This window comes from Aythya marila (genome assembly GCF_965140915.1).
Source record: "Aythya marila genome assembly, chromosome: 1".
NCBI lineage: Eukaryota > Metazoa > Chordata > Aves > Anseriformes > Anatidae > Aythya > Aythya marila.
This window is the reverse complement of record NC_139042.1, coordinates 168619623-168680201: the sequence shown is the minus strand read 5'-3', so window position 1 is coordinate 168680201 and position 60579 is coordinate 168619623. Positions and strand designations below refer to the sequence as shown.

Sequence of the window (60579 nt, the reverse complement as noted above, 5' to 3'; positions counted from 1 at the left end):
TCAGAGTGATGTTTCCTTGCCCAAACTGTTATCCATAGGCTCGTGCACAGTGCACCCCGCCAATAAGCGCACGGAGTCAGAATCCACACGAAGGTGTTCTAATTAAACAATTAATGCTACAGCTGGCCCTGCTGGGCCAGGTGACCTCCTGCTGCCTCTTTCGGTGCCCCAGCCCCTCGCCTTGAGGGGTGAGGAGCCGAACCCGCAGCCCTGGGGAGCCTCCCCACAGCGGGACCCTGCTGGGTGGCGGCTCCTGAGGGGGTCCCGAGGGGGCTCGGGCTGGGCTCTGCCCCGGGGGCTGCGGTCAGCGGAGGCGGTGGGCGCCCTCCTGCCCCCGGTTCCCGTCAGCCGGCGCCGGGTCGCCCCATGCCGGGTTTCCGCCGGTGTCGGCGGGGGCGGATAAAAGGAGGCGCCGCGGGCGAGGCTGAGAGCGCGGCGCTGCCCCCGCCCGGCCGGCCCCATGCAGCCCGCCATGATGATGTTCTCCAGCAAGTACTGGGCGCGCAGGGGCTTCTCGCTCGACTCGGCCCTGCCGGAGGAGCGCCCCGCCGGCCTCGCCGTAAGTGCCGGGGGTGGGAGCGGGGGTGGCGAGGGGGAGCCCGGCTCGGCTCGGTCCCGGCTCGGGAAAGATGGAGGGAGAGAGGGATGGGAGCCGTGCTGCACGGGCACCCCGGTGCTCCCGGGGGTCGGCGCTGCGCGGGCAGGCAGCCGCTTTGGGGTTAAACCAGCGCTGCTTTGGAAGCGGCTTCAAGCCACGGCAAAAGTTTTGCTGGAGCCGCAAACCTCCCCGCTCCGCTGCAAGGCGCCGGGGTCCGGCTCAGGTGTGGGTGAGTGCTGGGGTTTGACAGCCCGGCGGTGCTCCCGCTGGCTCTGTGCTGTACCCGCAGCATCCACCGTGTTAAAGCACCTGTAAGCCTCCTAGCGTGGTGTTTAAACACTTCCATAGTAGCATCTCGTGTGAGTGCATGCCTGCTGCTGGCACCTCCATCCCGAGCAGGTGCGACAGGTGCCTGGGTGATCCCGAGCACGGGACACTCTTCTGTGTGCTTACAGGTAAAGGGATTCGAGCAGGTTTGCTTTATTAATAATGACAGAGTGTTAATGGTGCTAATAATATAATCTGCTATAAATGAGTTAGATATTTAAGGTTATCAATACCTAGCTTCTATAAAACCTTATGCCAAATCCACAGTGCATGGAGGCTCTGGTAATTTGAGTAGAGCCGACAGTACGCCAGTTTGTGCCAGTTGTGAACCAGTCCTTATAGTAAAACGTTAAATGCTCTTTCTCGTACATGCTTTATTTCTGTTGGCAATATCGAATGAACTGTGATAAACTCATTTCACAGTTTTTATATCTGAGTTACTTCACTGCGTTCTGCTGTAGGTCGCTCTTTCATTCTTGAGCACTTGCGCTTGCTCCAGAGAATTTGTCTTCATTAGGGAAGTTGATCTGCTAATCATTATTTAATTATAAAGTGTATTAATAAGCATGGCTGATAAGATTTGAGTTCTGGCAGTAACACAGCCCCCTACTAGATTGATAACAATTAAGCTAATCTAGTTTTTCTATGCCTGAGAGAGGCTTTCAGTCATCGCTTCAGGTAAAGCTTGCTTGCAAGTGTTGGTGAACCTGGGACAGTCTTGGAAGGTGCCAAGCGCTGTTGTTTCCTGGAGGAAACGATGGTACTGCATGATCCTCTGTACGGAGCTTCCAGAAAGCAGCATACAGTGGAAAAGCATGGATGCCATCTAAATAGTATCTTTGTCTCTTTGACACTTTGTATGGAGGTTGTGTTCTTGATAGGTGTGAAAATTCCTCAGCCAAATCCCAAAAACCCATTAAGTTAATCCCAAATATATTGAAGTTAAAGCCAAAGTGACCTTTTCCTAAGCAACCCTACTACCAAGCAGATTCATATAAGCTCAGTTACTGAAAGGTAAATGTTTAAAATCCTACGTATGTCATTTCATATGCAGAATTACTTTTCCAGTTTGTGTGTGATCTAATAAAGGATGAGAAGAGACCAAACTCTTCAGCATGCTCTGAAAAGAGTGTGGGCTCTTTAACTTGTACTGTTTTAAAGAGTAGCTTTTGGTAAGAAGATGTTTCAACTACCCCTCTTCTTAATTCAGTGTGTTCTTCAGAATATCCAGTGAGAGCTGACTTGAGAGCTGTGGTCTCATTCAGCAGAGGGAGATATTCCAGTTTGACATGAACCGTGTGGATGCATTGAGATGGATGTGATGCAAATACCTCATCTGTCAGTGATATCTATTTCTAAGAAAGCTATCTTAAATAATCCAATTTGAAGAGGAATTAGACTAAAGCTTACTGACTTTTTTCCTGGGTCATGGAGCATTCGATGAAAACTTCTGAAATCTCTTAGAAGCATGAGGAGACTTTGCTGAAGCCCATTGTCATGGGTCTACAGACATTATGCAGGTGGGATAACCTGCCTTGACAGTCCCACATGAAAGGCAAAAAAACAAGAATAGAGATTTATCTTGGCTTTAAGAATCTGTTGAGACCTGTTTAAAAAACTCCACCTATTTTTGGGTCTGTTTTATGTTTATTGCTGCTCTACGATTTACCAAAGAACAATTTAATCCATTAATAATTAGAGAATACCTGTATATGAATCTAAAGAAAAAAGTGATCATAGAAATTCAGTCTTCATATTACAGGTGATGCTGTTATTCAAAAACCAGTTACCTCCCCACTGGGGATGTCATTTTTCAGGAGTCATGACAATGGATATTGGAAAATGCAGACTGTTTTTTGAAAATTGTAGTCAGTGTTATTAAAATTGTCTACAAAGTCTGACTCACTGTACAGTTTGCGTCTTGACAAAATATAATTCCATAAACTTTTTTTGAAGCTATGGGACGAAATATGGCTTAAAGCAAAGTTTTTACCCCTGAAATTAAGAGAAGGTTGTAAGAGTGGCCAAGGATGATGTGATTTCCTCTATTTTTAGGAGTTCCTCAGCTGGCTCACTTGTGGGAGGTGCAGTCTCAGCTTGTGTTTCTGTCCTCGTATGTATAACCAACAGGGGTTTTATTTCCTTGGGAAAAATGACCTTACAAAGCAACATCAACAGATTACATTCACAGTATAACAATTATGTTATGCCCATGACTGACCACTAAACCCCTACCTATGAGGGAGGGAGGCTCAGTGGTGGTGGGCAGGAGGATACCCTGGTGAAGCTCAGGGTATCCTGTGGGGTGCCTCTGGCCACAGCAGCTGCAAAGAAGCTGATTTCGTCTCAACACAGAGGGGAGTTTAGGTGAACAGCTGTCAGCAGTGAAGTGGATCAGCTGGTGGTGTAAATGTTTCTCCCTGAGTTCATTAGAGGAGTGTGAATGTCTCCCGGAGTCCCAGAGCTGTAGGAGGCGAGTGAATGCACAGCTCAGCCCAACGTGGGGTACAGAAACTGAACAATGAACAGGAGGATTTCAGAGATTGGTGGGCTTGTACTGGCTGTGCTGCTCATATCCCTTCCTGGGATTTCTGGTTGTGCAGTGGTGTGGCAGTGAGCATAGCACAGAGACCAGTCATGCAAATCGCATTGGTCCTGTGGCTGAACTGTGGGTTGCCTCTGCTGTGTTTTGCTAAGTGTAGCCTACCTTTGTGTTGTGTCTTCAGTACATTGCACATCACTCTGATAAATCAGAGCTCTGGGGTGACATCAGATATCTTCAGATATTTAAATTTGGTATTAAACGTTACACTTGCCACCTATGGAGTATCTGAAAGCAGCTGGTCAGAGTATTGGACTCTGACAATGGATAGTACAAAAATACAGGCCAGTGTAAATCAGCATAAATTGACTCCTACAAATTACAGTAGCATCACCACAAGTAGCGGTTTTGCAGTAATTCTAACCATCTCTACTCAATTTGTTTATTACTGATAGCATTGCCCTAATAGTATAATTATACCTGTATCCTATACTTTCACATGCTTTGCCTTTCCTCTTTTTAAGAATTGAACTCTTACATAATCATCTCTAACAGATGCTTTTGACTTATGATTCTAGTTTCAAGTGAATGAATTAACCTTTAAGTCTGGATGGGTTCCATTCAGGTGTTTTTCTAACAAATATTTCTCTTCATGTAAACAGACTTAATTTTGGGAAATGCCCTTTTACATCTGAAGTGATATTCTTTATATCTGTAGCTGAACAGATCGAGTTCTGGGAAGAACGAGGAAAAGAAAGGGAACAAGGGAAATGGGAAAGGTGAATCGGCTTCTGAAGGTGGAAAGACAGCTGTGGTGTTTTCCTTGAAGAATGAAGTTGGCGGGTTGGTGAAAGCTCTCCGGCTCTTCCAGGTAAAGTCATTCTGTGGACCAGACTGAGGAAGGTCAGGTGTTTGTTGGTGTAAATTAATGCACCAGGGAGTGCAGTTACTTTTATTGAATTCTTCAGAGTGTAACTTCAAATTTTATGGATCATTCAGCAAAGCATTTTGGACTCACAAAGAGTTTTCTGGAACAAAGTTTAACAGTGATGTTGATGTTCACACCATTCACTTTAGATTTCTAAAGTGTGATTCTCAATACCGTAAATTAGGTTTGAAGTTCTCTGTACAGACTGTGATGAAAGAAAGCACTTTCAGAGAGCAGTTCAGCACCTAAGTTATATGCCTGAAGTCAGATGGTGATGGCAGCCTTGCTGCAGGACAATGTTTGGTCATAAATTTACGTGCACCTTTAAGTGCTTGCAGGGTCAAGGCTTTGTGTCTAACTTGAACATAAATTGTAAAGTGTTGGTTCCTGTATAGATCCCCATGCAATTGGTGGTTTTCAGTCAGGCTGCTGGTACTCGATGTAGTCTGCTTACCTCATTAATAAACTGAGAGGACTTGGAGGTGTGTCTGAGGATAATTAAAGCAGAGCAGTGTGATGCAAGTCTTAGGCTGTAAGTCTTCTCAACCCAGGGTATATCAAAACCACTCTTCTTACTTCTGAAGAGAGTGTCTAAAACTGTTAGCGCTGTGCCAGCTGGAAACATGCAGGGGAGTCCTGTGGCCTGTGTTACTCAGGAATAGATCATCAAAATGATCCCACTTGGCTTTGTAACCAGTCTACAAATAGATTCAAACCCCTCAGCAGATGGAAGCTTTTCCTTCTGTGAATGCGTTAGATGAATGAGTTGGCTAAGGAGATGCACTATATGCATTCCTTATAGAGTGTGCCAGTGAAAGAATTACCTACTATGTAAGTCCAGAGGTAGAAAAGCAGAAATAGCTAGCTGGCTGTACCAGAGGGGACCTTCATCTAAAATTCAAAAAATCTTCCCTGAAGAACATGCTGTCAATATTACCATTCTAACTGATATGTTTATTCTTAATCAATTTTTTCGTCTTTCCACAGGAGAAACATGTCAGTATGGTTCATATTGAATCGCGAAAATCAAAGAGGAGGAACTCAGAGGTGGAAATTTTTGTGGACTGTGACTGCAGTAAAAAAGAATTTAATGAACTAATCCAGCTGCTCAAGTTTCAAACTAATATCGTGTCTCTCAATCCACCAGAAAACATCTGGACTGATGAGGAAGGCAAGGCTCCTTCATTTCACTCGCTTTAGACGCTGACAAACTTTTTGGACATGTATCTCAATCTCATACTCAATACATTCAACTTGCATTCTGTCTTCTGCAGATCTTGACTGTGTCCCTTGGTTCCCCAGGAAGATATCTGAATTAGACAAATGCTCACAGAGAGTTTTGATGTATGGATCTGAGCTCGATGCAGATCACCCTGTAAGTGTAACAAAAATTGTATTGTAGATAACATGTTCAGGTTGTTTGCCAGTCAAATAAAAAGCATGTTGACTGCTGATTTTGAGTACTTTTCTGAATTCTCAGAAGGTGATGATTTAGTTCTCTTCAATGAATCAATTCTACTTTTCTGTAGCTGGACATGCAAAAAGGAAGTCCCCCTGAAAACTTACTCTTGAACAACTTTGTTCCCTTTTGTCCTGCCTTCACTTACTTATTTTTTAATTAGCTGGTTGATAGAAGCTTTCAGACAAACTGGGGAGTTTAAATCAGTGTGACCTTAGGTTCTGCCACAAGTGGCTCTTAGATAAGAACTGATATTAACCTAGGTGTCAGAGAAGAAAGAAGTATGGAGAAAGACATCCTGGCCACTCAGAAGATAATTACAAAATAGAACAGAGCCACATGTTCCTGTCTCTGCATGGATGTGGCAGGTGGGAAGGTGCTTCGCATTGTTTCCTGACTTCAGTGACAGGAGACAAAAGCTTGCATTTCACATAAGCATTATCTGCAGTAGTACCAAATCCTCAATTCAAGAGGCAAAAAAAAAAATATATATATTTTTGGAATATATCCATAAATTCGTAACCTCAGAGTCTTTAAATGCCAGATGATATCAGGCATTAGTGTTGGAAGTTTTTTCACTTGTTTCAAATCAGTTTCTACCTTTTGCATACCTTGGCTCAGCATTACTGGTGGCAACTACTTCTATTTGTTCCTACTCAAAATGCTTTTTTCAACCATTTATAAAAAAAAAAAAAAAAGGATGGGTTCAACTGATATTGTAGGAAACTTCAACTTCCAGCTGAAGGGAAGTGATGAACTAAAATACCTGACCACATTAAGACTGTCTTGTTATATATCCAGATTAAAAACTAGCTGTAGGCAATAGTCTCCTTTGCTTTTTGTCATGTATATTTTTCATCGGTAGTGTGCAGGCTGTTTTTTAAATGCGTTCACATAAATTCAGTGTAGGGAACTCCAAAGATCCATCTGTGCCATACCGTGGTGTTACAGTGCCTGTCCGGGCTCTTCCCTGGCCTCTGCCTTGGCTGAGGAGAGGCAGGCAGTCCTGGTGACCCGGTGTTTAGGACTCTGTGCAGCACACAAGCGGCAGTCAGACCACTGCCTCCTGCTCTGGCTGCTCCACAGCTCCTACAGCCACTGTGCTGTGGCAGGGTCTTGGGTGCAGACATGCACGATTAAACTGGCATCATCACCATGTCCCCTGGCAGTCTCACTTCCCTGTCCCTCATGTCACTTGCCTATCAGCCACGATAAGCATCAGCACCTTGCTTGGTTTCCAGCCACCCCTGCAGAGCATGAACCATTCCTGCTCTGTGGGTCTACAGTTAGGGAGAATGTTCCTGGGTCCTGATTTCTGCCACTTACTTCTTGATGACAAGCTAGGATTTACCTACTGTGTTCTCAGAATAGAAAAATCTGTTGATTGCCTTCAGCCATTAACAGTAATTTGGTTCAAACAGAGGCCTTAATAATGGCAACTCATTCTAGGCTTGAGTTGATGATTGTGACGGGCCATTTGATAGTGTTTTATGTTCTGAGCAGGTGCCTTCATTAAATTCTTGAGTGCTTTGCTGAAAATCTGCATTCCCTTTTACAGACAATGAAAAAAGACATTTGCATTATATGAATATATATTTTACACTTGGGGGAACTCTTATAAACATAATTTACACACCATTTGTTAGCTTATGCAGCACACAAGGTATTAGAGGTGGGGGAAAAAATCCTAAAATCTGTGACTGGCCTTTCGGATGCTAGTTCTGGTGCCTGCTCTGTGCCTTCATGCTGGTATGTACGTGCCAGAGGACCAAAGAGAATTACCTCGTTATGGAACCAGCATAGCACCACTTTAGATACTTATCAACTCCAAACTGGCTAATGGTTTCAGTCTCGATTTCACTGCACGTGATGGACCTTTAAGTCACCTGTGCTGTCATCCATCCCATTTTGTCTGTTGAATGGTCTATAGCTGAGTAACATAATGCTAATGTCAGAAGGTATTAAGCAGACAAGGATATTCCCCAAAATTTCAGCAAATTTTTGTCTATCAAAAAGCTTGTCAGTAGGCAGTGTCATTATAATGTGTCATTCTGGACTCTTCAGTTGCATTTTGCAGGGGGACCGCTAGGCTCTGTAGAAAGCAGGCCACACAGATGCAGGTTCAGAGAGGGCAGATATGTGCTTGAGTTTATGAAGTAACTAATCTCACTATAAGGTATGTACAGCAAGTCGATAACCAAATGAATGCCAAGGAAGAAAATGGATTGTCCGGTACCTGAATGGTGTTGCACAAGGCCTTTGTTACCCTGTGTGAGAGTGGAGGCTTGGAGGTTTTCTGCAGTCCTCTGACATTCTCCCTCACTCTGCCCTAGCAGCACAGCTTTGGTTATAGGGCAGTAAAATACCTTCCCAGTTTTCTCATACAGACGTTTTAAAACAGAAGACGTTGTCTTTTCATTCCTTTTGTTGATTTGTGTTTGTATATTTGAGCGGTAAGGAAAAAAATGGTGTTTTCTTTTTCAGCTGTGCCTAGGTGGTGGGAGCAGTCTGTTTAGGTCATGCCACTTGAGGAAATGTAAATGCACTTTCTGGGCTACTAACTATGGAGCTTAGATAGCTGTTTACTCTCTTTCATTTTCAAGAGGTTACAAGTCCTGCTTTGAAAGTAGATAACTTTTGTAGTCAAAAACCTGAAGCGTCCAAATCTTTTATAGGTACAGAAGAAATGATGGTTTAGTTTTGAATAGCTTGAAGGGCTGTAACTGACTGGTGTGTATGTTTTATACAGCTCTTTTGTGCTAAATATGCAAAAGGTAAGAGCCTGCTGTAGTCCACAACGTAGAGTGTTTCCTCTGTAACTCAAACTGGGGCAATGTACGTAGTTGCTGTTGGAGGCTGATGGTTCAGTCCCTGGTGTGTTGGTTAAGATGGCAACTGCTGAAGCAGCGTCTTCAAAATGAGTTACTTACGAACCCTGAGCACTTCAGTCTTCTAGTGATGACAGATGTATTAAGAAAAGGTCAGCTATTCTGCTTGATGCCTGCCTGTAGATCTCCATTCAGGTTAAGGAAAACCTGCATGAGATGAAATGACAAGGAAAAAGTTTCCCTTTTTTGCTGTCTTGGATGAATGACAACTATGCACAAACCTGTCTTGAAAATACTCCCGTGGGACTTTGGTGGGGGAAAAAGCAAGAAAATCCTTGTCTTCTCTTACAGTCCAGTAGATGGTGTTAATCAAAATACAGTGTAATTTGGTACTAAATAAACACTTTAATGATTTATTTTATAATTCTTACAGCTGATTTTCTGTCTTTATTATAAATTACTCTCTTCTTCCTCGCTTAAGGGATTTAAAGACAATGTCTATCGACAGAGAAGAAAGTACTTCGTGGATGTTGCCATGAGCTATAAATAGTAAGTACTGGTATAATTCTTCCCTGTGCTGCTGACTAGTTAGAATTCATGCTCTACTTAATTCTGTAGGATGAAGTTTTGCAGATGACAACGTCATCCTTTAAACTTTTGCTAGTGTAGCCTATAAAACAAAAACCTGATGCTTGGAATACTCTTGCATTTTCAGTACAGACATAGGCAAGTAAAATATTTGAAATGTGAGCGCTATCTTTTCCGCATTTTATTCATAGCTGGTTAAACTTAAGGAACTCTTTTATTAATGAAAAACTGAGGTACTGCTGAATCCATGGTCACTGGATGCCAAATCATTACTCAGTATTTTGACCAAAGAAAATGGTGCTTGTTGTGAAGAGAACTGCTACACATACCAGGAAAGGCACCCAGAGGAAAATGTACACAGTAGGAGTGCTGTACACTTCCCCTGCTTCATATAAGTGTCGTGTTTGTCACAACAGTTTGATTCCTACCATTGGTATAGGATGAACTCTCAAAACTAGTCAGTAATAATTATTAAATAACTCATATCACTGCCTGCAGAAGTGCTGCCAAGACGTAAGAGTCAGGTCCTGAGGATGTTCAGAGCCCCCAAAACTATGTATTGACTTAAGGGTGAGCTTTTTGAGGTAGGAGCAGGAATATGTTTTTGCACGGGATACTCCATATGTGACAAACATAACATGGGGGGGGGGGGGGGGGGGGGGGGGGAAGAAAAAGAGAAAGGAGATGGAAGGAAAACTTGGGTTTATACAGGCTATCCAATATAGGAAGCAATGTTTGAATCCATGACAAAGAATTACTGCTTTTTGCTTTTACTGCAAGAATGATTTTTGATTACTAAAGAGAGTTGGAGCCCAATACAGTCCTGACCTTGATGTGGAGAGGGGCTAAAGCAATTTCTTTAGTATTTGGATGTGCTGTGCACTCTGAAAGAGTCTATGAACCCTGGATGCTGTTTATCTGTGTTGTTTTCTGAAAAATCCTTGACATCATATCACAGTACAGTTGTGGTTTAAAGAGTTTTATTTTAAAGAGCCCAGCAGAATTAGATGTCCCCCTTGATTTCTTCCCCTCTCCCCCCATACATCAGTAGTTTCCATAGAGCCAGGAGGATATCAGGGTCTCAACTTGTTGAAGCCTGAAATTTTGATTTTTCACTGAAAAAGGAGTTATGATTCTTTTCATGAACTTAATATGCTGGATGCTGCAAAATGCCTTTTATGAATTTTGCCACCACAGCTGTAAACTTCTCAGAATTCATTCAGTGGGTTGCCCTGTAGTTAATGGACCTGGTGCCTGCACACAAGTACACTCCATGTGGTTCCTCCTTTTGATCTTTTTTCCCTGTCAAGTCAGTATTTTCAATTTGCTGCCATCCCTGGAAGTTAGGAAACTTTCTGTGCTACCTACAAATACCTACTGCGTTGCAATTTTCTTGTCACATAAGCATTGTACTAATTCTAATCATACTGTTTTGTTTGCCCTCATTATCAAGGGAGAGAACATACTAATTTCATGTTCTTTTCCATTTTACTTTTTCAGATTTTTAATTTTTCTCCGCTGGGATTTCTATGTATGTTGTTTAAAGGATATAAAGTGCAACAGTTTTTGCTGCCTTCACAGAAGGCACGTCCTGCCATGAAGCAATTCAGAAAAGTATTTTTGAAGTTATTTTGGTTCTACTTTTTATTTTAATATAAGGCTAATCCACAGGCTGCAGAAGGCTAGGGGTGGAGACAGGAAGGTTAACTTGGCTTTGTCACTATATATTCCCAATTATGTTTCTTCTTTGCTTTTGTCCCATTCCTGTTGTTATGCCATAACCAATCTAATAAATGTCCAAGTGTTTGGTTCCCCTTTCGTCAGCCCATGGTGGTGTTTATTTAGCTGGGTGCTCGTGGCACTCATCTGGCACACTGGGCTTCTGCTGGGTAAGTCCTAAGCTAGCCAGTTTTCAAATACTAGTTGAGACAGGGTTTTTGTTTGTTTGCAGCTGATCAATTTTTCCCCCAGTCTAATTCTTGCTGTAGAGTTGGTTATTCCTGCCTAGCATTGACTGTAGTGTGAAGTGTCAAGCAGGTACCTGTGGATGAGGGCAGATGGTGTGCACTTGTAGAGCTGTCTCAGTAAACTTGGACAGTTCTCCATTTATCCATGATGCTAGCAGTGGTAGTGCCCTGCATTTCACAGTTGCTAAGCTGCTGGAAATATCTTCCTCCCTTCTTCCCCTCTAAGCTGCCTAAGTGCTGATGAGGTTCTGCTGGTTCACTGAGCAGTGGTTGGTCTTCTGCTACAAGGATTTTTTTCCCCCTGAAACTAGTGAGAAATGTCTTTTTAGAAAAATCTTTCACGTTCCCAGAAAAACAGCTAAAGGAAATGAGAATTCTTTTCCTTCCTTAGATTTTGAAGGCTCAATGAGCATTTCTGCAGGCAAATTACAAAAAACAAACAACCCAAAAGAGAAGTTATTTGAAGACCTGATGTTGTACTTCAGCGAAGCTGCTCAGAAATACTCCCTCATCCCAATAATATTTTCAAACATGTAAAAAGTTTTCAAACTCTTCCTGCTATTATCAGCAGCTTTAAAGTTTTTTAGCCAGGAATAACACCAGAATAAAAATGTCTGAGAGGCCAGTAATTAGAGCAATTACCTAAGACGTGGTAAAAACCCATGCATACTCCTCAGGTCTGCTAAAGCAGCTGTCTTCAACCCACTGAAGTGCCACATCCACTGGGCTGTGCAGTCAGTCTCTGCTCCCAGATGTCTGCCCTACAGAGGCAGCCTGGGGAGGGGTAAATCAGCTCTGTGAGGACCCTGTGCTGCTCCAGCCGAGCTATTTCTGCTACCAATGCTGGTGCATTCAAAACTAATTTAGGTGTCTTGACGCTGCATTGCAATCTCGTTACACCCTCTCCTGCAGTCTGATGACTATTTACTTATTTATACAAAAAGAACAGCTTTGGCAGGAAATGTTGGGAGAGCTTCACGGTAACATAGATGACAGTTCTGGTATATGGAGTGCTTCCCTCTGAGACAAATTTAGAGCATTGTCTTGAACCTCTTATATTTAAAAACTAAAAGATTTGGCTACAAAGAATTAGCTGTAAGGAACTGCTCTGTCAAAAACTGTTGAATTGAAAATCCCTGATTGGCATTTTCTTTGTGAATTGCTATTGTACTGTAGCAGGAGATATTCTACTTTGGTGGAACATAAAGAGCCCTCAGTAGGGGATGGGGAGGAAAAAAAAAACCCTAAGAATCAAAGCTGGAGGAGCAGCTACTTGCTGGTGCTAGGTGTTAAAGCCAAAGACATGTTGATACAGAACATCAATGGAGATCAGCTGTATGAAATAAATGGACCAAAAAATAAATATTCCTCCCTCCTTCAGTTAGCTTCTATCCTAAAGATAGTGAAAATGTGTTAATCTTGCTAATTAGCCCTTTGAGACAGGACTTGCAATTAGGGATTGAAAAAGTGTTGAGAAAATTAAATCTGGAGGAAAAGTATGAGGTTTATAGAGAGAATTCATAATGTGAGTTGATAGCTCATGACCATGGCAAAATGGAAAGACCCTGTTTTAATAAGAGGAGATAAAAAAATCAGGTCAGGTTAGCCTGTAGAGTTGTCTTCCTCAGCCCCAAGAGAACTGTTTTAGCAGGCTTGACACTCATACGATTTATTGGGTGATGAGTTGCAAGGTGGGGCTTGCTTGTTGAAGCAAGAGGGTGAGAAAACTGAGCTTGGCAGGGCTGTGTGAAAATGGCACAGTCCTCCCTCAAATCTGGCTACTGTGATCTCTGTAAAGCAGCATCACCATCATCTGGAAATAAGACCAGCCCTCCTAGGCATAAATTTTAATAAGGAATTAATGTTCAGTGAACCTTATTTCAGTACTAATGAATTAATTGAAACAGTAACAAAGTTATAAGCCTCGTAGTGAACAATGAACAAGGTTCAGGTCCTTGATCTTCTTTATGCCTCTCTAGTGACAGGCTAAATAGAAACTTGATTTTTTTTTTTTTTCATTGGTGCCCAGATTTCTTCAGCTTTGCTGCTCTGAATGGGCAGAATGTTGATGAGGTTGATGTAGCTGTTGGGTCTAAGGAAAGGAGAATACCTGGTGTGCTTGGTACAATTTGGAATAGCTCTGTTATGCTTTCCATCAGCTGGCAGGCAGCATAAGGTTGGTGGAGCATACTGCTGAGGACAGATGCTAGATGTGGAGGGCTGATTCCTGCTGTATTATGGACACAGAGGTAACGCAGCTTCTGCTGGTGAGAAATGCTCTGCTAAAAGCATTGCAATTCTTGTCAGGTCTGCAAAAGCGTGGCTGAAAGGGAACTAGCAGATTTAACACATTGTATGTTCAGAGAGTCTTTGACAAGTGTGAGTGCCTCACACAAAGTAGCCTTTAACTGACAGGTACTGCTGTGGATCAAAATACCTTGATGTAGTGAAAGGCACAGGGATTAAATAGTAAGTTTTCAATAGAGGACAGCCACAAACAAATGTAGGGCAGATGCTCTTCTCTAGTGCGTATAGGGACTGCATAGCAGCAATTGCATGTGACACGAGGGCTCGTTCTTTGTTACCTGGCATGGTGGAGACGGGATTGTGAGCCGGGTGAGGTCCAGGAAGGACACTCAGCCTGCTGGCAAATGCACCGTGCTGCAGCTCTCCTGCTGCAGTGAGACTTCCCCATGCCTGGTGCACCACTTTGGTGGGCTGGCCACCCAGGTCTGGTGTCTGGGACACTGAATGATACTGCAGCACTGAGCTGGGGGTGCCCACTGCGGCAGGGGAGTGGGAGATAGGGACTGAGGGGGCTGGAAGGGGATTCTGTGAATCCCTGTGCTCATCTGTGCTTGATAACGGCCTGGGAAAAAAGAAGGACACCTGGGGACATAGCAGATTTCATGATTACATACAATGGATTGTGAACATTAAATCCAGAGAAAGACTGTAAAGTTTCCAGGGGGAATTCATAATGTGAGTTGAAGACCACGCTGTGGGAAGTTCCTTAAAGCTAAATACAAGGCAGTGCAAGTTGGAGGGAGCCCTTCACACTCTGTGCTGTCAGTCAGCTTTGAATTAGCTGTAACCACTAAGGCAAATCTTGGATGTCAGAGACAGATTAGCAGGCACCCTGGGAGGCTCCTGCTTTGCAATTTCTATGCATCTGAGTAAGTGGGAAGAGGCAGAGGAATTGTGCAGAAGAAAAATATTGTGATGTATTTAGAAGCTTAGTTTCCCTCTGGCTAGGCTGTTGGCTCCAAGGTGAGCTTCCTTGTCATGCAGTCCTGAATGAGTTTGGGATTCCAAACACACCTGCACATTTAAACATCAATCCAAATAGTAAATATATGTATTTTAATTGGATCCTAGTATTTCTAAACATCTACATAATTGCCTAATCTTCACTTTGTAAAATTTTAGGCAATGATGCTCTGTGAATATAATGCATGTTACAGAATGGATAGAGCATGAAGTCTACTGATGGTCTTACTGAGTATACACATTAGACTGAATTAGGATCTTCAGCTAATGATTGCAAAGGCATCATCAACAGAAAACAGAGCTATTAGTTTGGTATACAAACACATTATGTAAGAAATCCATCTTTCTAATATGATATATACAAAGATTAAGAAATAATCTCATTGCTTAGTAAGAAACGCAATTCTTATGAAATATATGTGATATGTGCAATGTAACGTAGGGAAGAAACTTCAAGAAAGAAGCATCTAGTTTTTATTTTAAAATATTTTTTAAAATAAGCTCTGTGTAGTTTTATTTAATTAATACTTTTTACAGAAATTTTGTTATCCAGAATCTATCTAGAAGCTGTTTGAATTCAGTTTTTTTAAATTTTATTTTCCAGTGGTCAACCCATTCCCAGAGTGGAGTACACAGCTGAAGAAATTAAGACATGGGGGGTGGTATTTAGGGAACTCAGTAAACTCTATCCCACCCATGCTTGTCGTGAATATTTAAAAAACTTTCCTCTGCTGACTAAGTACTGTGGATATAGAGAGGATAACGTGCCTCAGCTGGAAGACGTTTCTATTTTCCTTAAAGGTAAGATTCATATTTGATTTATCAATAGATAGTGTTTCATGAAAATACTCTTTTCTCTTAGTATGTAATACAAAGCACATTGAATGAAAAGGCTCCCGGTACTGTCAGCCAACTTTGGTTTAGGCTGGAGTATCGTTCTGTGTTTGATGTTCTCCATGGGAGAGAATTTGCTGAGTGAAGACAGTTGTATGTATTTGCAGGTATGAAGCTGAGATGAATTAAACAACTAATCATGTATCACGTTGATGCTGTCTTGCACAGGGAGAAAAGCCTTTCAGTATGATGAAAACAAAGCTGAGTTAGTTCTGCTGTTCTGATTACCACAGGGTAGGTGTCCTGATGACCACAGCATGCATCCCCCAAACATCCAGGCAGTTTAAAAAATAAAATTGAAAAAAAAAATTGTCAATATAACTGAATTCAAAGAGGTTTGGCATGTTGACATACAGCCTGAGGAATATGAGGCTTTTCTGAAAGCCCAAGACCTCATGAAGCTGGTCACTACGTTTGTACCTTGAATAAACTCAGTGAGACTCCATGGGTGATCTGCCACTTCTTTCATGTTATTTTTAAGGGATCAGAGTGTTACACAGTAGAGTTTGAAAATACTCTGCTTTCTTATATATAATGGAAACGTATCCTATGTGGAAGGAGAAGTGGTAGACAAGAAGAACCTGTTTTTAACTCTAGAGAATAAGCTGCCAAAGAATCCAGTTAAGATTTTCTCTTCTCCCCAGGTGTTCCTCCAGGCACATATTCACATATCCTTAATTCTCTTCCTCAGGAGCTCAGGAATTAAAATATTGCAAAGATATATGTTAAGAAGAAATGTTATGTGCTGTTAAATACTATGGAGGGGGAAGGAAGAAAAAAACCTCACCACCTCTTTCATCCCAAATGTGCATAGCAAACTTTTAACTAAGAGAACTATAACATTTATAATAGAAGGCTTACTTTCCCTTGTCCCTGCTTCATCCTTAACTCTTGTTTGTGAACACCTGCATTGACACATAATGGACTCACTGGTCTTTGAATTTTATTGTGTCCTTCTGGATCTGTCATGTACTGCTCTAAGATTTCTAAGAAATGATGCTAAAGTCTAGATGTTCTTTTCCTGTAACTGGAAATTCAAAAACTTGCACTTCTTTCAGAAATATTTTCAGACTAAATAGAACAACAGTAATATCTGTTGAAGAAAAACTTGAAACAGTTTTTCTCCTGTAAATTCTTGGAAAGAATAAAGAATGAATGTGGAAGAGAAATCTCCTTTGCAAAGTTACAGAGTCTGAAATAATTCCCTACTGGGACTTACCTGATGAAGCAACAGTTTCTTAAAAATTAAAACGAGGACCTCAACTTTGAAAGGCAGTATTTTATCTGTAAAAATAAGGACAGGTTTGGTTTAATCCTATTTTGCTTTGTTAGTTTTTAATACATTTACGGAAGTCATCCTCTGTTTTGGATGCTTCTCTCCTGTTTTGCTACCATATATAAAAATCAGATGCATTGTGATTTGAGAACGTCCTGTATGGTACCTTACCTTCTTGTCTATACAAAGTTATTTAAACAAACTTTGAAGTACCTCATGCTGTTTTCAAAAAACATATGCTAGTAATGCAAAAATAGTTCTTGTACTTAATAGGTGAAAATTATATACAGTGATCTTTAGCCAATATTCTCCATGTCATGCTTCTGGTAATTAACTGCAGGCCATTACCTGTCTTCAGAAATTGATGTAATGATATATAATATGGTCTTTTATTATCTCCTTCACTTCAGAAAGGTCTGGCTTCACAGTGAGACCAGTTGCTGGATACCTCTCTCCCCGAGATTTTTTAGCTGGCTTAGCGTACAGAGTCTTTCACTGTACTCAGTATATACGACATGGCTCAGATCCTCTCTACACACCAGAACCGTAAGTCGCTACATTTGCTTCAGTGATTGGAAAAGAAATGCTCTCAGAATTTTTAAAAGACCCAATTGAAGTTGCCAAGGTTGAAAAGAGGAAGCTTGCTGCAAATGTAGAAATATAATTATGCTGTCAGTGACAAAACACTTCACTTAGGGGAATCAGAATTTAATTAGGATTTTTTTCTTGGACTTTTTGCAGCGGTCTTAAATAGCTGTGTTATTTAGCTGCTGGGTCAAAAATATCTACCTAAATTATTCTGCAGTGGAAGATGTAAGTTTTCAACTAAATATTTTGAAAAAAAAAAAACCAACCTACAATTTTCTGGTGGACAATTAAGGAAAGAAGATTGAAAGAAAAGCACTGAATCCCTTGAAAACAATTACTTTCAGAATTATAATTTGATCTCCTTGCATCCCCATTGATCTCTTTTGGGCCAGACACCACAGCAAAACTTCATCTCTTGCCTATGATACAACACAAACAAGTCAGGAGGCACAGTTTTCTCACCCAGTAAGGATATTAGATATGAAGCCCTTTACAGAGAATATGGTAGAAATAAGAGTGACTTTAATTATGACTTTCATGGGACAGCATTGTGGCTTTTCCAAAACAGTGCTGTGAGTTTGGAGGAAATATTTTGGCATTTGATCTCTTGGTGAAAAATGGAGGGGGGAAAAAAGATCAAAGGGATTATAGTTCTTGTCTTGTATTATATATGTTGTGCTCTGTGCAGTAATAACAGAACAATTCATGTCAGGTAATATGGAGGTAGTTTCAACAAAGGCAGCTGCTGATCTTGTAAACCACAGGAATGGCATTTATGCAGTGAATCAGTTATCAGACAGCTACAACGAAACTGCATCATTGTTTACTCAGCTTGTACTATTTCAGTGTGTTTTATTTTTGCCAAAATTTACACAAAGGGTTCATGTATATGTATTCAGCTCCAGTTCTGTAAACATTTGGACCCATGCCTAACTTTGATTTCATGAATAGACTGCTGAAACCATGGAATAATATTTTTGGATGTAAAAGGATTAATGGAACTGCGCATTAAACTGGATTTATAAATGCACTAACATTATTCTGACCGGAGTCAGCAGGTGGTGCTGTTAGACACTCATCAACCTACTCTTTTCCTCAGCGTGAGGACAGGGCAAAGCATTTGCTAAAATGCCGTGAGGCTAGTTTTGTGTCCATTTTTCCATTGAGAAAGAGGTGGTAGTCACCGAAGGAATACACTTGCAAGTTTTAGGGACGTTACAATTTAGAGAGAAAGGCTCGGATGCATGCTGCTGGATTTCCTCTGGTCTGAGAATACCTGTAGATATTTAAAAAAATAAAATATATACTTAGGAAATACCAGGCTTTGCACCAATTATTTTCTCTCCTGTGGGAAGCCAGTATCTCAGTTTGTAACACCTGCTGATACATAGCGGGTGAGTGATGACATTATTAACTTAAAACTAGGAGTATATTTTTGCCTATTAATAGAGGATTTAGGTGCATGACTCGAACAGGAACCAAGGAAGGAACATCTTTCAGGAAACAATTAAGTGTGCCTGTATTTTTACTGATGTTCTCTGGTTCACTGATTTGTATATTTGTATCCTCTGTAGTCTCCAGGATGCTGCTTGTGTTCAGAATTATGCAGCATGTCACGGCTGATCCTTAGTAGTAACTGCAACTACCTTCTGTAACCTTTCTGGTCATGGTGTCTGGAATGTCACTGTCTGGTAATACTAGTTCAATTAGAATTAATATTTTTGTTTTCTATTCGGTCTAAGCTTAAAAATTCAGATTTTGGTCTTAACAACTCTAACTATGACTAACAGAGGAATGAAGTTGTCATGCCCTAATTATGCTACCTTTTTCCTGCAGATCTGCTTGTTCAGAAACTACATAAATGAAATAATGTGCACTATGAGGAACTCCACTGTAAAATTTTGAAAATCCCTTTTAAATTGTATGTGATTTTTTCATAAAATAGAACACAGAGTAGGTGTTACCAGAAATGCAGGAGTGAAATCCTGGCTTTGTTGAAATCAATGGCAAAACTAAACTGACTTGAGCAGGGACAGCTCTTCATCTTCCACAGCAGCTGCAATGGCCTGAGATCTGCTAGTTGATATATGGGGCCATAATGAGGTTTGCTGCAGGTCCATGGCTTGGTGAATGTTGCATTTCGGTGATATAAACCTGGTAAAAAAACTACTTTTGACTTCAGTGGGCTTTCCATCAGGTTTAACACCCAGGCTATAGAGCTAGATACAAATTAGAGAGTTCATTTGGTTTGATCTGTATCACTACTATATGCATTTTAAAACATTTCTTTCTGAGTTTCATTATGTTCCTACTACATTCACAGAGCTATATAGATTTCCTCTGCTCAGCTAACTAATTTAGTCCAAGAAAAATCTTTTGCTGTGAAATGTGCATTACAAAAATCTTATTTTCTCTGAGCAATGTGTGTGAATAAATTAAAGGAACTTAATTATTTTCTGAATAAAACAAAACAAAAGAATCAAGACTTGGTAGTTAAGCAGAGAGTTATATTGTTTAGACTATCTATAAAGGACCAGACAGGCACAGAAATCTAAGGGACTCCAATGACAATCCCAAATGCTGGTTCACGGTTCTGCCTGGAAGCCGTGGTACGCCTTATTTTATTTTATTTTTGTGGTTGCTGTTCATATGCTTTGTGTTTCAAGATGACTTCTTTCTAACTACCCATTCAAAATACTTTGCACAGTTTTAAAGGAAAAATCTGCAAGGTAAAGGCATAAGAGAAATATTTTCTGCCTTCTCACCTTCTTTTCCTTTCCAGGAGAGCCAAGCTAGTACGGCTGGCCTTTGTTCTCAATTTGTGTGCAAGGATGGAAGTGACACAAAGAGCCTGTGCCCCAGCGCAGATCAAGGAATAACACGTCTTATTTGTTTCTGGGAGCTGTGACTTCAGCGCAGTAAAACGGGGATGTAGACATTCACTCAGTAGCCAGTAGTAGAGATGCAGCTGTGGAAGCCTGCCTGGAGCCAAGGGCACTTACCTGAAGCCAGGAGCTTGAAAGCCAGTCCCACTCTTATCTTCTTTGCTTTCCTTATTAGATCTACTGATACATGTATGAAGTCACATTAAATATGTATGGACCGGTGAAGTATTTAGTAATCAGTGTTGATTTCTTCAGTGAAGATGGGAAGTGGAGGTAGGGCACTGGATTTGCAGAGAATGGGCTTTGTGGTCCTTTTCTGTATTGAAGGGGATGGGTAGAGGAATCGGGTTCCTCCAGCGAATTGCTTGATGCTGGGAATTCTCTAGGTGCATCCATGAGGTGCATCAAACTCTGTTTCCCTGCAGTCCTTTGGGTTAGTGAGCTAAATCTTGCAGGAGATGACAAGAAGTTGTTGTGACTGGAACTGAATTAATAAAGAACGGTCATTAACCTTTGATGATTGTCCACTCAAGTGATGCAAACCATCTCCTGAACAGAGAGATGATACCATGCAGAGCAAGCCAATTTTTCATATCCGAGCTCCAATGAGGAAAGCTGGGTTATCTAAGCTACAGCTCCAGTGGTAGGAAATGTTGATCTTGTAAGTCTCAGAGCATCGCCAGTCGAAGGTGTGAGGAGATGATTAAAACAACAACAACAAAAAAGCCTTCTTGCCAGCTGATTTTGAATAAATACAAATAAGGAGAAGTTGTGAATTTCCCAGGCTCTTGAAGGTGCAGTGATGTAGGAACAAGGGAAGGAAGACCTTAAAGGAAGGGCAAGCTTTCCCAGGCAGTGGATGGGGTGGGGGAAGCAGTTTTCCTTATGCAAGTCTGATGCTGTTCCTGGCCAGCTGTACATTATCAAACCTGTTTCAGAGCTGTTGAGTAAGTATATTGGCACACAATTAATTTGAACACTCAGTCTATATTGCTGCAGCTGAGTCTCTAGGTAACAGGTGGGACGTGTTTGTTTCATCGTGTGTCATGAACATCCTCTTATCTTTCTTTGGGAAATACGTATGTCTGGGAAAGAAGATAAGTGAGATCTGGTAATTCTTCTAGGTGGCTGAGTGAATTAGCTGAATGTGAGCTAAGCTCCAACTTGTCATGCACAACTTCTGAGCTCTGCCTGTCTCACCAAAAAGTGTGAAGGTAACATAAGCAAATGTTGTCAAGCATCTGTCAGTGAGGCCAGCTGGGCTGAGAAGAGAGACTTTCAAGTAACCTTGTGATACTGGGACTGTATTTGATCAGCTTTTGGTGAAGCAAAGTAGGAATGCCAAAATGCTAATGTTCATTTGCATGTATTCAGAAACCATTACCTACCTAGGCACAGTTGGCACAGGCTTCATGGTAAAGAGCAGTGAGTAAAAATAGGAGGCTTTAAATTATATAGAGGGTTGTTTTTCTGTTTATGATTTATCTGAAGTGTCAGGTTCTGTGTCTTTTAGAACAAAAATAGTTTATAAAAGACAAATTGGATGATTTTGGATAGAAGGCAGAAAGCTTGATGTTTTCTCCCTGCCTTTAAAACATTTGTTTACAGCTTAAAAAAAAAAAAAAAGAGAGAAGTGTCTTTGAAGAGACAAAAGCAAAGGAAATGTCAGATCCGATTTTTAAAGTGAACTTTATTACCAACTCCATTATTTTCTGTGAACAAATGCACCAAAACTTTCAGAATTGTTTGAGAGCTTTTGTAGATGATGCATGTGCACTTTTGTTTGTTTGGTGAGTTTTTTTTAGACTTATATTTGCACTTTGTTGTGACTAATAATGCACTTACAGATGTGGACAGTAGATTTTCTGAAACAAGACAAATTCTCTGCTTTTTCTGGAATCTGCTTGGTGAGAATTGGACTTTGTAAGAAAAATAACTTCTTAATTTCAGCAGGAAGTCATGGCAAAATGAAAAATTAAACACAAATACTTCTGTAAATACTGCCCTAAATTTCCAGTGGCAAGTAGCAAAATGTCTGGTTATGGAGCTGTGCCCAGGTGTGGAAGAGGTAATGAAGAAGAAGAAGAGTGTAGGATTTTGAGCTTGATTCATGTGGAGAGAATTGCCAAAAACTGTACGTGCGAGACAAGTGGCTTTCCTCTGGGCAATTCGCTCTTCATGGAATTGAGCCTGGAAGACAACAATGATCACGCCCCACCAGTCAATCTGGAAATGATGGGGAAATCATGGAACAGGAGTTGTTAACCCGTTTAATAGAAATAAACCTGTGTGTTTCTACAGAACCGTATAGAGGGGAGAGAGAGCCTGTAAAAACATGCTTTGTGGTAAGACCTTTCAAGCAGAGGTCAGACCCATGTAAAATGGTCTATGTTAAATTGATTATGGAATTTATTTCTGTAATGCCTCTCTTCTCATTTCTGTTCCCCTAGGGATACGTGCCATGAACTCCTGGGACATGTACCTCTACTTGCTGATCCCAAATTTGCCCAGTTTTCTCAAGAGATAGGACTTGCTTCACTGGGAGCATCTGATGAAGATGTTCAGAAATTAGCCACCGTGAGTCAGTTCATTTTGTGGCATGCTCCCTCCTATCTGTCCTTCGTTTTGGTTGATGAAATGACACGTATTGTCTTATGAGAGCTGACTGTGTTTTCAGATGACTATGATGTGACAATCTCAGAGCTTTAGGTGTTTTTCCATTGTTTTTAATAAGAGCAAAGCTGAACACTCATCTTTAAGTAGTCAGTTTTATTATTTATGTGCAATAACCATCCAATTTCAAGGGCTAGCTGAGATGGATTTTGTCTGCTTTAAGGTGCTGAAAACAAGTAAGCAAGGTAATTTGGAAGAGGGGAGGGAGAAAAAACATTTTGGTGTGTACTCTCAGCTCTACGCAGTTAGTTCCTCCACAGGTGGCCACTTTGGCTCTTAGCACTGCTATTTCTGTACTCACTGATCAGTCTTGCAGATGTTCACTGTATTGTAGTGTGATAGATTTTGAGATGATTTTGCATCCTTGTTACTGCTCCTGTTGGAGAACATGTAGTTCCGAAGCCAAGGCTGTGCTGCAGTAGATTTAGACTGAGGTCAAGTGCCTCAGCCAGTAGCTGTGAGCAGGATTTTATGTTTCATCAAATGAGGCATGTTCCCACAGAAAGTGAGAACAGAAGAGGCTGCATGTTAAAGATGTTAGATGACCACCCAACTGGAACCTTCCTGCCTCTTGTGTGAGTGTTTGCACTGAAAGGCTATGTCAAGTTGCCAGGACTCTCTGCTCCTGCCCGCCTGTCAGCCCTACTGCAGTGCCATTTCCAAATAGCTCACGTGCTGTCCTTTGCATCATTACATAGATTGGTGACCCCTGGGCTATACTGCTTGCTCAGTTCAGCTGTCCTGTTTTAACTTGCTGTGTGCAGCTTGCTTGTGTGTATTCCGTTAAAACCTACGCTGCAAATAATTTCATAAACATTATTGCATTAGAAAACAACTCAATATTTAAATATTTTATCTGATGAAAAATTCTGGGAGATCCAGCAGAAAAATTACCTTAATTACCAGGTTACCTTAAAACTTACTTTGTGTACTACTGCTTTCCTACATGAGAAGCACAGTGAGGATTTTAATGGTTAGAAATAACTTGGATTCATTATTGAAAGCAGATTCAAAAAAGGCTCTGTTAAACTGTCGTAGTTGTGATGCACTGGCTTAGTACAGTCTTAGAGTCCCATCTACTGAGTCCCATCTATTGAAAAAGGAGTTTGTTTGTACCCTTTTTTTTACTTTCTCCTGCAGCCCTCCAGATGAGGCCACCAATTTTATTTAATGGAAAATCCTCACTCTGTAATTAGACAGGCTTGATATCCTGCTCCTGGCTGCTTCCTCTCACATTCTTCAGGATACGTTTTTTGCTTTTCCAATGGCTGTCTACTGAGAAGAAATTGTTGTTCATATGGAGGACTCATGAAAGTTGTGTGTCTATATGCAAATTTGCTAGGAGGGGACTTGATAGGAAGCAGACCTACCTTGTCATGAGTTGCAGCCTCAAGAGAAACTAGCTATCTGGCTGTTTCTGCAGGTATTTTGAAAAAAGTGGTGTATTCAAGTCTTTCACCCCATAATAACTTTAGATGGCATGGGCCTGTTGCAGAGGACAAGGTTGAGACTAATCTGTTTGGGAGAGATATTAATTCAAAATGACCTCTGAATATTATATAAATGCTTTTACTCTCCCCCTCCCAGAAATTCCCAGTTATGACTGACTGTGTCATCTGAACAATGAACTGCTCCTGAATCACAAAGCCAAAAATAAAAGAAGACAGCTGAGTCACTTTCCCTTATCACACTGAGAATTTGAAATCTGAGTCAAAGTTGATTCCTCCTCCCATGCTGGAAATAGCTCTTTCAGGTGGAAAAAGGCATTTAAAAAGAGCCTTATGGTAACCCAGGTGTTGTTATTTTTTGTAGAAGCACAATGAAGGGCTATACTCCCCTGGGGCAGGTGCTTGACAAATACAGAGACATTACTTGTCCTAAAATTTGCAATGTAAACAGAGTCAGTTTGAGAGCAAGTAGAAAGAATATAGCTCAGCAGAGAGGGTGAAGAGGCCAAGAAATGCATTTAGTTGTGCACCAAATGTCACCTGATGTGCTATTAACTGACTTTTGCAATATTCCGTCCCATTTCCATCCTAGATTTATATAAAAAAAAAAAAAAAGCCAACAAAAACCAGCAAGCTGAAAAATGCCAGCCAAGAGTCTTAACACAGAAAAACAGCGCAGGTTCCAGCTAGGCAACTTCAAAGTAAATAGAGAAACAAATGAATGGAGGGAGAACATGCATATTAATGAGCTCGAAGCAATATGCTCAAGGCAAGCTTGCCATTATCATGACCTGTTTCAAAAGATAGTGACATTAACAGCTGAGCCCTTACCGGGAGGACAATGGCTTTAGGAAGAGAGGAAAACGCCTCTTAGGAATTCAGACCAGAAAGGGAAGAATTATTACAGGTGATTTGCTAATCTTCCGCTCCAGTCTGCTCTCAAAAGCCACCCTGTATCTGCCTTGATAGATCTGCTCTTTGTGTGCCATCAGGCCTGAGCTGCGAAGGAAAGGTGCCAGTAGTTTTGTCCCTGCAGAGCTGACACGGTGCATGGGGAGCAAGCAGGGGTCTGGTCCCCAGGCAGACCAGAATGGTTTGCCAAATGGCAATTAGTCACCCCTGTGCAACCCTGCTGAGAGCACAGATTAGATGGGAGACCTTGCAGAGGTGCTGGCCAGCTGCAGGGGAAGGACGGCTGCAGTGGAAGAGGGCTGAAAAGGGAGGGATGTGAGTCTACCTCTGCCTCCGGTTTGGGTCTGGTAGTCAGGCTGGGGCAAGGGGGAAGAGATGGCTGCTGCTCCTTTTCAAAGTTAAACACTCTAACCCTGAGAAATGGCATATTGAAAGAGCCAAAAGACCGTTTTAGCAGTGTTTTTAGAGAGTTACTGTTCCCTTTACAATATTTTAGGGCAGTAAGAAAAAAAAATACAAGTGAATGAGTGACAGATTACTGCAACAAGGCAAAATATTTCCACAATCCTTTTTTTTTTTTTTGCTTGTCCTGTGGTACAAAGCACTTAGTAGTTCAGAAAATACAATATTGGCCATGTTTGCCTGGGTACTAATTATGATCATCATAACTAATGTCTTGAGCTACTGTGTGTGACTTTGTAAAAAATGGTTTTGAGTTGATTTTTCAAGCATGCTTGGTCTTTCCATTTTCATATAGTACTAATAAACAAAGACTGTCTTTTCTGCTTACCTGTCAAACTCTGTGCTGGAGGGAGGACTTGGCATGAGGTGTTTCAGCTAATTTATGTAATATATCATTTACAACACATTTAACAGCACATAATGTAAGGTTTTGTCAGAAAAATTGTACAAAAAATACACCTCAGTTTATATTTCAATATTATCTTGTAATTTGTGGACTTGTGAGCCTGAGAGCAGCTGCCTTTGTAAAGCTGCAAGCCGATAAGCAGGATTCTCTCTCTTGCTGATGGCAGGAATGACTCCCAACTCCTGCTGAGCTCTTTCAGCATAGCTCAGATTGCCCTTTGCAGGGCAGTTAAGTAGTAGACATGTATGTAAAATTGAGTGGGGATTCAGAAATTGGGGCAAATTGGTGGTGATTCAGAAAAGAGGAGGTTAGGGCAGTATCTGTGGTTTGTATGCGGTTTATTGTGAAATCTTTCCATCCAAGAATTTGTCCATTATGGGCTAATTAGCCTTAGTAACTTTTTTTCCCACAATAGTTACTTACTGTAAGGTACATTTAAACCCTCATCTCTCCAAAACTGAAAAATTGCCTTTTCATTTTTCTTAACAATATTTTCCTCCCGGTATTTTAGTAGCATAGGGCAGTAGAAATCAAGCAATTTCTCTTGGTTTTGCTAGTCTTTATGCAGAAATCACAATAGTGAATTGCTTCCTAATTTGAAGGAATTGTGTGTGGTGAGGTCTTGTGAATACGTTTCAAGGTTGTTATGAATCTGAACGTTTTACCTTGCCTTGGATAAATGCTGAGGCCAATGGTGTATTTCTACTGATGACCTTAGTTTATCTCTGTGTGAGTCACACACAAAGTATTTTAGATATATATGCTGGGATAAGCAATTCATGTGAGCTTACTTGCCTGTCTTCCCTGAGGATCTCTGCTGTCTGGTTTTGTTGGCTTCATTCAAGTTCTTCTACACCGAACAACTGGCACACAATTCAGGACAATTACACATTATGTTTCGAATCATTCAGGATGGAAAAGACCTCTAAGATCATCTAGTCCAACCTTTAACCTAGTACTAAAGTCTACCACTACACCGTGCTACGAAGTTGTACATTTACACATACCTTGAAGATCTTCAGGGATGGTGACTCCACCACTTCCCTGGGCAGCCTGTTCCAATGCCACACAACCCTTTCAGTAAAGAAATTTCTCCTAATATCCAACCTAAACCTCCACTGGCACAAATTGAGGGCATTTCCCCTCGTCTTATCACTTGGTGCTTGGAACAGAAGTCCAATCCCCACCTTGCTATAGATAAGATCTGCCCTAAGCCTTCTTTTCTCTAGGCTGAACAGCCCCTGTTCCCTCAGCTACTCCTCGTAAGACTTCTTTCCTTGACCCTTCACCTGAGGGGCAGATGACCAGAATGGAAGAAACGGGAGCATTGCAGATAAAGGCTGAGTTGCATTTACCAGCTTTGGGTCGATGCAGCATTTGTGGTCATACTAGATGGCACAAACTGTTGTGATCTCTCATCTTCAAAACAGATTAGGTTTCCCAGAGGGGCTATCGATAGCATTAGGCTGTAAGTACAGCTTGTGAACTGGGTAACTGCCTTCCTCCATGAATGAACAAATGGAGCAGAGAAGAAAACTATGTAAATACTTGAGATTTTGAACATTCCCACTGTGCATCTGGAAAATCAAGGTTTCTTGAATGTTTCTCATTTACACTTGCAAAATGATAGGCAGCAAACTAACCACTGTGCTAGTCTGTGATCAGATCCCCTGCTGAAGCTGTTCTGCCATATAAAAATAATTGTGTATTGGCCAACTGAAACCTGCTATTATAGCCCAAGAGCTATGGCATTCACTGAGCATATTGAAGTTTAACATTCAAATCTCTACTCAGTCTTTTTTCTGTATCCCAAATGTATGCCATAATTGTGTGACAAATGCCAGGAGTGAGCAGAGTGCGTACCCTAAGTCCAATGGAGGCATAATGGAGTTTCTTGCAAAGGAGTTGCTTCCAGCTGCACCTGTAGTTAATTAAAGATCTGCAGCATGAAGAGCTGGGTGTGATGAATATGATTTAAAAACTGCTTGAGTAAATTTTGACAGACTTATGGGAGACATGAAACAACTCTGATTGGGGATGCATGTCACTTAGAGAAGATGAACCAATCCCCAGTGTAAAACCTGGGATTGTAAAGCTGAAATATATGTGAAAGAAAACTACAGCTAGACATTGTCCTGCCACACAGCATGAGACTGAAAATGCTGTCATCCATACTGTTCATCAGTTGAGAAGTATGAGACCATGGTGTGGGCTATGTCTGTTCCTGACTTTGACCAGGCAAAAACACCTACACGTGGATATGTTTGGAAATTGTTCAAATGTAAAATCTGAAGCTGATACTAAAACAGAGGACAATGCTGATGAGACCTTGTGGCCTTGATCATTGCAAAGTCATACAAGTCTGTCTGAACCAGGAGAGAAGGCTGATGTACTGATGGATTACTCTCTTTGATTGGTGAGGTGGTGCTGAGCCCACAGACTGCAGCTCTAAAAGCACGCCCTAATCTCTGGTTTTGCTTTCCATAATGTTTTGAAGGAATTAATAACAGATAATAGTTTGACCCCAGATTTTAAGGGCTTGTTTTAAGGGCTAGTTGATAAACTAATTGGAGCACTGATGTCAAGTCTGCATGTATAATCAAATAGGTGATCAGAAAAGATAGTATAGAACATTTATCACAGAACCAGATTAAAAGGGGAAAATTGTAGATTCCAGGGATCAATATTTAATATTTTAGAATACTGCAATGTTCTCTTGCGGTGCATTTTCATTGTCATCACATCAGAGATTCATGGCACAAGAACAAAAACTCAGCAACAATATCTAACTAGCTTTGTATCTCAGAAACAAATGGCTCTGTACTACGTAAAAATAAGCTGGCACTCCAGAGAAGTTGCTACAGGGAGAATTTGAAGTGTTGATGAAACAGGAGCAACCCCTGTGCATTTTCTGCAGGAACTGTGACAGTCTGTTGTAGTCTTTGTTCTGGATTTGGACAGCCTATTGCCAAGTTTGGGTCTGTAAGGACTGCTGTACTGGTCAGCCCACGTGGCCAGTGCCTTGTTCCCAAGGGCAGTCCCGAGCAGCTGCTTAGAAAGGGTAAGAAGGGGACGAGCATGCCTGATTCTTTTTAAATGTTTTCCAGCTTTCTGACACTCAGGGACTCTTAAGCCAAATGTGGTTTCTGTGTATTTAATTTTCCTGAATGGATATCTGTTCAGTGACAGCTGTCTGTATTTGAAGACATGTAGACTCTTAGTCCCCACAATACCTTCTGCAGAGAGCTCTGTGACTCAACTCTTTGCTGTCTGGTGAACTATCTCCCTCAGCTGTATCTAGCCTGATTCTTACGAGCTCTTTTGATGCCACGTAGTTTGGTATTTGAAGAGAGAATTATCAAATCATCCCTATATGCTTTCTCAGTGCCATCATGACTTCACAGAATTGCATCATACTTTTCCTTAGTTGTCTCCTTATGTGCATTTAAAAGCAATAGTTTTAGTTATTTGGCATGTGGAAGATGCTCTGTAACTATGTGCATGCTATTTCTTCCCTGAACCTCTTCCACTCTTCTGGCTAGAACTGGAAAAGAAAAGGAAGAGAGAGGATATCTAAATCATCATGCTGGGCAATGGGGTAAATGAACAGTTCCAGCCCTAATGCCTGTTTTGGTTAAGAGCAGCACTACAGAATTAAGCCAGGTTTGAATGTTATTGCTATAGAAATGAGAGCCCATATATTTTAAAGACTTTTTGTATGGCAGGAAGAGCGGACCTAGTAGCTGACATGGTTTGCTGCTTGGGGATGAGAGAAATGGGCTGCATCCAGGTGCAGGAGGGGAGTAGGAATCAGTGGATCCATCTTTATCAACCAGCATCACTATTCAAGCACATGAGTTCCTACAGTTTCTGATCAGCAGAAGGTACAAAGGGGCGTTTCTGCTACTGCAAGTTCTGTGAGGGGATGGGAGAAATAATTTAGATGATGAAGAAATCATGTTGTCAGCCACGGCAACGAAGGTGGGGAGCTGGACCGCTGCTGTTGGAATTTATTTTTATTTTTTGCTTTTGATTTGTAGAGAGTGGCATAAAATATCAGTTTGCAAAATATTTTATAAACAAACCTCCTGTTTTATGTAGTCTCTAGGCTAGGTCACAGGATGGGCTACATCTGGAAATGGAACATTTCATGCTTTGGTGTTACTTAAAATTAAGAACAAGGATAGTTCATCTGTTGTTATGAGGGTACACAGGGTGAACCCTTGCTGCATTCTAGCAGTTGCTTGGGTGATTGACCTGCCTTTTGAGAGGATCTCAAGTTGCCCTACCAAGCAAAATTTTGTACCTGCAAGTAACTTGACCTAATGTTGTTTAATAACATGTTTTTGTGTTTGCGTACTTGGGTCCAATCCTGCAATGAGGAAGCTAAATGCAAGAGAGGACTAATTTGACTTAACTGGGAGCAGGGAAAGAATTAGAAATTGTTGTGGAAATAATATAACTCCTTGTAGACAGGATGCGGTTTATGAAGATCAAGCACTAAGCAGTTAGACATGCTGAAGAGAAAGCCTCTAATAAAATAACAAACTATAGCCAGACACTGGATTTGTTTTTATTTCTTGTAGGATTATATTTCCAAAAGTGGTTAGACCATGATCTGCGAGGTTACTGAACTGCAAATGCAAATTTACATGCACACAAGTAATACATTTTGACACATAGGTTAACAAGAGAATGGTGCGCATTTCACACAGCACTGGCTTGCTAATTACATTTGTTTATTTTCAGAAGCAACTTCATTTTCATTAAGAAATTGCAGATTCTGCAATAGTAATCTCTGCTGGTACTTCAGTAGCTCACACTGAATGTGTACTCTGCTGCTACAGTGATAAAAGTGATCCTCAAAAAAACAGCCTGGGAAGAATTTGTAGAGTTTAGGAATGCACTCAAATAGCAAAGATCTGCCACTTTAGTGCTGCATCCAGGAGAGAGAGATGGTGGAATAGATGGAAGCGATCTATGAATATTGATGGTGTTTTTTTTCTCTCTTTTGACCTAGAGTAGGACATATATTAACAAAAGGGCATAAAGAGTGTTTTATACACAATATGAAACCAGGACAAATTGTTGCTTCCAATGAGCAGCAATTGTACAAGTGTTTTGGGTAATAACTACTAGCAAAGCACATAACTTATGGAATGAATATTTAAAAGAAATGGGGGGAAAAAAAGCATTTAGAGGAAGGAGGATTGTGGGGAAGTGAAGGAGTCCAGCACATGGTAACTAATTTCAGACGTGTTGTTTAGGCGTCACTTAGGACCAAGGGATTGTCTGTGCTGTGAGTGCTTGACTTAGTGTTACCCATGCTTTCTGTGGAGCCAGAGCAGTTGAGGAGTGCTGTGGAAAAAAGTGTGTGTGACTGCATGTGGGGCTGGCCCTACTGAGTCCTATTAGGATCAGCCCCACCCCATGAATTCAGCTGCCTGGTTATCCGGCTAGGATCTGAATGCTGTTGGGGTGGGCCAGCTCCAGCTTCCCCTTGCTCAAGCGTCTCAGCACCCTGCTGCACTGCAGAGTGCAACCGTAGCTGCAGCCCTGCACACACAGCCCTCTTCTTGAGGATTAGTGGGACCAGCTGGAGAAGGAAGCCAAGAGATTCTGCTTTCAGGCAGAAATCAAACTAATTATGTCTAATGAGCAAAGTCCTCAAACCATACGCTCGTCTTTTAGCTTGTCTGGAGTACTTCAGTAAATGATTTTGCTTCCGGAAGGACACTGATACTTGTAGCTACTATCTATAACCCAAATAACATCATTTTATGGAAACTGTCTAAGAATTCATGTTTGTGAGAGCTGAAAAGATCCTAATTTAATATTCACAACTGTGCTAATCTGAATTGTTTTAAATACAGGCTCGAGGACTAAGCATATCACATGTATTCAGTCTAGTTCTCTCAACAAGCATTTTCCTGAGTAGTTTCTTTGTGTGCTCAGAGAAAAGTAGGGAAGTAAGACAAAATCTGTCTGGTATCCATAAAGAGCTAACTATGCCTAGGGCTCAATTATTTGGTGCTACAGCTTTTGAAGTGGTTCTTGTGCCTGTTGTAATCTTTCTATCAAATGGCATCAGAGTGCTGCATCAATATGATCTCATACATTTTTAATTCATATATTTTTGGGTGATCTGCAATGTTTTTGTAAGTATATCTTAATTACAGGGCCAGTCCTGACACCTCAGAAAGCCAAGGATAGGTTTGCCATTGCTTTCAAAGAATTAAGTCAGGGTTTAGCCCACAGACCTACATTTCCATGCAAGTCTCCCTGAAAGTCAATATGGTTGTGCACGTGCAAATGGAGGTAGGATTTGCCACTGTAAAATTAACAGTTTTTGTCAAGCAAAAGATTAACGTATCAGAATATAGGCTTCTGCAGGAAAAAAGCCAACTCCAGAGAGCACGTGGTTTTACTGTCATGGAAGTCTCTGTCAAAGGCAAGTGCAAGTGGTAGGGCATGTCTCAAACTCGCTTGGGTGTTCCTTAGGGTTGGTAGGGCTTCAGGCGTTATTGTATATAGGGTTTTTTGTGGATGAATTGGGAAAGTAAAAGCAAATACCCTAAACCTCAGGGCATTGTTGAAGCCAAAGAGAAGTCTGTGGAGAAGAGCCTTGTATCTGATAATTTTGGTTGTTTTGGTTTGAATCCAGCTGTGCCTGATGATGTTGTAGGCAAAGTGACCAGAACAGCAGAACAGGTGCTGCTTTAGGCAGTTCCAACACCCCTGTCCCAATCGGGCTGTTTCTCAGATTCAAGCTTGGTGTCAGACTTTTTTTTTTTTTTTTCCTCAGACAAAGCATTAGTTTTGACAAGATAATTTTACTTCAGTTCGTATCTGTAAGCTTTATATTTTCTGTATTTTGTAGAGAACTTTCTGCAGATCGTCATCGTGGCATTGATAAAATATGGTACCCACTAGCTAGATAAAGGTTCCTACTAATAACACTAGATAAAACAGCTTGGATTTCTTTTAAAAGAAACGCTGGAAAGAGTGGGTGCTCCCGGGATGTTATTTTTTTTTTCCCCAAAAAACATATTAATCTTTTTCTAAAGGTTTTTCTTCCCTCTCTTTAACCCGTAGGCCACAATTGTTACAAATGTATAATTTGACTGTATGAATAGTTAACATTATAGCTTACACCACATTCTACATATCTAGCATGCAAACACCTTTGTAGGATTAATTTTTCAACTCTCAAGAAACCTATTAGCTTATGTCACACGTCTGCAATGAATTCAGTACCTATATGAGAGCAGAAACCTTACACATGAGTGAGAGCCTGGTTATAACTGATTGTTTCAGTGACCTTTATGTTTGGTAAGTCACTTCTAGAGCAGAGCTGCTGTAAACTGCCTGGGCTTTTGTCTATGCAGGGAAGAGCTGCAATTTGTGCTCACAAATAACTTGCTTAGTATACCTTTTTTCCACCTTGCTGAATGCATATTCATATAATTTGCTGTGTATTTACAGATTTCTGGCAGGTAACCCAGCGGTGACTCACTTGACTAATCTGTAGTTATGACAGATTCTTTTTACATGCCCTCACAGCCTAAAATCAGTGAGAGACAAGGAGATACTCAACTGTACTTGAAAAAGATTTTGTTTGAGGCTGTGAAAGCCGTCTCCAGTTTAGACATATTTTTAGTGGCAAAATTAATAGATATTTAAAATTCCCTGAGCTACTTTTCTTCTTTGATCCATCTGTCAGCTTGACATGAATAGAACTTGCACTTGTGCTGATGCCTACTATTTTTTTTATTTTTATTTTTTTGTGCAAGGCAGGTTAAGCAAATACATTAAGAGCCAGAAAAGCTTTTGGGAGTCCCCTTGCATTTATGTGTTTAAAAGAACATTGGGTTTAAATGCAGTGTTGCTGTTGGAAACTGTGATGTTTGAAAACAGATTTTAGCTATCTGGTTATTAAATCAGTTTTCAGTAAATAGACACAAGCATTTATTTATTTTTAAGTTTAGAAAATTAGCGTGTGTACTGTTATTTTTGGAATGAAGTCCTCTTTTTTTTTTTTTTTTTCCCTTCTCGTTACAAAGAAATGTTTAGGTGGATATGACTGCCAAGAAATAGTGCATTTTTTCCTTGAAATAAACATTTGACAAATGCATTGGCCAGTTGTCAACATCTCTTTAGTGTGTTTCTGCACCCCCAATTCTAGAGCTTGCCCAGGTTCTGAGATCTTTCCAGCCCTGGGAGACTGCTCTGCTTTCTGGAGATATTGTTTCTCCTCGTTAGCAGACACATTAGGACTTATGCTGTTGATCATGTACTTAAGAACCTCATATCCCTCCTCAGCTAAAATGTCATGGGAGGCACTCAGCAGGCTTGGTGAGTCTGCATCACTCCCTGCAGTGCAATTGCCAGACACGGTAATCGGTCTGGCAATAAGGTGGGACTCAGCCTGCTCCAGGGAATGGCATCCTGAGAAACACATGTGCCTGGTGCCTTCCCCAGGGGAACGCCGAGGGCCTGTCTCTGGGCTGGCCAAGGATTGCTGTTAAAGAGGCCTTGCAGCCTGCAGTAACTCATTCTGACAGGGGACTGACATAGGGCAGTGATTCAGTAAGCTCTCTGTTTATAAAATGAGGACTGCCCAGACTATGATTTGTTGCTCCAGCTTTGCTTCTCATGAATCCATGGATTTATCTTGCCAGTCTATCAAAAGCTTCTCTTCAGTGGAAGAAGCTCTGGTGCCAGTCTTCTCCTTCTATAGTTCGCTTATAGCACTCTAGTATGCAAAAAAGGACAGATTATGCATGCCTCCCCAGTCCAAAGAGGCTTTCTTGATGTTTCAGGGAGCACTACAGCTTTGCACCTTCTGTTCTGAGTCTCCTTGTGAGAATGCTTGCTGGGGGTGGAAGATGTTCTTTTAGAGAGGGGGAAACAATTCTGGACCAGTGCTGAGGTCCACAGGTAAATGCAGGAGACTGGTCTTGAGGCCTGGGCTAGGCTTTTGTGGAGATGTTTGCTCTGAATGTCAGATGAAGAAGTGTATCTGAGATTGTTCTTGCCTCATCTCTGGAGGTTCTAAGCAATGCACTTCAAAACTGGGGCACCAGTCCTTAGGTTGATGACTTCCCATAAAATGTAGGTGTTGGCAGGTGAAGGACGCCTCAATGACCTCTCATATGTGCATTTGTTCCAAATTCTGCTCGTGTTTGGGTCATGCCAACCTGTCACTCAGTCCTTGGCATCTTTCTAGCAAAGATCCAGGCTGTAGTATGATCCAGAATGCTGAGGGGGCACTTCCAGGGTGCCAGTCCTTGCCTGTGACAAGGTATAAAATTAGCAATGTTCTTGCTTTGGTTTTGTTAATGCAAAGTCCTCATTTGGAAGAATAGCAGCACAAGATCTGGAAAACAGGGATGTCAGAGCCCTAAAGACAGTCTCTGCTTGCAGCCTGTGAATCCCTGAAGATCCTGGTGGATCAGATGGGTCTCATGAAGCAGCGCAGGCTGAAGACTATGGGTGGGCAGCAGTGACATATGTTGACCCAGCCTTTTTTTTTTTTTTTTTTTAATTTTTTTTGGAAATTCAGAGAACCGTATTTCTTGGAGACCAGCAAACATGTCGAAAGACCTGATTGTGCCTCTTGAGCTAACTGTGTGAAAGGTCTCGACAGCTGAAATTTGAAGCAACAGCTTGAAAAAGAAAGGGGAAAATATTCATGTCAGCTACTGTAGGGAGCACTGAACATGAATTCACATTACATATTGTAAAATAAATTGGAAAGGGAATGGTTCATTATTGCACATCATTTGTTCTTAATAACTCCATATGAAATTAATAAAGCTTTGAAACTCCAGGTTTTAGAAGTTCTTCATGATAAGAGTCAAATGAAAAGGAAGGAGAAATAGGAAGGGTAAAGCATTTGGGCTTCAATGCCTTATGTTTAACAAATGATCTAAGCAGCAGTTCATAGTTTCAATGGTTTCATCTCCTTAGCTACATACTAAGCTTCAGCACTATTAGTTAATTACATTTGAGAAATTAGGAATTATTCTTCTGACAGTGTTAAGCAAGTTGAAGTGAGTGTGCTTTTGGCTGCCTTGATGGGAAACGTCAGACCGTGAATGTAGAAACTCTTTTTGCTGAAGCATTGAGGTGTTTGGTTCTGCAGCTCTGAGTCTCCAAGGTTTTTGACTGAGATAAAATGAGAGAGGTGGACAAATGTCTCAGCACAGAGCAGGCCTCGGTTTAGATTATTTAGGAGTAATTCGCACATGGAGTGGGATATCCAATGGCTCCAGTTCTGTGGACCCATTTTCTTACCTTTGGTGAGCTCTCTTGCATTGGGTGGTATAAAGTTACCTCCTTACTGATGCCACTGGAGTGTTGCTCTGCAAATTCTGCTTTACAAGCTCAGGATTATGATTTTATTTTGGTCACTGTTATGAGATTTTCTCCAGAAACTCCTGAAAAAAGAAATATATTTCAAAGTATTCGCAAGGGGTTAAGACCCACAATACTAACTTTAGTGCATGCTTTCTCTGACGGTGTCAAGCCACTGCATTAGAGGAATTTGCATGTAGTGATGCTGTGCGCTATGGCTGTCAACAGAAACGTGAAGGCTGGGGTGCTTCTAATCCAGAGTGCTCTAATGAGCATCACCACATCTACTCAAACTTCTGTTTATAAAAAGATTGTTCCAAACATTCACCCTTAGTGAAAGGTCTGAATGCAAAGCAGTCAGATGAGGGGAAAAAGGAGAATATTGTTAAATATACACACTTTGAAATCCCTGAAGGAGACCTCATTTCAGTGAGCCTAAGTACATTTCAAAGTGGCAGACTAAACAAAATTCTTCAGGAAGGTAACTCTGAAAAATTAAACTTTGTTTTCTTATTTAGAAATGCTGTTGGTTGTGAATAGGGTCACTCCCTTTCCTGGAGGTAGGCGAATCATCTATAATGAAAGACTTATCCATTGAATTTTTCTTCTTTTCTTCTTTTGATCTATTCACAAGCTCATCATGAGATTTATTTGTTGTTCAAAATTCTCCCTGCATTTTTATGCAATACTGTTCCCACATGAATAGCTGTCAAATAGCTTGTATTGCTTGATGTTTGGATGCCAACGTTGGGCTGTACTGGCTAGTTGCCTGGGTTACCTGTGTTGTATCTGTCTGTTTCTTGTAGTGGAGCATTCCTGACACTACTCAACAGGCTGAAAATCTTGAATAATTCGGTCAAATGTAGAATGCTAGCTTTTTTATTATTACTATTATTGGTGGCTATTGATACCTTGGAGACTGGAAGAATAAGCAAGAATTCACAAATTTGTTTATGCTAGCTCTGAAAGAAGAAAGCAAGCAGAAACGAGTCACAGATGGCTTTGAATCAACATTTGCATTCAATCTGAGCAACTTTTACAGGGGGAAGAAAACACCTGTATTTCATTAATTCTTAGTATTAATTTCTAACAGGGATTTTTGAAAGTCTTTCAGTTGTATATAACTATCCTCTTACAAGATAATTACAGCTATGTGAGAGATTTAATCTCCAGGTGAGTAATTTTAAAGCTAAAGCTAAAGGTCTTCTCTTCTAAAGAAAAAGGAATGAATCTTTGCAAATTATTGAATATATTACACATGTTGGAATTAAGAGTAGCCCATTCAAATATCCTTTGAAATCATAAATCTAGTAGAAAGAATGTAAAGATTTTTCCTTAAGGATATTTATTTGGCACTGGTCTTGTAAGTATTTACATATACTAGTATTCATATTATCTTCACGGCAACTAATTAAATCTGTACTTACATATAAGTGATTATTTCTGGTGCTGCATGTCAGCTTGGGGCTGTATCCCCATCCCATTAGCAGTACTTGAAGTGGTGAATATTCTTGTCCATATGATGTGCTTGCAGTCATGCAATTACTCAGTCCCTCCTTCTTGCCCCTTGTGACAAGGAGTGCAAGTGAATCAGCTCTTGACCACGGCTGGTGTTCCCAGTGCTCATCCTGAGAACATCTTTTTAGAGAACAGATAAAATCTCATTATTCATCATACTGAAAATTACAAAGTGAACAAAAATATCAGTCTCTCAGCTATACCATAAGAAACCTATGTGAAAAGGAATGGCTTGAAGGGTCTTTTTATAGACAAGGCAGATTTTGAAGTACTGAGTCTGTGACATTAGCACCCAGCAGCCTGCACAAGTTCTTTGCACAGGTCCCAGGAGGGAGATTCACAAATGCAAAATGATGTTGAAGAGTGATTTGAAAAAAATCTTCAAAACCAGTCAGATGTGGAGAGTTGCAATTACCAGACCTCTTTTCTACCTTTGCAAATTTCTATATAAACTTGAATATATATGTGTATATATATATATATATATATATGTTAGCTGTCATATCTGTAACTGAACCTTTTCTTGTTTTGGTAGTCTGGATTATAATGCAGGACTGTGCGTGAATGTGAAGAATAGACGTGTTTTCCATGGAGAGCAAGCTTGGAGTTTGTTTGCCGGGGCATGATCTGTTCTATCACTTTCCTGTCAATTGTAGATGTCTGGAGAACTGTGTATGTGTAAAGACTACAGTGGTGATATTTTCCTTGTACCTCCTTGTAGTTGGCAGCGACCATTGGCTCATGGATTCTGAAGGAAGAGACCTGCTGTATTAGTATGTAATAGCACTTAAAGGTTTTTCTTCCATGGATCTATTTATGCATTTTTGAACCCACATGTAGACAGCGTTTCATGAGCATGACTGTAAATTATCAGTCATATACTTCAGTTAAATTAGAGAAATAATTTAAAATAATATCTCACACTGCATCAATCTCCTGGTACAGTCTTCATCATGACATTGGTGTCTCTTGGCTTAAAAAGATATTTTTAATCCTTCATTTGGTGCTGTGATTTTTCATCTTTGGTCATTTGGCTGACAGAAAGGCATTTTAGTGGAGGGCTTTTCAAGAATTACAGAATTTATACAAGATAGGAAGACATCTCTTCTGTTGCTTTGTGTCATCCTGCTGTTCTTGTTGCCGTTTGCAATAGTTATTTTGGCAGGAAGCTGCTGTCTTCCTGCTTTAAATATTAAACTTCCTTCTTCCTTGACTTGTGTTTTTACATTTTGATTTGCTGTCCATGGATGTGAATGCTATTGTTCTTGTTGATCTCAGCATGAATTCATATCACTGCTTAAGAAGACCGGTTCCTGTGCTAGCCGAGAGCTTCCATGGAGTGTTAAACAATGCCATTCTTATTGCTGCTGTAAATGTGTATGGAAGGACTTGGGAGTGAAAGCACCAAAAGTTCATCTGTTCTCCTATAACATTATAATCTTTTTATAAGAATGAGAAGGGAGATGAATAGGAGGAAGAGAGAAGAGTACTTGAAAGAGATTAGCGTGGAAATGCCAACATAATCTGTCATATTTAGCATAATTCTGGAGCTTCTTTGTGGCCACCAAATATGTTTGTTTCCTTATGTTGTCTATTATGGGGTAGTAAACTGGAGCAGAGGTCTTAAGGTGGTGTTGGTGTAGGAGGAGAAGGAAAACTCTGGGCAGTGAACTGTAGGCATGGAACTTTTGGGGGTATTGTAGTTTGGGGGTGGGGGTGGAGAAGAGATGTGTAGACAAGGGAGTGAATGAAGGGATCAGGAGGCCAGTTGAGAAGGGAGAGCATCTGGTACTGAACCCAACAGAACTCCAGGAGCCCACCTGTAGGATGTAGCAAGCTGTACTTCACTCCAAAAATGAGGTAGAAGTGGAAGTCATGGGAGAAGACAGGATGCTGATGTAGCTTGTACAGGAGCCATGTGTTTGGGGCTGCAGGTTGGGGAGCAAGCTGTAATTTCAGTGTTTTGAGTATGCCAGAGAGAGGTCAAAGATATAAATCAGAACATGAAGGCCTGAACATCCCCTTTTGTGCTTATGTTCACCAGTCTACACATAATGATGATATAATTATCAGCTATTTGCCTTCAGGGAAGGCTTTTACAGTTCTGTTCATCTAAGCAGCTGTTACTTCATTCAGTCACTCCAACTGCAGTAGCAAGTTATCTTCTCTGTAATATACGTGTATAGCAGTAACTACAGTTACTGTTGCTGCTCCATACAAAGAGAGGTCTAGAGTGGGTATTTGTATATAGTGGGTATGCGTCCAGTGTATTAAAAGAAGAAAAAGAAAAAAGGTCTTTACATAGTTAATATTTAACCTCCTTATCAACACACTCCAGTGTTTGTAGACTTGACAGCATGGCTTTCCAAAGCCTGCTGAGTCTCACAAGGCACCGAGCCTTCTCTGGGTGTCCGTGTGAGTGGGAGGGTGGGGGGAGTCATGTATTTCTGAGTAATGAGCTGAAGATGGCAGCATTGGGTGTGCTATTCTCATTTTCTTAGCTAAGTAGAGCTCTCTTAAATTGTAGAAATTATAGTTTTTGCATATGGCAAATTTATAAAAAAAAAAATCATCTTTTCATTTGAAGGGCTCTTCTTAATACTGTAGCTTAATACCACAGGTTAGTAGTGGGCAGTCGTGTTTTATCATCAGGTCATTTTGTACGCACGCTATTTAGGTTAGATATGTTGAGAGTGCATGTCTTATCAACATTGAAGTAAGTATTGACTCATAAATATGGCTCCCTTTTATAGTAATATTAATAGTTTTGCAACATCAGTTAAAAAAAAAAGATAAAAAGATATCTCATTATGCTCTGTTTAGCTATTAAGGGAAAAATGAAATTGATGTCTCCCTCTGTCATGTGAACACTTTACCCCTGGACAGCAGAGATTGCTCTCTCCTGTGCTAGTTTTATATCCCCTTGCTTTCTGCCTCTTCCTTCCCCATTAGTGCCCATCTTCAGAAAAGTGGAGAGCATTTCTCCACCCTCCCTTCACTGGCCTTGCAGATTGCTGAGAGGGCGTTCTCAGCAGGACATTCATTTGGTACTCTTCAGGACCACTTACGGGGACAAAGTTAGGGCCACCATGGTGGATCTATAAGAGAAAAACAGCAGACTCCCTCTTCCTAGCTGTTGTCTGTTTTGAGAATGAAAATGACTGTGATCACGGTGTTTTATGAGGAGCCCAGTACAGCTGCATGTCTATCAGGATGTTCTTGTTCATAGTGTAAAAATCATTACCACGTTGGTTCTTTTAAGATTGTTGAAGGGATAATTCAAAGATGCTAGTGGGGTTTAAGCATAAAGCTGAGCATTTCATTGCTGACATTGTTGTCATGTACAGAACCAGAACTGTAACCCTCTAAAGGTTTTTCTAGTGAAATATTTAGGCAAAGAAGCTAAATTTGCTCTCTCCTTGTGGCAGGTGTCTCAGCCTCACTCAAGTCCTACAGTGATGCCTGTGTCATTCTGTGCATCTGGTTGTTTGTTCCCGAGATGTCTCTTTTGGAAAGCAGTTGCCTTGGCCTTCCTCTAAGTGATGACATCAGCTAATTGCTAATGAACAATTATGTGCCAGCTTGGCTTACCGAGTCAATAGCAAAGTCAGAGGTGGAACTTTGATTTCTTGTTTGACAATGTTGTGCTTTCACCTCTTGTGGATATCTGTGATTTGACTGCTGTGGTGGAACCTGACTAAAGACATCTTAAGTCTCTGCAGCCTTTCCTTCTTCCCAGTCTAGCGGGTTTAGATCAGACGCAGGGCTCATTTTTTTTTTTATTCTTTTTTAATCATGCATTTCTATGTAGTGCTGGGTGAATCAGTGGCACTACAGGAACTTTTATGAGAGGCAGAGAAATGAATCATTTCTCAATTTCTAACCATTTGTTGCTGAACTTAAAAGAGCTGTTAATTACTGCTCTTTTACGTTAGCGATGGAGATTCAGTCTAAAAAAGTGGGGTTTGTAAGAAAAGTGGGAAATGGCAAATAAATAAATAAAATCATCTGTTTAGGGTCTATTTTGAAGATATTCAGAAAAGTTTAAGATTTAGTACCAAATAGCGTGTTGAAGTTTATCCTAAAAAAAACCACCGCAAGTAAGCTTCACCCACAGTACCTGCTACATAGTTAAATGAAACTGTAGTCTAAATTGAAATTTCATACAAAACATGTAAGGCTCTTAGTTTCAGCAGAGTTGTATTTCTGTGCACAAATACTGAAATTGTTGAATAAATGCACACGCACACACAAATAAATGTGTGTGCATGTATGCAGTATTTTTGTAGAAGCTGATTTCTAACTTCCCCAAACCTTCATATGTAGAAATAGTTACTAACTTAATCTCATCTGCTTGATCTAACGTCAAAAAGCCATCTTGACGTGTCATAATAAAAGCAACTAAAACTCATTACCAAAGGAGCAGATGTGATTGTCCTTTGTATTTAGCAGATACTGGACTATCTGTACTCTTTACTGTCTCTCTAACATTTCACATTGTTAGGTGAACACAGCAAAGCTAGATACATTACTGTTATGCTGATTTAGCCAACCTCCTTCACAATTTCTCATCAGCTCTGCTATGTTACCTGCCGTCTACTTATGTTGGTTGAATATAGACCTAGAAAATAATTGTAATGGATGAGCCAAGTGAACTCACTAGTAATTTTCTTTGTCATTCAGGATGCCAAATGGCATATTGGTCCTTCATTTTATGACAGAGTAAAATCTAGTGAGGACTAAGACATTGGCTCAAGAAAGCTCTTAAGCACTTTTGTATGTTTATTCTAACTCAAGACAGCACTTAAATATGTGCCAAATTTGAGTGTTCTGAACTAGATCTCAAAAATCTTCAGAGGTTCGTAGGCAGGGAGACCATGTGCCTTGTAGGATTTTCTTCTAAAGCACCTTATTTATTTCACAAATCTCTGTAGATTTCTGTTTGTGTCTTTGATACCTAAATGGTCTTGCTTGTCTGTTCCTAACTGGCTCTCCCTGTCAAGTGCCTCGTTGCTCAGAAGAAAACAAAATATCACGTTTTTGGGCAAAGCTCCCTTACTGCAGAACAAGATGTTTAAAATACTTGGTGGTAATAACATACTCTACCAGAATCTATGTTAAGTCATGAAATTCTGAAGAAGTGGGGCAATGAGGTGACTATAGTGCCAATTGTTTTGGCTGAAATGCTTTTTTTGCATCTACATTGCATATATCTGTATTTCTATATATTTTACAGTGCTATTTTTTTACGATTGAATTTGGCCTTTGCAAACAAGAAGGACAGCTACGTGCTTATGGGGCGGGACTTCTGTCTTCTATTGGAGAACTAAAGGTATGTTGGTTGACATGTCCTTTAAGGAAAATCAAGTTTCTTTTAATAATAATAAAATAATAGTTGGATGTAAATATTTTGACTTGCAAATAACAGTTAAAGTTCTCAAGATAAAGAGCTTTCTTTTAAAATGTGTTATTGACCTGAATCCTTTTTACAAGTATCAGCTGGCATGTGAAGCATGAAATGGATTTGTAAGGACTGAATTACCACAAACCACAACATTTATTTCTGTTTGAAATTTAAAAAATAACTAGCCCATAAGACACTTGCATTTCCTGTAAATGGAGGCTCAGAGTTCAGGGTGTTCTGGGCTTTGAAAGCTTTGCTTAGAAGAGGTGAATATGTTTTTAGTAGGTGAAAGAAACGTGTTTTGAAATCAGACACAATTCTGTTGCAAGTAATCCAAAATACTTTGATGGATTTGTTATTGATATTAAAACAACAGCATGTATTAAGGTACTGATTCAGTAGATTAGTTGTATTTAGGATTAAGGAATGCATAAAAACTCATGCTAGACTTGAGGTATGTGTGTATGTCACAATATATAGGGAACTATTCTTACAAAGGCAAAAGTGTTTAACTTTGCATGGTGTGAGTAGTTGTAGTGGATCATTTATTGCCTCTTTTCATGCATAGTAAACACAATGAACAAGCAAAAGGTATTTTGTCACAAGTATAGTGTTTTGAGATGTAATACATCTCTCTTGGCAAGATGGAAGGGAAGGGGATGGAGACGGGAAGGAGAGGGAAGAATACCATGTTTCCTCTGGGACCCAGATGAGCTCATTGCTTTTCCTTTAAAAAGTTGGTTTCAGAAACCATATACAGAATAGTGCTTACAAACTGTTTTGCAATATATCTGTTGTTTATGTGCATTTAAGCATCTTCCCACCTCTGTTGGCCAGCTTTCAGTGAAGTACCTGGCAGTTCAATAGAATTGTTTCAGTCTCTTTTTGCTGTTTTACCTGTAACTGAGAATATTAATAATGAAGCTCAGTAGTCAAATTGCTATTCTTTTATTAGCAAGCTTGCAGAAAGGGATTAAAAGAAATGCATAGAAAAAAAGGTCAAAGAAAATAACTTTTTTTTAATTTGATTTCATTACATTTTTTCTCAGTTCAGTGCATACTTTAGCCACAGAAGCATTCAGCATCAGCATGGAAATGTTGTATCCCCACAGTGCAAAGATGGTTAAGCAGATGAATACGTACCACTTGTTTTCCCCTGGCCCAACAACATCCAGAGCTGAGACTCAAACTCGGTGCAGGATTCTGCAGAGAATCAGGCCCTTTATTTAAACTAACAGTTGCAGCCATTAAGTGATGACCCTGAAAATACCTATCACATCATTTACAAAATCTATAGCATAAAAACAAGGAAATAGATGGTCAAGAACATCATAAATCTTACACCATCAATGTTATAAACAAACACATTATTCTTGTCAAGTGTGCACATTCTGTTACCATACAGCAATCTTAACTGAACTGTGATCCCGATTCTGTGTTCATCACTCAGCAATAATCTCAGAGTATAAATGCAAAGAATAATTCTTTTGAAAAGCAACAGTAAAAATTAAATAATGTGTACATTAATAGACTGTACTGATTGGCTTCAAACGTAAGGCCATATATCATAATAATTTTGCCATAAATCAATGATACTATACACTTTTATATTACACTGTGTATTTATTTCATAGATCTTAAGCCAGAAGCGACTATATCAAATCATCTGATTTGACCTCTTGTGTATCATAAGCTATTAAATTTCACCCATATCTTGAATGTATTGATCACAGAGACTTAATTTAGACTAAAACATTTCAGTTATTGAGAGACTAAGCACTTGTGCACTGCAGGTACAGAACAGCACTATACCAAGAATACCCATAGTATCCAAAAAGAAACGGATAAGGTGAAAAATGTCCAGACAATCTTTGTGGGACTGTGCTCTAGGGTAGAAAAGAACATAAGGGGGAAAACAAAATGAAAAAAAAAAAAAAAGCACTATATTTTCTGCTAATCTGACCAGGGGAGAAGCTCTTTCTAGACCAGAAACCTGGCATTGACAGTGCTTCTTTTCAACAAGATATGTCAGCCAGGTGCTCAGGAAAGAGAAACCCTGGGTACCTCAAGGCACTGTTGCACAGCGTTGCATCAAGCCATTGCTGCTCTCTGACCTTTCATGGGAAAGCAACCTCCCTTACCTCTGACTTTATCTCCAAGCACCCACTAAAAGGAAAAGTTTCCTTCTTGATCTGAAGGTACCTGAAAGGTAATGCTGATGTATGTACTGTATGTACTATTACAAAGGTATGTAATACATGTAATGCTAATGACTGTAGTTGAGATCCTGATGATACCAATATCCCGATTGTAACTGAAATGCTAATGGATGGCAGCAATTGCTCTGAAAACTATGTGAACAATGCTAGCTATTCCTGTGGTGCATGGGGATGAATCCACACCAGATTGCATGGCCATGAAGCCTGACTATGTGTGCAGCCCCCATGCTTCCCACAGAAGTCAGAGGGAAGAAGTCATTTTAGAAATAACTGCTGCCATTCTTAAGACAACAGCAGCTGTTGTCCCTACAGTCTTCTCCATGAAGGTAAAATATTTATTTTTTCTTGTCATTGGGAAGGTAGGTCTTGTTTCACTGTTGAATTTTGCTATCTAGACTTTACGGATATTTGATATAAATACTAATTTGATACTAATATTTATATTTTAGAAATAATATCTAGAAATTTCTAGAAATAACTGAGTCACAGTATTTGCAGGGTGGAAGATGCCAGCAGGATTTGGGCGTTTCAGATGAGTGAAGGACTTGTTCAGTCATCCCTGCTTCTATATTACACTGTTCCACTCTGCAAATCTGGTCAACAGCTTTAGCAAAGGAGAACTAAAAGCTAGAGAAATGTGGGCACCATCCTATCAATATAGGATTTCCTGCATTTTTTTTCCCCCACTCAGTATTTAGACTTCAAATTTCGGATATTGAAAAATGCAACTCCTCATGTGCATGCTGTGGAAACATCAAGCAGAAAATTTGAAAAGCACAACAAAATAAGGAGAAAGAGAAGATTAAAAATGAAGCCTGGGGGGGAAGAATAATACAGTAAGTGGTTATAAATGTTCTGCCTAATATAGTCAGGTTAACTCTAGCTAACGCCATTATACAGTATATATTTAGGGCTTAGAGATAAGGCAGAAATAATGTACATTTCAATTATTAAAACTATTTCTAAAAGGCAGTCCAAATGTCTTTGGAAATGTTAATCCATTTAGTTTGTATGATGCTCTCTTGAACCCTTTGATTAAGGAAGTCTTCCTATTAACTTCAGTTGGCTGTAGATCTTCATATATCCCTGTTATACGCTTCTATATTTAACAGAGAGGTGGACTCCAAGTCTTTCTGTATAGATTTTTTTAAAGTCAAGTAACAATATCCAGTCATGTTTTATTTTAATGACAGTTTTGTGTTAAGAGGAGGCAGTATCAGCCGTTATAACAAAAAAGTCTCAAATACTTTGGTTTTGTTTTTTGAAGAATATGAAGATGATGGAGAAAATAATTCCTGGATCCCAGATGCTCATTATAGTGCTCTTTTTAAATCGAGACTCTTCCTGTTTTCTAAACAGTATATAAAACTTACACTGATAACATAAAAAATAAAATCCTGTTAAAGTCAGGTCACAAATCTGGGAGTGTCCTATGTTGAAAAGCATAAGCAGAATAACGTTTAAGACCAGGTTTTCTGAGACTGTATTCTCTCACAGAACAGCAAGGTGATAAACCCAGTTCTGGCACGCAGGCAACTTCTCACCAGTGTTCTTATTCTGCCCTGCTGTCATCCTCAGACAGTGCAGTATTTATAACTCGTCTCAACTTTACCCCTTGCTAGCTGGAGTTATTTTTTTTCTTCTTTTCTGGTGAAACCAAAAATTTTAAAGTTATATTATTACATTATTTTTTTTTATATGCAAAGGAGAAATTACAGACAAAACTGATCTTTCATGTGTCAGTGATGTTTGTCATTTAGGAAATGATTGATGGTTGCTCCATGTAAATGCCTGGTGCTGTCTGAGATGCCCTAATATATCTGACCAGCTCTGCAGCTGGCATTTCAGAAACTTATAGGTCTTTAGGTCCTGTGCTATAGCTTCCATCCCTGTACAGATACCTGAGACCTGTGGTTCGGTGTCTGAATTGCTTTCTTAGTCTTTGATCTAGTTGGACTGGAGGTATTTCTGTAATGTTATGCTTATTCCCAATAGGAAGAAGTAGTTGCTGAATTCTTGAGATGTCCCATAGTCTAACATTGCTGCTTTTCCTGGGAATCAGTGACGATCCACTTGGAAGTTTCACTCCAAACTTCTGTTGCTTAAACTAAAAGAGAATCACCAACAACTTCATTAGCATATAACTTGTGTGAGTGGGCTGTTAGAGACAGTTGTTATAAACTCACAAGGCGGTGAGATGTTCTTTTTGACTGAAAGCTGTTTTCCATATTATCAATATCCTTGACTTCTCATGAAGGTGGATGAATTAAGAGATTTCTGATGGAGAAATCCATATTACATCCTTAGGCATTTGATTTCACTGAAGAACTGTATGTCCAACCAAAGCATAAGGGAATGGCATTCATTAGAAAAATACAGGTCTGAGGTCTTAAAAGCTTTTGGACTCACCAGGTGAAATTTTTTTGTTGTTGAGATTCTGTACTTCACAATGTTGAGAGTGCCAAGGAGCAACATTTTAGAGCACCGTAATGTTCCTGAAAAAAAGCCTCTATCTCAGCTTTGAGTCAGTGTCCCGACCATCCTAGTTTGTGCTAAGCAGTTTATGGTCTGTATGAAGGTCTTTCTGCAGCCTGTGTTCCGTCGCTGAATGGCATTGCTGGTGTCAGCACACCAAGTCAGTTGTAGACTTTACAAACACCAGGCTGCAGAGTTTCAAAACACTACCCAGAACTGCAGGATCCTTCCCATTGCTCTGGTCATAATGACAATGCCTAATTGATCCAGGAGCCAAAAGGCCATATCCTGGAAGGGAAATACGTATCTCAGGTGGGAATTCAGCAGAATTTAGGTACATCATTCCAAAACTGCAATCCTAACAATAATAATTGATAAGGTGTCAGCTAACTTGGAAGGCATGTCAGAATTTTGTACCATCTCTTTCCAGGCTGCATGTTTCCTGATGTCTGCACATCAGATTACTTTGGAAGCAGCAGCTCTGTTCATGCACAAGCTACATTGGGATCCACAAAGTAGGAGACGTTTCATGTGGATAATCTGGGAAGAAGAACCAGAAATGCCCTCTCAGAGGACATCTACTGTGATAAAGAATTAACTTTTGCTTCTCTTTAAACTATCTCCTTTCATGTAACGAGGGCTCAGTGATTCGAGTAGTTGTTGGTGATTTTGCAGAATCCCTTCTCACTGTATTTCTGTCCAAGGAGCAGACCTGTACCAGCAGAGGCCATTTGCGAGGGGAAGAGGAGAAAGAACTCTGTCACTCTTTCTGTTCAAGCTGTCACAGTACAGGAAAGAATCCATGTGCCAGAAGTGGTCACCAGAAGTGATTCAGTTCCTAAAAAAGCATGGCCAGTAGCACCCTCTTGATTTCCTGCACAGGGCTTCACTAATTCCCCTCAGAGTTTTCAAACTTTGTCCTTTAGACATTTGAAGCATCAGGTCCCATCTGAAAGTACAGAGACACATTAAGAGGAGATGCTGTTATCCGTGGTTAACCCAGGGAGCTTTTTATAATGCCAGTCAAGACAAACCAATTCAGTGGAAGGAGGTAAATGCCTGCATTTACAGGTACTAGATCACAATGGGGCTGTGCAAGGAGATAGTGTCAGGGTGAGGCTGTTTCTGCAATCGATTTAGAAGAGGGTGCTGGTTGATGTAGACCATTTTTGATTTCTGTTTTCAAACCTGTTTCACTGATGGCTGTCTAGAAACAGCAAACTTTGTGAGAAGGAGATGATACATGTACTAAAGAAAGTTAGTTTCCTGACATTTTAAGCTACCATGCATTAATTTTTCATGTATTTATTTTTGGAGAGAGAGAGGGTGGGAGGAAGAGGTTCTTGTTCCAGTTTTATGTCCTGTTATTTGGCAACAGCAGGTTGAGAACTAACTAGTGTGATATTTTCAGAGCCTTTCACGTGGATTTAGAAATGAGCATAAGCAAGAAGAATTCAGGTAAACAGTGGTGAATACCTCAAGGCTAATACTTTACTCTGTTGTAAAGTATGTCCATGCAGAAATAAAAATAAAGAAATAAGAGACACCTTCATATCTCAGGGATTTTCTCTCTCTATGTCATTTCTCAGTGCTTTTCATGCACATCTTCCCTGTGGATAGATATTAGTGGCCTAACAGAAGTTGACCTATATATGCTTTCCTTCCTCACCTTGTACTTTAGTACAGAGAGCACTGAGAATGAAAATGTGTGTGCTCGAAGAGTTAAACTAGATCCAAAAGCTAACATGAGCATCCAAGGGGGAGGTAGAAATAAATTTTATTGTTAAAATGTCTCAGTACCAGGTCTTCAGTTTTTGAAACCTCTGTGTCATTTCTAGTGGCTTTTGCCAGACATGTAAAAATGAAGGCTAATCTGAAATCTCTTCTCTGGGCAGCAATATTTCATGCCTCATCTGCTTAGCGTCTGCTTTGTACCTCTGCATGCCTTTTTTTTTTTTTTTTCTTTTTTTAGTTCCTTTTTTCTTGCAGTATTAAAACCAATGTTCATTACTCAGGTGTATGTAGTGGGAGGGCAATGCATTTCATCAGCACACAATACATGGGCACTAAATAATGGGTTTTCATTTATATAGTTTCACTCAAACTCACTGTCAGGAAAATAGTACATGAATTTGGCCTGAAAATGTAATGCAGGATATGTGAATGATTTGGTCAGGCTTAATTCACCTACCGGGATGATGATCAATTCTGCAGTTAAGTGACATTTGGGGACATACATATTTGTAATTGTAGATAATTTGTCAGGAATGGTTATTTTATGACTATCTCATTTCCATCTAAAGGTGTGTATGCTTATATGGCAGATGGATTTCTAATCTGCTCTTTGCTATTTTATTAAGTATTTGTGAGGAAAAATGACTCTTAAAAATAGTTTTTTATGAGTAACAGATGATTTGTTCTATTCACACTGAAAGACCACTGTACATAAGACAAGAGAGGCTACAAACTAACAGAAAACATATAGCACAGTGAAGCTGTATATATGAACTGTTGTACAGATACAAAGCAGTATCAAGATATGGTTTAACAGATCCTGTGTTTTATTGTGCAGCATGCTCTCTCTGACAAGGCCAAGGTGAAAACATTCGATCCAAAGACAACCTGTTTGCAAGAATGCCTTATCACCACATTTCAGGAAGCTTACTTTGTTTCAGAAAGTTTTGAAGAAGCCAAAGAAAAGATGAGGTAAATTATTTCCCTTGACTCTAAAATCTAATTTTCTTTTCTTTAGTGGTAGAAAAAAAAAGGTGTTAATTTTCTTTTTTTCTTTCAGGGACTTTGCTAAATCAATCAACCGTCCCTTCTCTGTGTATTTCAATCCATACACGCAAAGCATTGAGATTCTGAAGGATACCAGGAGTATAGAAAATGTTGTCCAGGACCTACGCAGCGATCTAAACACTGTATGTGATGCATTAAGCAAAATGAACAGATACTTAGGGATTTGATATGTGTGGCACTGTGATTTGCTGTCAGCTGCTTTTTCTGTAGCCGGTCTAGTAACATCACATGATATGGCTAACTTTTCAAACCCATCAATTTTCCCTTTTCAGCTTGGCCTGTGGCTTGCAACATTGTGTAGCTCTGTCTAATTGTAATGTGCAGACAAACCAAGGCAATGCTAATTTGTAAACTCAACATGGAGTGTGGCAGAATATAACCAGCAATTCCTCAACACAATGTCATGTACAAGTACACCAGTAAAAGCTTGCCTGGCAATAGTTTTGTTTCCTTAAGATGATTCCCTTTGATGTATAAGAAATGGTGTTGCTGATTTCATTAAGCCTGAGTTTATTTCTTCACAATCCCTTTCCTCCCCTAAGAATCTAGAAAAAAAGTATTCGCAACATTTTCCATTTTCTTTGTAAGACAATCTGTATTTCTTTATATAGTGGTGAAGACAGTGTTTTGCCCATATATTTGTAACAGCACTGTGTGTCTCTTGTGACTGAACAATACAATTTATATACCAATGCAGAGATCAGGAAGGCTATGTAATAGTACTAAAAGGTCTGTAGAGGTTACAGATTATGAGAATTTACAACTGACAAATGTTCAATGTGGCTGAGTAATTGCAAAACAATAAAAGCAAACAAACAAACCAACCTCTGACAATTCATGCAGAAAGGTAGTGGTAGTTCATACATGTATTACCTGTAACAATCCTGAGCATACTTCCACTGCAGGGGTTATCTGGAAACAAGAGTGGAAGTGCCTGTGTTAATTCCAGGTTGTTAGATGTGAATATAAAGCCCTTCTACATCATTGTGTGCCTTCTGCATTCCCTTTGAGCATAGTCCTCTATTGCATTTCATGCATAATTTGCCTTTCCTCATTATCCCACATTCAACCTTGACATGGGCATGCATGACTGAGTCTACATCGTATCAGTACATATAAAAAGGTGAATATGGAAGTTGTTATTTAATTATAGTCAAGATGATTATCAGGTAGTAGATCACTTGTGGGGTGATTAAATCATAGAGACACCCAAGCTGCCTAGCTTGTACCAGATGGATGCAGGTAATGCCTGAGTTAATAAACCCTAAGTTAGCAAGCTCTGACAGAAGTACAAGCTCTGTCTGGGGAGCACAGCATAGAAATATTTGAGCCAGCTCTTATCTGGAAGCAATAATTATGCATGTCTTTCCTTTATCTGAGTTATTCTATTCTCCTATTAGCCAAGATAATGGAGAGTTGACTAAGCTGTATGGACCCTTCCTAATGGAAACGACATGGCTTATGCAGATCATGTCAGTGTGGGTGAAAATGTCATGGCTTGTCTACATATATGGAAAATAGATATCCATTGAAGCTGCTCTCCCAGCTGAAAGAGTCATGCAGATACTCTTAAGAGTTGCTAGCAATTTCAGCATAAAGAGAGCACCACTTGATAGTATCAGCACATCCTTAAATAAGAGGCAATCTATAAGGATAATTTTCATAGGGAAATCTGCTACCTCCTCAAAGATAACTATGAGATAACAGAAAATGCTTTTTTTTTCTCTGGATGGTCCCTGCTGCATTCTAATTCTGCTGTTAATAGGGTGTGGAAAAATCTAGTTTTAGATTTAACTGTGACTGCCACTGTTACAAATGAAGAGCTGTTGAATTATCCCATGGGGATCAGCATGCTGGTGGAGTTTTTTAACTTCCTGACATTAGTGCTGACTCCATTAACAAGTACTTATCACAGAGGAGTCATCGGCAACCTTGGCCTAGAAGTTTCTTCCTCTTTCTTTGCACAAAATCTGATGAACCCTTTGTAGCCCTTTCTGGAGAAAACGGACTGAACTGATATTTGCTTTAGCTGGTCTGAAAAATCATTGCACAAGGAATAGTACAACTCAATTAATTGAAGACCTGGCAAAGTATTGTTGCTTGCTTAAGTAAAACAAAACCACAAGGAGTAACAAAGATACAAAGCTTGCAAAGTTATTGAGATTTTCCTTTGAATCAGAATTACACAGGAAAGCTTAAAATACTTATAATATCTGGATTTTTTTCTTTACTTGCGTGAATAGCTTAGAATAAGGATTCCACAGACATAAAACAATAGAAGCATATCTTTGTTTTGTTTTGTACTGTTAACGAGTAAATCTTATTATGGATTAGGGAGAAACCCTTGAAATCCAATAGTCATTTTAGGACTAACGATGGCAAGGAAACTGTCTACAATGAAGATATAATGTCAATGAAACAGAACATTGTCAAAGGATAATGGGCTCCTGCTGCTAGATATATGCTTAATCCAATGATTTTATTTCTATTATACAAGATGATTAAAAATAAATTAAATATAATGAGCTGAGGAATAATAGTGATTTAGAGAGACAATTGCTCATTGTTCTTACATAGTAAAGCTGTGTTCTTACAGGATACAGGGCGAACTTGCTTTGGGCTTCAGCCACTCAGGAACAGGGACACGGAAAGGCTTTAAAAAGTGCACTATTGCACTTTTATGAATCAAATAGTTCCAGCTTAGCTGAAATTCTTCTCTGCAGTTTTTATTAGCAAATTAAGATCAGCCATGCAGCAATCTCCTTGGATGACAAGCTCATTTAGGCATAATGAGGGAATTATTGACAGTTATCAAATTACACTAACGTTTCATTTAAAATAGGCCATATTTATCTAAGGTGCTTGTTTAGCTTTAGTGAGCTGGACTCTGGAAATTGGACTTCTTGCTTAGGCTCATTTATTTCCTGTGTAATTCTGAACTGATGCTTTATGGGTCTGAGATATATGTTCTTGCTTTGCCTGCACAGAGTAAATGGGCCCGAGCTTAATGAATGTAAAGCATTGCAGTGTTTACTACCATGCAAAGTCTAAAATGAAAAACAGCACTCTGAGACATTGCAGCAAATACAAATACCAAGTTTCATTTGCAAGCCAAGACATGGTTCATGCGTTTCATTTCATTTATTCGGTGGAGGGGATGGAGTGGGGAAGGTGTTAACACAATGTATTATATTGTGTTTTCTCTCTCTACTCCTTGGGACCTGTTTAGAAGGCTGTTTTGAGCTGAGGCCTTCAATATGTCTTTCATGACATAGGGTGTCTTTTTCTTCTTGTTATGATATCCCAGTGTGATGGAGAAAACTCCAGAAACTTACTGTACTGTAATGTATATTTACTGATGTTCTGTAACAGAAGAAAGTTTTGTGTCTTTGCAAGGGCAGCCTGGCTGCAGGAGCTGAAGCCAGTGAAAGCGTTCACCTGAAGGCTGCTGGTACAAGTCCAGCCCAGTCAGCAGCTGCTGAAAGCTCTCACCAGCCAGCAGCAGCCTGGCCTCCGTGTGATCAACTGGGAAGCTGGGATTGCTTATTTTCTAGTAGAGGAGACTGAGGGGGAGACATGATAACCTTTTTCAAACACAGAGAAATAGCTGCAAAATGGAAGGGACAAACTGTTCTCTGGCCTTGAGAACTAATGGACTTAAATTGCGAGACGGGAGCACCAAGTTCTGTAACAGTGAGGGCAGGGAAACTTGGGGGACTGATTGCCTAGGGAGACAGTAAGGCCTCTGTCAGTAAGAGACCAGTTTAGCCAAATCTCTCTCACAAATGATATTCTCACAATCTTGAGCCCAGGGGATAAGCTGTATGGTATCCTGAAGTCCCTTACAACAGCTGCTTGGAGAAGGGTTCAGGCTGCTCAGAAAAAGGCTCTGGACGGCCCACAAAAGCAGTAATGGTCCTCGGCCACTGCTGTGGAGCAGCTGCACATCACAGGCACCCCTGCGTGTTCCTGTGGTTTCAGACCAGCCCTGAAGAGTGGTTCTTCATCTTTCCATCTCCTTTTAGGGGATGAATAGGATCAACAAGATGAGTGCAGTCTCCAGTGGCGGCTCTGCGGCTCTATTTTAAGTTCATAGGCCGTCTGAGAGAGCTCTGTGGGTGAGTTACCTGCTTCTTGCAGCTACCCAGAGGCAGAAGGCTGATAGTGAGCAACCAGCATTTGTCCTTTTTTTCTGAACAAGGTTTAAAGCTGCTCAACTTTGTAAACAAAGCAGAAATGCATATTTCATCCTATCCATGCCTGTGTTTGGGCTGTCAGTTAGACTGTGCTCCCTTGAACAATCTGGAAAGCCTGGAGCTCTTTCAAGCTCCTGAACCTGAGTGCTCCAGCCACGCACCAACCTTGTATGGTGGTTAAATTTGGGCCTGGAACCATCTGTTCTCCCTAACCCCCTGCTTTCTGAGAGAAAGAAACCCACTGGGGTGCTCCAGAAGGGAGCTTTGGTTCAGGCCCCTGATGTAGCTGGCCGGGGAACTTGGGACCCACATTTGCTGCTCAGCCCAGTGTCATGTTAAGGGCTGGGTAAGGATTGATGAAGCTCTTTAATCTAGGAAATCGGCTTTCTGACCTTTCCTTTTATTGTTTCAGCAGGACAGTCTGTGCCTTTTTAGAAATATGGCAGGTTCCCTTTTATCTCACTAGAAGCTATTATTGTATTTCCAAATCATTTGCAAAGGAAGTAATTCTGGTATTGCTAAGTAATGGCTATGCCTTGTGGTATCAGTCGCTTAATCTCTGGAGATGTTTCACAGACAAGTTCCCACATTCTCTGTGAAAAATAGGTCAATAGTGACAGATTCCTCTGCTGGACTTTGAAGTACACTTAAAACATGGAGCTAGGAGGTGGTTGTACAAGCAAATATTTTTTAGTAACAAGTCCCTCTAGTTGGCATAGTGAAGGCTGCAGAGATGTCCTTGGCATCCCTGTTGGCATTTTCCTGTAAGTGAATTGAGCTTGGAGATTAAATAATATTCTGCTAGGTTGAAATATTTCACAAAATGTCCATTGTTTCATTTCTTATCTGGTTGTAGAAGAAGGGTAAGTAAATACAACATACTTGGAATTCAGTGATGTCTATTTGGAACATTTTGCAACAACTAAGTTTAGTTTAAAAAGGCACTCTAACACCTAAGAATAGGAATTCATATTTTTATGGCAACAGCTGAGATGTTAAGATGAAACAAAAAATAAGTGCTGACATCTTCTTGGGATTTGGCCCAGAGTGGACTGTTCAGGTGAAATAAATGTCAAATGGGTTACATAGTCACATGCTTTAAAATGCAAGTGGGTGATGGATATTCAGATGGACATTTTTTTAACGTAGTCATAAATTTCAAATGTCCAGAAAAAATACTGGAGAAGAAGTTGCTGTTGTCACACTCCACCTTCAGAGGAAAAGAGTTCTCAAAGCAGCAGGGGGTAGATTTCAGTCCTTGATAAACTGGCACATGGCCTGAAATACAAACCAAATAACGCCTACATCCCTGGCTTCTGCATGAGATCCAGAGTGAATACAATTCTGATAACAGAGCAACAATGAAGCACTTCAGAGCCAAACAGCCCTGCTTCCCCACAGGAGACAAAGTGGGTGATTTGAGACCAGCATGGCACAAATCAAAGCACTTTTATTTCCTATTAAATCAATTCTGTTTTCTATTTATTTTGCAAAACAGCTTTGGATTTGTGTTACCGCGTTTTCTGTAAGAATTATAAAGGGATATATTAATTATGTAATGGCTGATGTTCCCAGCATCCAGCTTTTCTTGTTGCCCCCAAACTCTCTACTGACTCTTGTTAGTATACAAGGAAGTAGAGTAATGCTGAAGGTGTGATGCTGTCATTTCCCAGGGGCTGACAACTTATGGTTTCACCTAAAATACTACCCTCCCTCATCATCCCTCCTTATAGTGAATTGCTAACTTCAGAGAGGTTAATAAGACCAGTTAACAGTAAATGAGTTTGAAGTCATGCACACAGTGGATTTGCTACTCTAGCAGAATTTGTTGGGAGGCTCAGTTTGGTTGAATTCCCTTTTGCTGATTACTCTTGGTAGATCATCACAGGTAAAGGTATGAAAAAGCAGGCGTGTCACATCAGATGGGGACCAGGCAGTCAAAAATCACTGCTCCAAAAGCAACACAAGAGGCGTCACACTGCCAGCACCCACCAGTTTAATTAGGCTTAGCTCAAAATAGGTTTTGTAGTTAGTGGACTGAAAGGCTATGTTTTACTTCCAGGTCTCGGCCCAGGCTCTGTTTTCAGAGAGAGATCTGCATCTGCAAGAGCAGGAGCTTGAGCTGCAAGTCAGGCATGTCAGGCCTGTTTCTTATTTCATTTGCAGCATTTTAAAAAGCCTCTTTTTCAGTGTTATTTCCAGAATAGAAATGCAGTGTGTAGAAGATGTGGAGGAAACAAGGTCTGGTCTTTTCTGAGATCTCATTGCTTGCTCACCTTGTTGGGCAGCACAGTGAATGCAGCCGAGGGCAGACTATATGGGTCCATGCTAATTGATGAGGGCAGGAGTTAAGAAGCCACCTGAGCCCCAGAGAGGGGCTCCCACTCCTAGCTGCTCTGTGGCCTCAAAACACCCGTTGTTTTTCTGTCTTCTGCAACTTGTTTTTAGAGAGCACCTCCTCAGGATTTTTCTGGAGGTGTTTTTGTAGAGGGATGAGTTAACATATGCTGACGTATGTGCAGGAAAGGTAGTAAAAACAGGTTGAAAAGCACCAAAAATTGAATTTCATCTCTCTCCTTCCATATTTTTCCTTTTGATACACAGCTTCAGCTTGAAAAAAATAGCATGCAAGAGGCCCACCAGCACCATCCCTGTAAGCACCAGGCAGAGGTGACAAAGTCATCCTTTCCAGACCTCCCTCCTACTGCAGTCATCCTGCAGAAACAGTGCCCTTGGCCATTCTCAGCCATCCAGCATAGCCCCCTCTTCTCTGAGACCAGTGGCAGCCCACAGAGCAGCTGAACTGATGCGTGAACACTCACTTGTCTACATGCCTGGGGCTATTTTGCCATAGGATGCTGACATGCAGAGTTGGGTAGCCTGGAGAAGGTCTCAGGATGAGTACAATGTGGTAGGACACAGTTCTCCCTTGGATTCTGAGACCTGCCCCACTGCTGGAGCAAAGCCCTGCAGGATAGACAGGGCTCTCAGCTGTAGCAATGCTGTCTTCCCTGCCCTGGTTCAGAACCAGAATCACTTTAAACAGCTTGCTCAGCAAGCCTAATACTTGGGGACTATTAAAAGCGCCAACAGATCCCACAGACTTAAAAACATGAGGAAAGAGCAATCGTGTGGTAACTGCTGGCGAGTATTGATTTTCTCATCACAATCTGAGCACACAATCAGGCATACTAAGGACATGGGGTTCCTGTGAATTCAGTTTTGATATGCAGTCTCTCAAAAAGCTCAGGAGAATCAAAACGGGAGCTGTTTGCAGCTGAATAGGCACAGGGTTCTCTGTAATTCTCTGTGTTTTCCTGCTATTACCTTATTTCCAAGGAGAGGAAGAGCACTGTATTCATGAATGCTATATAAGAGCTGTTGCTTTTTCACAGAGCAATAGCTTGGTTTGCCTGAGTTGGGAATGAAAACCTGGTTAGAGGGAGTGAATTAAATCTCAAATGTAATGCCTCTGATTTGCAGAAGGGAAAGGGGAAGTGCTAAGTGAATGTAGGAAATTGCAGCATTATGCGTTGTGAGAGCAATTCTTTCCATCCTTGTAGCTAATGGACTGAGCAGAAAGTGAACAATTTGTTTCATACAATGATTCACCAACACTCTGACAGGGTTTCCAATTCTGAGCTCAGTTTCATATTCAGCTCCCTGTTTACTAGTGAAATAGTACAATTATCTGTCTACCTCTTACATTTTATAAACAGGCAAGGCAGCAGTATCTGAAAAGAATAAAAATAACTGTATAAATCCTGGCTGTTTAAGGCTTGAGGGAGGGGAAATAGAGCAAGTGTTATCTTGCCAGTAGCTTATTGGACCACTTGTCTAAAAATGAAGTTAAATTTCCTGAGAAAATAGGTGCACAGAAAAAAATGCCAACAGACCTCAGTTTTCAATTTCTATTTAATGTTTTCCCCATTCAGGTTTGTGAAAGGAAATCACAAAACATTTCCCGTTTGAGTTCCCCTGTCAAATTGTCAATAGTAAAATAGCCAGAACTGTTACAGCTGAATTGGCCACATAAAGCTCTGGTGAAAACGGGATGTTTCTCCCAGAGGCATTTGGTAAATGTGCTAAACTGCCTTACAAGATAGGATGACATTTTTCTGCCTTTAACCCCAGTTTTATTTCAGACAGGAATCACTTGCACTATATGGAATTTCAGCTTTTAATCTGTAAATGTTTGTGAGCCTGCCCTGGCTGCATACATTTCTTGCTGGTACAATCAGAGTGCTGGAATGAGGCAAAATCCAAAAACATCCTTCCAGGATAGTGTAATTAGTTGCTTGTTAATATTGACTATTTATGATGCATTTGAGCTTATCAGGACTATTTCACAAGCGATTCTAGAAAAATATATTGTGAAAGGGCTGTCCCAAAGCGTATACTGTATAAACTCAGTAGACTTTTTAAAATCCAGTGAGAGTCAGCGGGTTGGATGGAAGAAGCAGATAGCTATAAAGATAGCTGTAAAGCCTATTAATAAGGGCAACAGCCTGCATAGTTGGGGATTTAGGAGCTTTATTTCAAACTGCATAGATAAAATACAAAAAAGCTAGAAGTCAGGAGCAGCAATTACCTGTAGCAGACCCTTCTTATAGGTAGTGATGAGACTGACAGTTCATGGGAGCATCTAAGTCCATCCCTAACGCTCACTGTAAATGATGAGTATAAGGCTCATGCTAAAAATGCTTTTAGTCTGAGAGCCATTTAAATTGACAGCAACAGCAGCAGTCAGTGTGGGTGCTGAAATACAGGATCCTGCTGAGGAGGTGCGGGCAGCAGAGGTGGCCTGCCTTGGTGAGATGGTGCCCATTGGTGGCTTCACAACCATACACGACTATGAATTTCATAGCAGCTGTCTTGCATGTTGTTCCTGGTGACCCCAGAAAGTAAAACCTGTGAGAACTTTTCTCAGTAAAGGTAGCTTTGGGTAATTAGCACGAATGTAGCTGCCTGAATTATTAGGTGAATCTCACCCCATATCTTTCCGACTGCAGCAAATCCCATGCAAACCTTGCCAGTGGTCTGAAACTAAGTGAATCCTGCCCTTTTGTTTAGCTCTGGAATAAATCGTATATCTGGAGGAGAAGGAGGAATCTGCCCAAACAGATACCATGCTGTGATGGCCCTTTGCAGTTAATTAGCTAGCTCTTTGAGCTAAGAAGTAGAGATCACATTGGTCCCAGGGCTGTCTGAAAGTATGCCTATGTCTGGGCAGAATTTGCACATAGCCATTCTTATGATGAGGTAGCTTCAACAGATTTCTCTGATTTCCCTTAAATTCCTGAGTTTCTCTTTTCTGCTGGACATGGCATAAGGAAAAGAATCCAAAAACTCAAAAATGAAGTGTTTTGCCTCTGTTGTTAACGTGGGGCAAACAGAACCCCCTTTCAGGCACCACTGAATTCAAGAGAATGACTGCTCCTCATCCAGCCTCCCTGGCACTCTTACTGCCAGAAGTTGTCTCAAACAGCATTTATTCCTTGTGATTCCTTCTTGTACCCTTGTTTTCAGTTGCCTGGGGCACTACCACGTGGTGA

General features: G+C 40.4%; 1 protein-coding gene across 1 annotated transcript; it reads left to right on the top strand.

Annotated features, from left to right (window-relative positions):
* Positions 1 to 460: 460 nt before the first annotated feature.
* On the top strand, positions 461 to 50995 carry TPH2 (tryptophan hydroxylase 2; the record flags this gene model as incomplete). Its single annotated transcript, XM_082776106.1, has 11 exons — positions 461 to 559; positions 4186 to 4338; positions 5383 to 5566; positions 5670 to 5770; positions 9164 to 9231; positions 15112 to 15308; positions 17088 to 17223; positions 22601 to 22727; positions 43165 to 43260; positions 50599 to 50732; positions 50821 to 50995. The coding sequence occupies 11 exons, from the start codon at positions 461 to 463 to the stop codon at positions 50993 to 50995; spliced, it is 1470 nt and encodes a 489-aa protein (XP_082632232.1).
* Between the last annotated feature and the right edge of the window lie 9584 nt (positions 50996 to 60579).